This window comes from Triturus cristatus, chromosome 4_1 (genome assembly GCF_964204655.1).
Source record: "Triturus cristatus chromosome 4_1, aTriCri1.1, whole genome shotgun sequence".
Lineage (NCBI taxonomy): Eukaryota > Metazoa > Chordata > Amphibia > Caudata > Salamandridae > Triturus > Triturus cristatus.
In genome coordinates, this window is record NC_140585.1 from 427372496 (window position 1) to 427444584 (window position 72089).

A 72089-nucleotide genomic window follows, 5' to 3' on the forward strand; every position below is an offset into this window, starting at 1 on the left:
CCGCCCCAATGAACATGAAATCCAGTATTTGTAATGCACACAATTACCCGAGGGTGTCAAGGCGCTGGAGGCCATCAGGAAGATTAAGCGAGCTATTGCCCAGGGTCTCATGGTGCTAGGCGAACCTGCCACCACCACCAGGCATCGAACCATGAAACCTGTGGTCCGGAGTCAGGCACCCTGGCCTCTGCACCACACCTCTTCCACTGCAAAATATAGGTGATGCGATGGCAGTGGTGACGGTCGCATCGTGATTAGTATTGTGGGGAGGCCGCCGGTCCCAAATCAGTATCGCTGGCAGACGGACTAAATTCCGTCCTCCATCGTAATGAGGCCCATAGTATTGACTATCCAGATGTATATCACGATATTGACTGACAAAAGTCTATTATCCAAACATCCCAAAAAATTTATTCAGAGTACTGAATATATATTTTTGAAAGTACCAATAAATGGGCAAGTATACACTTACTATTCATAACTTCATTACTCTACACCTTGAGGAGATATATAATTGAAAGATAGAAATATAGTTTCAATATGTAACTATACTACCTATACATACACTCACATTCATGAGGTTTTGATTGTCAATTTTCTGGATACATTATTTTGGGTGTGCAGATAGAATATCAAGTTTTTTAATTCGACTGGCTGTAATATCGAGTCATAAATATCGTGCGTGAGAAATAGCGACAGCAAGAATATTGGTCAAGAATATCGACTTAGGTGCCGATTACGATCCTGTAAGAATATTCCCCGTACGACTCGTATCCGGTCTTTTTACCGTACGAATCGTACAAGTGCCGTACAAACTGCCAACTACGATTCGCATGGGAAAAAGTCCATACGAATCGCATTGGGAATTATTCCCCACACGTCCTCGGGTCGGAAAATGTGTCCGACACTTCCCCGGACGATTTACCGTACAAACGTGAAAAGTGAAGTCCGACCGCGCAACTACGATCCATCCCGTGCGTCCGAAGTCACAACCGTATGGAAAAAACACCGTCCGCACCGAACTCCCATAGCAACCATGGAGATATGTGCCCACATACGTGCCGACCCCCCAGCCCCCGTACGTACGTGCCGACCCCCCCCAGCCCCCGTATGTACGCGCCGACCCCCCCTGCCCCCGTATGTACGCGCCGACCCCCCCCAGCCCCCGTATGTACGCGCCGACCCCCCCAGCCCCCGTATGTATGCGGCGAACCCCCCGTGTATGTACACCCGTGTACGTTCGAGTCGTACCCCCATGTATGTACACCCGTGTATGTTCGAGTCGTACCCCCCCGTGTATGTACGGTGCGTGTACGTGTCGTACCCCCCGTGTATGTACACCTGTGTACGTTCGAGTCGTACCCCCGTGTATGTACACCCTTGTACGTTCGAGTCGTACCCCCCGTGTATGTACGGTGCGTGTACGTGTCGTACCCCCCGTGTATGTACACCCGTGTACGTTCGAGTCGTACCCCCCCGTGTATGTACACCCGTGAACGTTCGAGTCATACCCCCAGCGCGTAGCACTGGGGGTACGCACCGTACACACACGGGTGGGGGTACGACTCGAACGTACACGGGTGTACATACACGGGGGGGTACGACTCGAACGTACACGGGTGTACATACACAGGGGGTACGACACGTACACGCACCGTACATACACGGAGGGGGTACGACTCGAACGTACACGGGTGTACATACACGGGGGGTACGACTCGAACGTACACGGGTGTACATACACGGGGGGTACGACACGTACACGCACCGTACATACACGGGGGTACGACTCGAACGTACACGGGTGTACATACACGGGGGGTACGACACGTACATGGGTGTACATACACGGGGGGTACGACATGTACACGCACCGTACATACACGGGTGGGGGTACGACTCGAACGTACACGGGTGAACATACACGGGGGGTACGACACATACACGGGTGTACATACACGGGGGTACGACACGTACACGCACCGTACATACACGGGGGTACAACTCGAACGTACATGGGTGTGCATACACGGGGGTACGACACGCACACGGGTGTACATAACGGGGGGTACGACACGTACACGGGTGTACATACACGGGGGGTACGACACGTACACGGGTGTTTCGCCACGTACATACGGGGGCTGGGGGGGGTCGGTGCGTACATACGGGGGCTGGGGGGGTCGGCGCGTACATACGGGGGCTGGGGGGGGTCGGCGTGTACATACGGGGGCTGGGGGGACGGTCGGCACGTACATACGGGGGCTGGGGGGGTACAGCGCGTACCGGGCCCCCTACTCTGGTCGTTTCCCGCCGTACTTCGCTTTTCCGGCACTTTTTGGGTGCCGTGAAAATATTGCCGTCCGGACTGCTGTCGGTTCGAATCGTACTTCCTGGGTCGTGAAACGCTGCCTGAAAGCGTCCCGACGTCACGTCGCAGCATTCCCGGATCACATTCGTATGTATATTTTCGTCGGTCGGTGTTTTGTACGATTCGTACGGAAATGGTGTTTCCGTGCGAATCGTACTTCCATGTTTGTAAAGTTTTACAACCGGGTACGAGTCGGACGGAGAAAACGCTCCGACCGACGGTTCGTACCCGGTTTTTCCAGGATCTTAATCGGCACCTTAATGTAGGTGATATTGATTTTAAAAACATGGAAGTGTTTAATATTGTTTGCAAAAATATAGTTGTTAAAACTATCAATTTTTTTATTAATGTTATGTATTTTAGTATGTTTTAAATGTATGTGATGTATTTTTTTATAAAAGAATTGTTTATATTTCTTAATATGTGTGTTAAAGTTTTAGTAGTTATAAAAAAGAATTATTTGAATTTTGCGATTTTTACTTTCCTAGTGGGTTGTGTGTTTACAGAGGAATAGGGTGGGAAGTAATTGAACTATATTAAATTATAGATTATTTTTTATTTAATAACATTTATTTAATTGAGATATTATAGTGTTAAATGTGTAAAGTGATTTATTATTAATTAATTGTTCATTGTTAATTAATATTAATTAATTGTAATTAATTATTGTAATTGTGTAATTAATTTTAGGTGTGCATTTTGGTGTTTATAGGTGTAAAGGGTGGTAAGAATCTTTTTTATTGAGGAATTCATAATTTGTTGTCAATTAATAATTAATTAATTGGTAATTAATTATAATAATTGTGTAATTAATTTTAGGTGTGTGTTTTGGGGTTTATAAGAGTAAAGAGTGGCAAGTAATTTGTCTATTATTAATTATTTGTTAATTGATATTAATTAATGTAATTAAAAAATAATTCTGGTAGTTGTAAACTTAATTTTAGGTGTGTGTTGTGGTGTTTATAGGGGTAAAGGGCGGGAAGTAATTTGTGTTTAATTATTTAATATATAGTTGTTTATTAATGTTAATTATTTGATATTTATTTTGTGTAAGTGTTTATATTTTGATGTGTTGTTTTTACTTTTAAAGGGATAAAGGGTGGCTATTAAAAGAATTTTAATTACTTCATAATTAGTTGTTTAATAGTAAAAGTTTTTAATTTTAAAATATGTTTTAGCTGTGCAATTTATTATTTTACAGTTTAGATCTGTGTTGTGGGGATTATAGGGTTAATGTGTGGGTAGTTAATTCATTTTTATTAGTTTTATTTTTTTAATAATAATATTTTTTTAATTGATAAATAATTATGTTAATTATGGAAGTACATTTTTAAAAAAAATTAGAACCGTGTTGTGATTTGTGTGGTGTTATAGGGTAGAAAACAAAAAAAGTTATGTATGTCATAATTAATGTTTTTGTTTGTAAAAATGTTCTAGTTTTAAATATTTATTTGTTTAAAATTTATTTTTTATTTTATTTATATATTATTTGTAGGGATTTATGTGTAATTAATATTAGAATATGTTTTTTATATATTTAATATGTTTGTTTTTAATTTTTAAAATATGTATATATTTTTTTATTATTTATTTGTATACATTTTTTTATTTTTAAATATTTATTTTTATTTTATTTTTGAACTGACTGGAGTGTGAACAGTAAATTGTATCCCTTCTCTATCCAACACTTTCTCTACTGTTGTATTCAATGGAGCGGAAATAGTCATTTTTATCCCTTCGCTATCCAACACTTTCCCTACTGTTGCACTCACTGGAGTGGAACTAGTAATTTTTACCTCTACGCTATCCAACACTTTCCCTATTGTTGCACTTACTGGAGTGGGAATAGTAAATTTGATCCCTCTGCTATCGAACACTTTCCCTACTGTTGCTCTCAGTGGAGTGGGAATAGTAAATTTTACCGCTCCGCTTTCCAACACTTTCCTTACTGTTGCACTCACTAGAGAGGGAATAGTCATTTTTACCCCTCCACTATCCAACACATTCCCTACTGGTGCACTCGTCTGAGTAGAAATAGTATATTTTACCCTTCCGCTATCCAACATTTTTCTTACTGTTGCACTGACTGGAGTTGGACTAGTCAATTTTACTCTTTCACTATCCAACACTTTCCCTACTGTTGTACTTATTGGAGTGAGAATAATAATGTTTACCTCTCTGCTATCCAACACTTTTCCTACTGTTACACTCACTGGAGCGGGAATATTAATTTTTACCTCTACGCTATCCAACACTTTTCCTACCGTTGCACTTACTGGAGAGGGAATATTATTTTTTACCCCTTCACTATCCAACACTTTCCCTACTGTTGCACTCACTGGAGTGGGAATATTAATTTTTACCTCTACGCTATCCAACACGTACCCTACTGTTGCACTCATTGGAGTGGGAATAGTAAATTTTACCCCTCCACTATCCAACACTTTCCCTACTGTTGCACTCACTGGAGTGGGAATATTAGTTTTTACCTCTACGCTATCCAACACTTTTCCTACTGTTGCACTTACTGGAGTGGGAATATTAATTTTTACCCCTTCACTATACAACACTTTCCCTACTGTTGCACTTATTGGAGCGGGAATAGTAATATTTACTCCTCCACTTTCCCTACTGTTACAGTTATTGGAGTGGGAATCGTAATTTTTACACCTTCGCTATTCAACACTTTCTGTACTGTTGTACTTATTGGAGTGGGAATAGTAAATTTTACCCCTCCGCTATCCAACACTTTTCCTACTGTTGCACTGACTGGAGTTGGAATAGTAATTTTTACTCTTTCACTATCCAACACTTTCCCTACTGTTGTACTTATTGGAGTGGGAATAATATGTTTTACCTCTCTGCTATCCAACACTTTCCCTACTGTTGCACTGACTGTATTGGGAAATGTAAGTTTAAATATTTTTTTATTGTTTAATGTTTTAATTTATTATAGAACGTTTTTTTCCTTATATTTTAAATTATTGATATATATATTTTTATATAATTTTAAACTTTTAAAATAAATTAAAAATAAAAGTTCATGTATTGTTTTAAAGTAAAAATATATATATGTATAAATAATTGTGTTTGTGTGTTTGGTTTTTAAAATTAAGTTTATTTGTTGTATTTTGTTAAAATATGTATTAAATAAATTTTATTGTGTTAAACTTAATTGTAATATTTAATATATATTATGTTATTTTATATATATATATAAATCGATATTTTGTACATTTGTATTTTTACATCAATATTTTTATTCAATATTTTTGTACTTACCTGGTTAAGTATAGGGAGTTGATATTTTTGTAGTCTATATTTTTTCATCAATATTTTTTACATCGATATTTGTGACATCGATGTTGTGTCTGTGAACCATTATTTTGGCAGGACGGTATGATAGAACACCCCAGCGCAAAACGAAGGGATATCAACAGTAATGTCAGAAAAGACTCATCAATATAAAATGGCTCCACATGGCTAATGAAATAACAGCCACAGCATCAAGTGGCCATTGGTACTAAGCGAATACTAACAGCTAAAAACCTCCCAAAAACACCATAAATCATCATTCAAAGACCGGCTTTAAAAAGAAAATTGGAATTTAAATCCTTTTGTTTTCAAACATCACCATATCACTTTTTCAAAATACACAATTGTCCATCAAAAATGCTCTTTTCATTTTGGGCAAAAACACTCCAAGAACTTCTTATCTTTTTCACACACTCTGTATGTCTTATAGATTGGCCTTGCAAAGTGACAAATCTCCATGTGACTTTGCAGGCTGTGACAGCGTGTGTTTATATGTAAGTGTGTAGCCCTCCCATTGGTTAGGCGGGCTGCCACTATGTGTCCGAAGATGTGTTGTGAGTCCTTATTCAATGTGGCTAGACCCTCTGAATTACATACTGTGCTGGACTGCACTTCTGGGAGCCAGGGTGCAGGTGAGCTACCACTAGCTCCCAGACAACCCGTTAGAGACCCCTGCAATTTACATTTACTTCCCCTGAAGCCACACCATTCTCTGGCAACAAAGGCCTTCTCCTCTACCCCAGAAACATATAGCAGAGTTTATGGCAAACAATTTGCTGAGGCCTCAAGGGGGGCAATTACTACCAGGTGAAGCCCTTCCTACTGCCTTTTTTGTAAAGAAGGAGAACTGGACTGTCTTTTTAAGAGTGAGTTATGGAAACTGTACCTGGCCACAAGCCACCTTTACCAACCTCATCACCAACTTCATCGCTCCACTCACCATGGACTCCAGAGCCTACACTCTCCTCTGTGACTTCAACTTTCACCTCCACAGCACTCCTCGAAAATTTGAGAAACATCGGACTCAACCTGCTCTTCCCAGAACCATGAAATGCGGGACCTCATCTTTACCACAAGAGACAGCATCAAATACAACTCTACCACAGCACTCACATGGACTTTCCACTCCATCATCAACTTCCAAATTGACGCACCTCAAGTCAACACCCATACCAGATTAAGCATTCCAAGCCGCAGCTGGGATAAAATCACAGGGTGAGACTGGCTCAGCAACCTCAGCACGGACCAATCTAGCCCCACAGATAACCTCGACAAGGACATCAATGACATCAATAACTGGACCAAGAACTGTGCTGTCTCCCTGGCACCTATCAACCCAACAAGCATAGTAGATCAAGCAAGCAGGCCGGCTGGTACACAGAAGACCTCCAAGACACCAAAAAACACTGTAAACAGTTAGAAAGGAAATGGAGAGCCAGCCTTGACACTACTGACACTCAATGCTATCACCAGCAAATACGAGACACCAAGAAAAAAGCATTAGTGGACCGCAAGGAAGGAAGCTCCAACAGCTGCAAGGAGATTTCAATTGTTAAGTATTTCACCCGCCATCAGCCATTGTCAAACAACATCACTGCCTCCCAACAACTCTGCGACAACCAATTCTACATCTTCAGCAGCAAAATCGCAAACATCTACAGCAGATTTGCACACCAATCCAGCCCCAGAGAACTCATTGCTAACCAACACACCACCAATAAAGACAGCCAACTGACTGAATGGACAACCCTTACCAAAAATAACACAGTGGCAATCATGCGGACCATCCACTCAGGACCCCAACTGACCCATGCCCCCACTACTTCTAGAACCTGGGATATCACCAATCACCACCAACCTGACCCACATCATCAACACCTCCATCATGTCTGCCACTTTCACAGATGAATGAAAAGTTTCAGAAATCAATGCCTGCCTCAAGAAGCCCACAAGCGGCCCATCTTCCTGCTCCCCTATTCAGCCAAAGGGGTTGAGAAGGCCATCAGCAAGCAACTCACAACCCACCTCGAACTTCACCATCTTCTCTATAACACTGAATCAGGATACAGAAAGAACCACAGCAACAAAACAGCACTCACCGCAACCACTGACCACATTAGAATCATCCTTCATCAAGGAGAAACAGCAGTCCTCATCCTGCTCGACCTCTCTGTGCCTTCTACACTCTCATAACAACCTCATAAGAAAACTCTGTGAGATTGGCATACAAGGATCTGCTCTCAAATGGATCTGTACCTTCCTCACGGGGAGAACCCAAAATGTCAGGCTGCCACCCTTCACATGAGAGACCAAGAAACTAATATGCGACACCCAGCTCATTCTCTATCTGACGAACAAGACAACCACCACTAGAGCCAACTTCACCAACTGCATGACCATGGTAGCAGACTGGATGTTAACCAAAGGATATATTTATCATAGGGTTGTGTCACTTGTGCGCCACACAACAGGCTGCAAAAGAGACGCAACCCTGAATTGTAATTTAGCACACCACGCAAGGCCACCTTGCATGGCCCCGAGTCGTTTGATAATTCTGGAGTAACGCAACACAGCGATTACCCCAGGGAGGTGTTCCATGGGTGGTGCTTGAGTGTTCCCACCCAACACCCATGGATTTTGGCTCGTTCCCCAATTTACCATTACTGGTAGAACTGGAAATGTGTCAAAACTGCTACGCATCCCTAGGGGATGTGTAATGAGGAGAAATATGTTTATTTTGCCTTTTTTTTCTCTTTATGTGTGCTACACTCTGTAGCATACATATAAAGAGGAAAATGCCTCAGAGGACTGTTTATGTGCATCAAGGTGGCCCTTCCTGAACAAACAAATGTGTGCTTACAACGTAGGCACCCTTGCACCATGGTACAAGGGTGCCTGCGATGGCACTAGGCACATTGTGTGCCAGCACGGGGGAAAGACAGGAATGTGCCGTTTGTTGAATACATTGCATTCCTGCCCTTCCCCTATCACGCAGAGCAGGGCAGCAAAGTGACGCGGTACGCTGCCGGACTTGTTGATAAATATGCCCCCAACTGCCTGCAGCACAACTCCAACAAGACTGATGTATTGGACTTCGGCAACAAGACCTCCCCATGGGACAACACCTGGTGATCTTCGGAGCTAGGACCATGACCCACTGACCACGCAAGAAATCTAGGGATCATCCTAGACGACAAGCTGAACATGATGGCTCATTTCTGCTTCCACATCCTACACATGCTACAACAGATCTTCAAATAGTTGCCTTAGAACACAAGCAGTCTGGACTACGGCAATCTTCTCTATACCGTAATTTCCAAAGAACTCCAACACAGACTCCAGACTATCCAGAACACTGATGCAAGACTCCTTATTTGACCTCCCATGCTGCACCCACATCACACCGCACCTCAAGAAGCTTGACTGGCCTGCCATTCACATGGGCAGCAAATTCAAACTTGTCACGCATACATACAAAACCCTACGCAACAACGGACCAGAATACCTGAACAGCCACATACACTTTTACCAATCCAACAGACACCTACACTCTGCCTCACTCTCACTCGCACACATTCCCCGCATCCACAAAAGCAAAACTGGAGGTCGCTCCTACATCACATCCAAGACATGGAACGATCTCCCTTAACATATCTTACAGAGCTTCCTCCTCATTTCTTGAGTACCGCAAGAAGCTGAAGACCTGGCTCTTTGTATAAGCACCTTCACACCTGCCCAAGCGCCTGGATAGCCTCTTGGGTGATTAGTGCGCTATACAAATCAATATAACACACAGGAATTAAGAACCTTAAATAGATCTTGAAGCCATAGTATTGATTCCTTTTTCATAATAACCATTACAATACCATTTGGTCCTTGATGATTTTTCCATTGAGAAAAATCCTGACATAATTCATTATCTACATTTTTACAGGAACTGGGACCCTAACCACTGTAGTGGTTGATGCTCTACCTTCATTTTTGTGTTTTCATTTTCAACTGAGTTTTTTTGATTTGCAATTTTAGAACAAGCAACATTTGTGTGATAACGGGTCTAAAATATGTGACAAAGAGCATTTGATAATGAAAAAGGTGAATATATTTGATTTGGTGCCCATACCCCTGGCCAGCACTCCTTTGAATTCTTGCTGGGTGCCACAGGTTACCTGGAGAAATGCTAACCATCTCCTACATAATTATCTTTCTGGCTTCAGATAACACTGCAGAATGGAGTTCTTTGTCTTACACATTCTTGATGACACCCTTTTAACCGCAGATGAAGATGACCCATGTCTTCTGATATTCCTGGACATCTCAGCTGCCTTCTATGCAAGTGACCATTTAAACCTCATCCACATCCTGGTCCCTTGAATGGGATTCACTGGCAATTTTGTTCAATGGTTCTCCTACTACCCTTTCTAATAAACATTAGGTTGTTCTCATGGGCACCTCCAGGTCCCAAAAGATTCCAATCTCCAGTAGAGTAACCCGGGGTTCCATACTGTCTCATGTCATCCTTAACTTCTACAGGGAGCTTCCTAGGGCTCTACTCACAGATAACAGTATCGAGATTCACCACTACGCCGATGATAAACAGCTCTATTTACTTCAGTGCTCCAATGCTCCAATGCCTCAAGCACTTCCTGCACTTCATCCAGACCTGGATGCTCGGTGACTACCTCAAGCTTAATCCAAGCAAGAAGGAATTCATGTTATTTGCCAAGCACAACAAGCAAGAAATAGTGAAAACCTGGCTTAGTGACATGAACCTTGACAGGTTGAAACCTAAACTTTTACTGAATACCAAGTCACTTGGATTCTGCTTGGATACCAATCTCACCCTGAAGAAACACATTGTCAAAATAAATGAAGACACACTGGTGCCTGCTCTTTGTTCTCAAAAACGTGGTACCCTTTTTTCCAGAACCCATTTCAGCAATGCTACTGCCCCATCTGGATAGTGGTAACACCCTGCTCCGTGGCCTTCCAGACTCTGCTGTTCACACTGCAGTAAGTTGAAGCAAGGGCCCAAAGAAATATCTTCACATTGACCCCATCCTGAGGGCATTCCATTGGCATCATTTACAAATCCATCATTACCTTGCGGACAAGCTCACCATCTCTGATGACCGCCTCAATGCTGTGCCAGTTTAGGAAATCCAATGACCAGCTACCTCTGCTATCACATGCTGATTGTACATTTGCCTATTACACTGTACAAAGCTCCACTGCCTTTTAATGTAGGTTTGCACTATATAAATACTACCAGATTTTTGTTTCAGGGCCATTATAAGATTAGTGTGTGTCCGTGCGCAATTGCTATCAAACCATCCGGACACTCTTCGTAATGTTGGACTACAATAATTGACCCAAATATGTCAGCAAAGGGCCTTAGCGAGGAACATGGTGTCCTCTTGTGAACACCAGGAAGAGCTCCTCTGATCGAAATGTGAAGGAACTATTCAGGTTTGCAAAGAAGTTGGGCCATAAGCAGATAGACGCCTTAATTACCATCTATAAGGCCCGCTGCTGTGCTGTCATCTTGTACGGGGTGGGAGTGTGGGGCTTTTGCTATTCAAAGTGCCTACAGACAGCAGAAAATCATTTCCTTAGACGTTGCTAGCAGGCTGCCAATTATTTTATGTCATACGGAACTAGGTCTAATCCATTTTCGCATCATGTAAACATTGCCCCGATAATGTTGTGGCACTCGTCGTGCGTCAAAAAAGAGCCCGCGCTTAACGGCGCAAGAATACTACATTGTCTCAGCCTAAAACGCATGCAGGAGATTCCTTGGCTTGGCCATATTAAGAAATTGTTACAACGAGTAAGATGAGGGGAATATTTTAGTACTCCGGAAACAACTGCAAATATTTCAAAATACCAGCTAAAAAAGGATTTGTGATCCATCTTAAAATTGAAAAATGAGCGCACAGAGCTGGGCAAAAAGAAAGCCCAGGACTACCTGCTGCTGCTCTGCACTGAAAATATAGAACCTTATTTACTGTTCCCCCTAAGCCACTCAGCAAGATTTTATTTGGTCTGCTTCCGGTTCAGCATGGCTCACTTTTTGGTTTCCTATCTCTGTAAGGTGCATTGTGATGCTGAGCACCAACTGTGTCCATGTGATTCAGGGTCTAAACAAAATATGGTGCATTTCTTATTTTTCTGCCAGCTATATTCCAGGGCACGGAGAAATGTCGTTATCCCACTTGTAAAGAGACTGAATATAAGGAAATGCAGACCGGCTCTGGATTATTTACAGCTTTTGAAAACAGAAGAAAGATGCCTGATGGTTTATAATTGCATCTCTTCTGTGGTACGTTTATGCAATTTAGTAGGAAAATGATTAATACGCTGTCCTGTTCTGATAATGAACAATACTTCCAAAGTATAATGCATTTTTCTATTTTGGGTTTTTAATTGTGTGGTAATAAGCCTAAAGGATGTTTATTTTGGTGACTTTTTGATAAGTTGAACGGGATTGATATATGTTGTAAGCTGCTCACCTAACATGGATTTTAATAAGCTTTTACTAATTTGATCTGTATGCACTGTATGCGTGAGCACTTTGCCCATTGATTTCTCCTTTGTAAAATCATCATGAATTGCTTCTTTTCTTTTTTTAAATGTACACAGTGATGAGTTATGTTTTTTTGTTTTTTTTAATAAATGTTTTTTATTAGCAATATAAACAGAGAAACCGTGGATACACGAAATATACAGGATGCAAAACATTGTCAAATTACTTAGGACTGAAAGAGCAGCAACGATGTTCCCTAAGGGAAACAAAAGGTTTAAGTCAGTCTTCATACATTTACGGTGAATATGGGTTACATATAAATTATCATCACCTATCAACAATAGGTCGGGGACAACGATTTTCATAACTCTATCACTGATCTCTCTTTTATCAAACCCGTTCCATTCTCTCCATCTCCGATTTCTAGCCCATAATTGTCTATCCATGGAGCCCAGATCATTCGGAATTTGTGTGGGCACCCCCATGCTTTATCTGTTATTCTTTCCACCACAATATACAAATCTAAACAGGCTCGCCATTCCTTAAGTGTTGGAAGTTGATGGACACCCCAGTATCGGGCTATGTGCCTCTTGGCTACTACTGGCCCCAGATTGGCCAATGTGAGCTTGCTACGTGGTAAATTGACCTCAGTGGGGATACCCAACAGAACATATTTGACCTCTAATTCAAGGTGTGCATCCAATATGTTAAGTTTCCCCAGTATCTTAGTCCAGTATACTTTAATCTTACTGCATTCCCATAGGGTATGTATAAATGTGTCTCGTTCTGTTCGACATCTAAGACAATCCAGGGTTTCTGCTCTTCCTATGTTGTGCAGTCCGGTTCTGTCAAAGTACTTCCTATGTAAGATCTTGTATTGTATGAGGCGTAACCTTTGCTTTATTGCCACTTCACGTGGATGCATGAGGACAGCCTCCCACTCAATTTTTTCCATTGGGCCTGTAGTGAGCTCCCATTTGGTTCTAAGTGGTCCTATTTTGTGGGGCATATTATTAATCAGTGTTCTATATGCCAATGAAATTACCTTGGTTGGTATTTCTTCCTGTAAAAATCTGCCTTCTAGTGGGAAAATGTGGGTAGTACTGTGGCATCTAGTACCTCCGCCTGCCAGATATGTTTCAGTCTAAAATAAGCATAGGTTTGAGTGTCTTGTAATTGATACGTAGCTTGGAGTTTGCTAAAGGGTGCAAGGGTACCTTTCTCTATTATGTCCCCCAGTTTGGAGATCCTTATCAAGTCCAACTGTCCAAAGCCTCTGAGCTTCTTAATCTCAGGTAGTCTCGTCCCTTTCCATAGAGGAGTTTCTCTTGTGGGTTTCAGATCCCATTGCATCTGTTTCTCAGCTCCTTTCCATGCTTCCAACACCCTTTGGGTAGCAGGAAGGAGTCGACTACACCTTAACGCCCGTAAATGTAGATATTCCTGGGTCTCTATGGCGCCTCCCAGTGAGTATGGGGTGGATTTACTCCAACTGATTCTGTAGCCTGCATTACGACCGTATTCTTCCAATATGTGTAGGACTTTCGGGAGTGTCGCGGCCGGGTCTGTAATATATAACAGAATATCATCTGCATACAGGAATATGCGCTCTTCATCCAAAAGTTGTTTCTTGTCTATAAAGCCACCCAACCCCTGGTGGGATCTGACCACACACGCCAGAGGCTCCAGTATCAGGGCAAACAATAGCGGGGACAGGGGACATCCCTGTCTAGTGCCCCGCTGAACGGACCAACTCGCCGCAGTCACCCCATTTACTCGGACTTTGGGCTCAGGTTCTGTGTAAAGGAGTGTCAGCCTTTCCAGGAAGGTCGGACCAAATCCAAATTTTTCCAGGGTGTGTCTCATTAATGGCCAATGCACTGTGTCGAACGCCTTTTCGACGTCAAGTGAGAGGAGCAAGTGTGGGCTGTCTCTATTCTTAACCGTGTCAATCCAATTGGCCAGCCTGCGCAGATTTAATTGTGTGGCTCGCTTATGCATGAAGCCTGATCAGTCTGTATGTACCAGGGGGGTAATAACCGCCAGGAGGGGCGTCGCCAAAATAGTGGCCAGTTTCTCTTTTTCTATGTTGAGCAGCGATATGGGTCGATAGGTCCAGCACTCCCCGTGGGGGTTTCCCCGCTTTATGACCACCACTATGGCAATTTGAAGGTCAGGTGGGAGTATCCCTTCCTCTTTTGACGCTAGGAACATGTTTAGTAGATGAGGGCTCAGTGGACTACTGTTTTATTTTAAAAAAAATCCCCAGGTAACCCGTTGGGACCCGGAGTTTTCCCTGATTTTTGTCATCCAACCTGTCAACTCCTCAAGGGTCAAATCCTTGTCTAAAATATCCCACTCTTCCTGTGGGAGTGTGGGAACCTCAATTGCTTCCAGATAACTGGCTATTTGTGTCTCGTTAACCTGTGTTCTGGCTCTATTGAGTTCTGCATAGTATCGGGCAAAGGCCCCGCTATGTCTTTAGGTGTTGTGTATGTTTGCCCCTGATCCTGAATAGATGTTACCCATTTTGCCTCCTTCTCTTTGCTACTCAGCCAGGCCAGGAGTTTCCCCGCTCTGTCTCCCGTCTCATACAATCGATGTTGGGTGGCTAGTAAATAAGCTTTTGTCTCTTGGGTTACCAAAGCCTGATATTCCCTTTTTGTTATTTCTATCTGGCGGAGGGTACGGCCATCTATTTCGGGTGTGTCCCATTATTTTCCAGGCCTATTAGTTTACACTCCCGGGCCTCTATCTCCTGGGTTTCCTGTCTCGTTTTATGTGCAAGTATATTTTGTGCCCTATCCGTGATCACTGCCTTGAAGGCCTCCCATAGGGTGGCCGCCGATGTCACTGAGCCTCCATTTTCTCTAAAAATATAGTTCTGAGTCTTCACTGATTTCTCTGGCAGCTTCTGCATCCCGCAAGGCCCATGCGCTCAGTCTCCTATGTTCCCTGTTCTTCCCCCCAGCCGTAAACCAGAGTGGCGAATGATCAGATATACCCCTTGCCAGATAATCCAACTTTTTTATGGTCTCCACCTACCCTGCCGGAGCAAAGAGGTAGTCCAATCTGGAGAACACCCCCGTGGGCTCCCGAGAAATAGGAATAGGCATGCATGTTTGGGTGTTGTCGTCGCTATAGATCAGTCAGTCCGAGTGCATCTTAAAATTTAGCCAAATGTGTGGGCCCATGTGTCCAGGGACCTACCTGCGTGCGATCTAGAAGGGGATTGATTACATCATTAAAGTCTACCCCAATAATGTGCGTGGCGGGTCCCGATTGCACGAGTATCTCGGCAAGTTTTTCTAATGTGCGCTGTTGTAGCCGTGGGGGGGCATAAACACTAATAAGCAAGAATTTCTTGCGATTCCAAATCCCCTGCACTGCCACAAATGTCCCGCCGGGGTCTGTCCATTGTTTGATAACACGAAAGTGGGGCGATTTCTTAATGAGAATCGCTACTCCTCTTGAGCACTTGGTAAATCCTGCATGCGCTAAAGTGATGTATTGCCCTCTTCCTAGGAAGGAGCAGTGGGAGCCCATCAGGTGTGTCTCCTGTAGGAGGACCATGTCAGGTTTGAGTCTTTTGAGATAGTTAGATACTAGCCTTCTCTTGATTTTATTCCCTAACCCATTGACGTTCCACGTCATTACTATGTATCAACCCTCAACCATTGTAGAGATGTTAGCAAGTCACTGCAATTCTGGCTCTTCCCACCAGTGTTCTCGTCGCCTCCCATTCCCATATTAACCTCGGTATCCATTCGAACTAGTTCAGAATAAAACTTCTCCTGCATTGAACTTGTCCCACAACAATTCTCGTTTCCCAACTTACCCCCCTACGCTCTTCCATTACCCATACCGCCCCCCAATTTGTCAACATGACAACTACAGCATGGGTAATTCACAAAGTGGTCTGTATCCCTCCCTCCACCCCCACCACAATTAACCCAGTATTTACGTACTATATGATCACAATAAACGCCCAAAAGGCTATAAAGTCTGCAAGGCCCTGGGGATGTCTTACTGTCTCTTGGCGCCTTCCGGCCCTTGCATCTCATTCCTCTTCGCCGTTCTTGAATTGCTGTGGCTGCTGCTTACTTGCCGTTATCAGGATAGTGTCTGGAGCCTCCAACTGCTGCATGTCTCTGTTAGAAACGGGTAGCATGGTGCAGAGCGGGTGGGCCAAACTCCGGAGGAAATGTGTGAAGCATCCACGCAGCACTCACAGGCGATACACCAGGCACACTACAAAAAGAGACTTCACACCAGGTTGCATAAAAATAACTTGTGTATTATAAAAACACATTAGAATGCAGAACACAAGTGCATATCTTCCGTGTCAGCCGGCACCGGGTAGCAACTCACAGGGGGGTCTAATTACAAGGCAGGGCCAATCGGGCCGCTGCCAGAATCATCACAGGTTGCAAAGGATAAGTGAAAGTCCATGAGCAATAATAAACGTAGCCAGTCGTACCTGCTAGGGAATAACTGAACTCCGCTCAGTACCTTGGCATGAATCCCTTTAGGCATACCACATTAGCATCATCTGCAAAAAGAACATTAGGCGTAGAATGCAAATAATGCATCGAGACATTCTGCAGACATCATGGCATTTCTAAGAGAGGCCTATCCTGCACAAAACCATCGGTATAAATGCAGCATCCAAATAGGCGCATGAGCATGAAGTGTGAAAAATATTATGCAGAACATTAACACCTTGCTGGCCTCCACAACATTAGCATTAGGCTTAGAAACCTGCGGGCATAATCTAATTAGCATACATCAGAATGGCTCAGACATAGGCCTAGATCACCATTGCCTGATATCGGCATGCACCTTAGCATTGGGCATAATCACATGACATTAGGCAGGCTCGCAGGAAGACACGTTATGCAGAACACCAACAATGTGAGCCTGAGGGGGAAAGACCCCATTAGGCGTAAATCCTATTAGCATAAACATCATTAGAAAAGAGCATTAGGCATCAACATTAGCATACCGGTACTTCTCATCACCTTAGCCTACATCAGAGCAGGCCGAAACCTGCGACCATAACAGTTGCGTATACCCCATTAGCACTAGGTGTCAACATGTGGGCATGGAGGCAACACCATTAGGGTGAAAGCATGAACAAAACATCAGCAATTTGGGGGGAAACATTACCAGCATACATGCATTAGCATCACCCCCTAGCACAGGCATAGCCTTAGCTTAAATCACCTGTACATAAATCCTGAGAGGCACTAGGCCTCGCAGGCATAAAGCCCCGTGTGCCCCATTCGTTGCGACGGCCCACTGTCCCGCGGGGCAGTCGTATTCGATAAATCAGTACCGGGTGGATGGGGGCCTTCTTCTGGGACCCTCAACTTATCAATACCCCCAGGACGTTGCAGCTGCCCAATAACTGGCGGTGCAACTGGGTAGGAGTGCTCTGGCACGGCTGTGCCCTGATGAGCGCCCACTGGGGCTTTAAGACAAAAAGGTCCAAAGGTCCCAACAACGTGGCAGCGGCCGCAACTGCGGTGCCGCTGTGTGCCCCCAAAGCAGGTACGGGCACCATGGGGCCCTCAGTGCGGCCACAGGGGGGCGGCCACCGACAATGTGCCCCGACTCCACCCCACCTCTACCAAGTAAGTCTGGGCCCCACTCACCGGGACTCCTCTTGTGCCCTCCGCTGATCACCAGGCTCCCTCCGGCAGGGGACAGGCACGGGTATGTGCCTCGACCGTCCCCTGCTCTGCCAGGACCTCTCTGAACATCTCCCTCCGGCTTCGGCCGTCGCGTCGGGACCCTGGGTGTCCCAGCGGCCTCCTCCTTCACCCGCGCCCCCACCTGGGACCTGGGACTTCGGCTTGGAGCCCGTGAGGCTCCGGATGTCGTCTGGTGCTGGGCCAGCGCGGGAGAGGTTCCCGCCTGGCTGCTTTGCCAACACGGGGCTCCCTCGTCACCACGGGAGCCCCGCAACGCCACCGCTGGCTTCCAGCTTCCTTCTTCCTGCCGGTGGGCCTTGACCACCCCCCCCCCACCCCAACCACGCGCATTCCTGCCTGGCTTCCGGGTTGCTGTGAGCAGCGCAGCGGCCCGGGGTTTCTCAACACCCGGGTTGCGGCGGTGATTTCTTTCAAAGCGCTTCAGACGCGATTGTACTCGGGCGGTGATTTATTTCTTGGCGGCAATACACGGGGTGGGCACCCGCTTAATTTAAAGGCATGCGAAGCGCTGCCATAACGCGGGGTGGGCACCCACTGTAAAAATAAAGTACACATGTGGCAGAAACACGGGGTAGGCTCCCGCTGTTTCAATTAGGCAACAGGTGGCAATCACGTGGGGTAGGCTCCCGCTAATTTCAGGAGCGAAGGAGAGGATCCCACTCACCGGGATTCCCTCTGGCGATTAGGATATAGCGCTCACGAGGCGCACACGCTCCTCACCTCCTGGGTGCACCGATGTAGCGCTCACTAGGCGCTAGGTTCCATAAGGTAAAGTAGTGCCCACGCTCCTCACCTCTTTCTGGGGCACAGTCACTGATGGAATAGAGTTGTAGCGCTCACAAGACACTAGGGCAGGAGAGCAGGCAGGCAGTGCTAGGCCAGATCCGCAGTCAGTGGGTACTCATCAGCACAGGACAGCAGCTCCTAGGATCCGTCATCCCCTGTAACGTGGCACTCCTCCTGGTACTGCAGTCTGTACTCCAGCAGCGGGCTCTCATTGGCCCTGTGGACAGTGGAGGGGTACGGGTAGGCACAGGGGGCAGCACACAGGCCCTTGCGGCGGTACCTCCTGACAGTATGTCCCCTCACAATCAAGTCCACGCTCAGACTGAGCACATGGTGGCACAGCCCCCCTATATATACATCCCTCACCCCACCTACCAGAAAGGGCTGGAAGCTTCTGGAAGGTTCCCTGGGGAACCGGTCCCAACTGGTTTAGGGGGAGGTGCAGAGCACCCTGTCTGCCAGGCTTCTCTCCAAAACGCTGGGGGTGGGAAACAGACAACTAGACCAGCAACCCACCTCAGACAGGCGGCACATGTGCAGACAGGAATGGCGTCCATTTTGAAAGTAACCTTTCTTTACAACAGTACAAATAAGTCTGCGCACGCCATTGCGCAGCAGGTATTATTTCACACATGGTAAAAAGGCTGGGGGGAACAGCGAAAACATTTTGGACAATAAGGGCCAAGTCCAACAGTCTCTAAGGAGTGGATGTTCACTGTCCACATCCGTTGAGTCTTCTCTCTCCGATATTTCCAATGTAACATATTCACTCGATTTTAGAAGGGCCTGGGCTGGGCTACGTTTCCTCGTGTTGTGTCTTCTTCCGAGTCCAACATTTGTGACCTATCCGCCCTGGATTGGGTAGGTTGCAGTGGCGTTCCTGGTGTGGTTCTCTGTGCCTTTATTGCATGTCTCAGACGTTTCTCTCTGGGTCTCTCTTGACCTGATCTCAGTCGTTTGTCTGGTTGGAGCATTTCTGTTTGAGTTGTTCTACGTCCCAGCGAGGGTCTTTCTTCGATCCAGGACCATGCTTCGTCTGCGGTCTGAAAGAACTGTGTGGTGCCCCGGAAGATGACTTTAAGTTCAGCTGGGAAGAGTAGTATGTACTGGAACCGGAGTGTTCTTAGTTTTTCCTTGACTGGATCGAATGTTCGTCTCTGCTTTTGCACTTCTAGAGAATAGTCCGGGAATACCATCACTCGTGTGTTTGTATATTTGAGCTCTCCTTTTTGCCTCAGTTCCCGGAGTATTAAATCACGATTGTGAGAAGTTGGTCTGGTATATGCTGTCCACTAGTAATAGGGGGCACCTTGCACCAGTCCAAACAACCCTTATTGATGATTAGGTTTAAGACAACCTTTATTGAAAGCTATCCTAGTGGTAGCTATGGAGAGCAGCCTTCAGGCTAAGTCTTGAAGGAGTGTAAAGCAGCTTGGTTTACCAGATTATAACATCTTGAATATCTAAATGAAAGGAGAACCACACAAGGTATTTATATAAAATATATGTGTTTATTTCTAAACACTCTACTAACCTCTTTAGGAAGTTAGAGAGCAAGGCACACAATAACACAGTTATTAAACGACAGTAAATAGCACAATATACAATGGGCCCCAGGGGGAGGCCATCCCATATATTAAGAACCACGGCTTGGCTAGACACAGTGCCTAGAGCACGTAGAATCACTGGGACCCCAAGGAACCACCCAAGGCAGTGACACAGGAGACCCACGGGGTACGTGTACAGCATGTGCCCCGTACAATTCAATAGGAAAGTCGCGCTTGGAATTTTAAAGAATAAGGACACTTAGGAGAGGATTTTGAGCAAACCCCTTTAGACTTAGAGGGTTCTAGGGCCAGCACCCACGGGAGCACCGGAGTACTTGTGTTACCTCACCCAGGGAAACCGGATGCATGGGTGTCAAATGGTGTTGGGAATTGTGGTTGATTTCAATGGCGATGTGCTGCAAAGTGCTGCTGCTGTGGAAAGGAGAAGTGTCCGGTGTGATCCAAGCCTGGATCGAAGATGTGAAGAACCTGAAAGCAGAGGAGACAGAGTCTGGGTCACTTGCCAGTGACCAGGGGCACGACAGACGAATGCCCACCGATGTCGGGTGTTTCAGGTGCAAAGAGGCGAAGCTTGACTCCACTGCCACGGGCACCAGGAGGCGTCGACAAAGACCAAAGACCGCAGGCGAGCTGTCCCATGAAGGATGTTGAGTGCTGGGGGGTCAGTTTCCGGATTGAAGACAAACAAGCCTTGGCATCTGCAACCCACGCGGTGAGAGCAAAATGGCTTTGGTGTGGACCAGCAAGGTCCTGTGGACTCCCCTAGCAATGGAGAGTCAGGGCACATCTGGAGCAACCAGGTAAGTCCGTTGAAAGTCAAAGTACCCTTCTCAGGGACCCACAAGTCCGCAAAGGGAGCGCAAAAGGACCTCGAGAGGAATCACTGGATACCAGCCCACGGGTCACTCGAAGAGTGTAGGCCAGCAATCTTCGTTGAAATAACTGCTCGGGGTCTGGACTTCAAGAAGCCCAAAGCACAGCCTCAGGGATCGCCAAGAAGCATATGCTGCTGCAAATGGTCGCAGTGTCCAGGGGTTCGGGTTGCACAGTCCCCACGAGGGCTTTGGATCTCAGAGTTGCTGAGGGCACGGATTGGCCTCGGAGAAGCTTGGAAACCTACCTCCTGTGTTGCAAAATCGTCTGTGTCCTTCGGCAGCAGCTTTGATGCAAACCGGACAGATGTGTCTTGCCCTGCCTTGCAGGGGAGTAACTCCTTTACTCCAAGGAAAATTCTTCGGTAATCCAACGTCATGTAGATAGTAGAAGTTCTGGGATTCTGTAGCAGTGTTTCGTCCAGGTAAATCTAAAGTCCTGTAGTCTGGGGTTCCTACTTTATGCCAAGAAAGGGGTGGGACAAACTCTGGGGACCCACCTGTGGACGGGTCAGGGCAGAGGGGTGGCTATACCCATGTCCTTTGTCCAGTTTCGCACCAGAGCAGGGACTGAGTGCCCCTGCAACCAGTTTGAGCTGGACTATGCACAGGGACACCAAATGTACCCCCAATGCAGACATCAAAGCACTCTTGGAGTGCACCCACCCAGCCCCAATACACTAAAGCCTGTCTGGGAGGTGGTTACACCTCCCTGTGACAGGAAACCTATTGTCCAGGCCTTCCCTGCCGGAGTTTCATCCAGCAACAGGTGGGCAGACTCATGTCTGTGGCTGGCAGCATCCATTTTGTGATGCCAGGGTCTGTTAAGCTGGTACCGGGTTTACCGGTGGTGCCATGTTTCTCCCTCTAGTAGGGTGAAATCATACCTCCCACACCATTTTCAGTTGACACCAAACACGACATGCTTCCATGCAGTCATTCCAAAGTTAGCATTTACCGCAAGGTTATAATGCACTTAAGAGTATATGGTTTGGCTGCATCACAAACAACCCTGTAATAAAGGTTCCGAAAGCTGCAGAGGGGCTCTGCTCATGCATGGGCACCCTCTCACATGAAACCCAGCACCCTGCCTTCAGGATTGTTAAGGCCTGCCATAGGGGTGACTGATAGGTTTACATGTGCAGTGATATGTAGAGATATATGTAACTTATATCTCGGTAAGGTGTGCATACACCACCTTACACAGGCTGCTGTAGCGGACCTGTGGTGTCATTTTAAATGGGTTCCCAGGGGTGGCACAATACATGCTGCAGCCCCTGGTAGGCCTCTGGGGTACCGATGCCCTGGGTACATAGTATACCATATACTAGGGACTTATAAGGGTACCCCAGAATCCAATCTGGAGTGTACCTAAAGTACATGCAATCAATTTAGAGAGGAGGCAGCTAGGCTGGGGCCCTGAATAGCAGGGTCCCAGCCAGACTAAAGTCGATAAACAGTGAAACATCAGCAAAAAGTGGGGGTAACCATAAGAAGCAGATCCTACTCTCCTACAACGATCTTGAAAATTTAAGAAACGAGCAATTAAGGGCCTAGGGAGGCCCCCGGCATATGGCGGACATTTGGCATCCTGTGTGCCTTCTCTATAATGAAGCATGGTGAAAACTGTGTTTCATGGAGGGCATCCTTTAAAATGTACAGGAGGAATTGGCCTGGATCCGTTCTTTCTGCACATTCCGGAAATCCAATAAATCGGAGATTGTTCCTACGGGTCCTATTTTCTGCGTCGTCGACTCTCCAGGCTATTCTTTCAGTGAGGCTAGGAGTCCCGACACTTCTTTACGCATGGTATGAGAGATATCTTCCACCTCTGAGATACGGTATTCAGCTTCAGTGACTCTCTCAGAGACTTATCTCAGGTCGTGACGTAGTAGTGTTACCTCTGAGCGAACCTCTGCCATCTTCCCAGCCTGGCTCTCTCTGGATGTGTGGATCGCCTGCAGTATGGCTGCATTGTCAGGGAGAGATGTATTATCTCCTTCCGCCCCTATTGTTTTGGGGAGTACTTTGGCAAACCGGTCCAGTTTCCCCTGTTTTGCTGATTTAGGCTCTTTGTCTTTTGCTATAGTGTTTGATTCGGTAGAAGTTCTTAGTATCTGTATCTGTTGTCTACGGGTGAGTAGCTTTCCGTGCTTCCGAATTGTGCTTTACCCTTCGTGTCAGCTCCTGGGTCCCAGGGGGTACACAACAGTGTCCATTTTGGAACATTCCTTCCTTTTTCACTGGGGTGTTTTGCACCCTGAGTCGTTTTGTCTCAGTTCGGTAGAGGCACGAACAGGTACGTCCTTTTGTTGCTTGGAGTCGCAAGCTCCTGGCAGCTCCCCTCACTCCACACCATTACTTCATACCGGGAAGTTACCAATTGTGCCGGCTCGTTATTGGCAAGTAGATGGTCGCGACAAGTTGTGAGTTCCTGCTGCCACGCCATTCAAGTCTCCTGTGTTACCACAGTGCAGCTTCTCTCTAAATCTCGCCCGGGATTTCAATTCTGGGTTGGGCCCATCACTAGCAGGTCCGATGTCGCCCAAGCTGCCTAATCGGACCTGGCCAGGTGGGGGGTATTGTTATTTCTCTTGCAGGGTTTACCTCTGAAAAGGCTTTAGCGGCCTTCGGCTCCAGTGACTACTCTCCTTTCTATCCCCAGGTCCCTGAATAGTGCGTCCGGTTATCAATTGGCGGGGGGGGGGGGGTGCTCTATGTCTCTTCTGTGCTGGTTGTAGGTACAGCTCTCCCAGGCTCCTGCCTCAAAGCAGTTATTGTCAGTCTCTGTCTACCCAAGCTGCCCTTCACAGAAACTATCTTCGTGGTAAACCGCCTAGGGCTCCCGGTGACCGTCACTCTCTGGGCAGCTCTTCAAGGCTCCTGCTGCGACTGCATTAGATCCAAGGGATAGCAGATTCATGGGGCTCAGCTCCGCTCTTGGGCATCATCTGCCACCTCTAGGCTTCTGCTGGTGGCATATCGCGTCTTCCCGAGCCCACCGCACCGTCAGGGGGCTCCGCCCGGTCATCCCGTGTGGGCGCCGGACACCAGGAACACTCTGCCGTCAGGTCACTTTCACGCCTCCTGGCTCTGCAGTGCTCCTGAGGTGCACCTCACGCCAACAAGCGTTCCAGTGTCCCCGCTCGACCACGGCTCAATCAAGGCAATCTCTCAGTCCAGGCAGTCATTTGGCGCTCCGACCCTCCATCAGCCTCGGGTCTCCGCCAGAGCTCGGTTCCGTCGGAGCGGCGCCATCTTGGATTACCCTATCCGAGTTCGCTGTGTAAAGGGCTCTCTGTACCCATCCTTTTGCGGCGTCGAGGGACAGGATTATTGTCAGTATTAGTTCGGGGCCGGCCGAGCTGTCAAGGAACACAACTACCCGGCCATGATGTTGGCCGTGCCCCTCGATGAGTTATGTTTTTAATTGTATTTTAACTGTATGTTTGTACTCTTTTATTGTTATGGAAATAACCGAATAAAGAAAGTTGTTGTTATTGTTGTTGTTGTCTTACTGGAACCTTTCTCTTCAAGAAAGTAATCACCTCTCTATACTTTATCATCTCTGTAGACGAAGGTGCACAGGTACGCAGATCCCTTGAGGGCTCTGTATGTGGCCATTGCACAGCTATCTTACATTCAGCCCAAAAATCACGCAGTTCCACAATGTCAAAAAAGGTATCCAAATGTGTCCTCAAAACCTTTGAAATTGTCACAAACCTGTCAACCTGAGTATACCAGTGAGCAGAATTCTCCCTCAATCAAGTTGTTTGTGAATGGTGCAAGACCACTTCAGCTGGATGGCACATGAACATACCCTCCACCTGGTAATCCTAAATTAAATGTCAAAGCCTCATCTTTATATGGGGGCACTGAAGACAGCTTACTATTTACCCCTACAGTTTTTGTTTCTTTCTTTTCTTCCCCTGCTTTTTCACCTATTTACTCTCTAATCTGTCAAAATCAAACCGTTTCTTAATGCATTTGACCAGTTTGGCAAGGTGTAGCTTACTTCCTGAAGATCGCATGGTGACAATCACTTCATTAACTAAGTGTGCCCTAAAACCTTTCTGTGAGGGAATACTCTTGGAGAGATCCACCTCGTATTTCTCTGCTAATTCTCTCAGGTTTTCTCATCTGTAGTAACTGCATGCCTTGTAATTTCCTTACTCAGGTATATCAGTTCATTTTCTTGATATTGATTCAAATGTGAGATAACTAAACATCAAGTAATGATTTTGTCCAGTTCCACCTTCAATTTTAGTACCTCTAGGGCCTAGCCCTCTCTTGACTTGTGAATGGTGTCTCTGTATCTCCCGTTCCCCTACTCTCAAGAGCTGCTTCAAATCATGGGGGCAAAATGTCATTGTTACGTCAGTTAGATCTGTAACACACACACTCCCCCGAGCAGGTTATTCTTGTGCAGAAAACAAAAGGCTAATTAGCCTGTAAGCCCAAATACACGCTGATCTAGAGTAACCAGGTTTTCAGATTCAGCCTGACGATGGGAAAAGAGCTGGTAAGGAGTGGGGAGGCTTGTTCCAGTTATTTGTGATTGGGTGGGAGAAAGGTGGGGGAAAGACTAACCCCCAATTCATTGAGAGGCAGATATGGGCAATCACGGCCAGCTTCTGAGTGAAAGAATGGAAGAGTCTGGAAGGCTGATGACAAAAGACTTTGTTGGCTAAGTACTGTGGCTCTGTGGGTATGGCATAGATATTTGTTTAGTGCTCTTTTCTGAATGGGTAGCCAGTGTAGAGATCAAAGAAGGGATGAGGACTTGGAGGTTGAGCACTAGTCAAGCAGTGGTGTTCTGGATGATCTGAAGTCTCTTGATAAGGCATTTTTCTGCTCTTAGCCATTTGGTGCCTGCAGCCCCTATTGAGTCACATGACTGGGTGTAACTGACAGTTAAACATTGTGAATTCCTCCAAAACAGTCACACAATAGAATAGAAGGACTAGGTGTGTCTGCAGGATGGAGGCGTAGCTGGACACAGTCCCACTTACAACTAAATAGACTGTGCTCTGTCTTCATGCAAATGGCTTATAACCTCCACATTTTCAACACAGCCAGTATGGAGCTAGGGCAGTGGAGTCAGGAAATTGACAAGCACTTCAAAGAAAAACCTCTAGAAACTTCACCCACCTTCAAAGGAGGCACTAGGTATAAAAATAGGACCCGCAGACCCACTCCTCAGTTCATTTTCTGGAATTACCAAAGGATTCTCAGGTGATTGCCTGCTGCTGTGACCTGCTGTACCTGACCAGCACTGCTGGTTGAGCCCTGCATCTTCACCTGAACCCAGGAATACCAGAGTGACTCTAAAGGCTAGTTTGCTGTCCTCCTGTTCAGAGCCACAAGGGACATAAAAGGCTCCCACCATCTTGAACACGCACCTAGACCCAGCCTGAGTCCTGAACCCACAAGTGGTGTCCACAAGTCCTTGACCCTTGGTTGTGGAGCTAAAGGTGCCCAGATAGCCAAAATCCAAACTTGGGACTTGAAATATTTCTGGCTTACAGCTTCTCTGAGCACCAAGGGGAGGCTAGAACCAACCTGATAGTCTAGCAACTTTAGGTGCATCACCTGTTGGCTTGACTTTGCGGTTGCTCCTGCTACGCTCTTTCCCTCAGCAGCAAATCCTGTTCAGCGGTTCTTCGCTAAAGAGGTATCCGAGCTCCTGGAATTGTCTTGGGCTACAACCGCCTGCCTCATCCTGCTGGAGATTTTGGACTTCCAAAAAAAGACTAGGTCCGAACATAGAAAACTTCACAGCGACTTTGACTCAAAGATCCCTGATAATGAGGCTCCCTTATCGAAATCCTCCTGCAGCCTTGCCCTTCTGAACTTTATCTTCTCAGAACATTTTCATCAAACTTTCCGAATGTAAGCACCGACCTGGCCCAATCCACGTCTCGATCGAACCTGTATGATTGCTTGTGCCTGAGCGGGAAGGGGTCGTGGCAAGACGAAGTGGAGCAGACAGAGAGCGGACAGAGAGGCACGGCGGTTCGACAGCCCAGACGCAGTCCTGGCCCCGAGAACCCAAAAACCGAGCCTGAAGCTGCGATATCGGAAGCCCGGGCATGTGTTGTTTAGCCCAAGGCAGCAACAGCCGGAAGACCTGTTGCGAGGCGCAAAGCGGTATGAGCTGTGAAGCCCGCTTGCACCCACGCTGTATACAGAGGCAATAGAAGGCTGTTCACCCGCTCCCACCCCACCCCGGATGCACTATTACATTTTAAATTCAGTCAGCAGCACTGCCCGTGCTTGCGTAGCGGTACGCAGCAGGGAGGTGCAGCAGGACAGGTGTGAGCAGCCACCACTAGTGGCTAGTGGGTGGTTGCGGAGAGCGTGCCCTGGCGTTGCCGCGGAGGCGGCCCATCTAGATGTGGGTACAGCCTTGCGGTATCACCAGGAGGCCCCCCTCCCCGTGCACAGTCAGTTGTTGACAGTCAGTCAACAACTGGCTCAGCAACAGGACCAGTGGGGCACATCTACAGGGATAAGGCTAACGCAAGGGCCTGCAGGAGACCTCCCCTCCCCTCTCCCTCTTTCTCTCTCAGATGGAACTGATGCAACTAAACTAAAGCAACAATGTTCAGAGGGTCATTATAATCTTGCTGCTCCCAAGTCAAAGGAGTAAATGTCTAATTAAAAACCAACACCATATACAATACAATACGAATCAAACCTGGGGAACACATTGAAGCTCCAGTCTGCAGCAACCACCAGCGGATAAGGCTCTCATAACTTCAGACAACCTGAAGACATAAGGATATATCAAGCTACCAAGTTCCAACCTACAAAGGGTCATAATGAGAAACAAAAAGACACTAAAGGACAGCCATAGCATAGCATAGCAACACAAGCAAGCGTAAAAGAAAACTTAAAACATCTGATGGCTCCCTGGGTGAACCACAAGCAAAGACCAGGCCCGACTCACAGCAAGATGGCTCTTTAATTTAAATAATCCCTGACACAAATAAGTCAAGCAATATCACTTCAGAAACGGAAAAAAGTAAAACCGCAAAACATTGCTTTTTTCAGCCTAAAATAGATACGAAATGTTGTTTCTTAAAAAATGCGGGTGATACTCTCCTCTCGTGCTCCACAGCATTACCGGGCCTTTGGACACCCCTCCAGCCTACTCGCCAACGGGGTAGCGATAACCAAAAAGGAAAGAAAAGCTCAAGCACTGGGGTGGACAATTCCAGGCCAGCCTATTCAATATCAATCCCACAGTGCCAAACTATTTTTGGGCCCCAGAGTCCAAGACCCTGGAAAAACTTACTGTAGTCGATATAGAGACAATGCGAGAACACAGGACTAAGGAAGTGCAAAAATCTTCCATAGAAGGATTAGGTGACTGCATTTCGGATGCACTAAATGCACCAATGTCCGGATTCACATCTCACAGCAAAGACAAGGGAGGTAACTGCGTTACAACTGAGGCACTAACCATATGCAAGCTAGACAGTCCGAAAGAAATTCTGCAGTCGGATAATACATTAGATTCACCCACGAAGGAGAGGAATGACATAAAACTCACATTGGCACTATCTGTATTATCAGTGGCCAATCTGGGCTTAGAGCATAAAACACCACTTGCTCCATCACCAATACAAACTAATTTGGAGATGTCCCTAATTTGCAAGACGGAAGATCCGGAACAATTTTCATATCTAGGCAAAGAAGAGTGGGAGGGCCTCCTGGCAACTTACTCTCAGGACAATTGCAGGAATGACCCTCTTGCAAACTCACAAACTGAGGGGCACAAGGGACACCAGGTAGCTGGGGAGACGCAAGACCGACAAAACTCACCTAAAGACACAAGTGGTGCAACAGGAGACACGCAACAAACAGATCATGGGAATGTCTGGACAAGTCTGTTAAAAAAGTGAAACTCCTGGTAGAGGCCCTGCAATACCAATCTAATAAAATGGACACATAACTAACCTTACTGAATACTCTGGCAGTCTCTGTGGTTGAAATTGACGGTAAGCCACTTTTCTGCAAAATATACAGGTTCACACTCAAGCTAACAATCATATCTGTGGATGCAGCCCGGTTGTTGACAAACTAGCTTCCCTTCCACTAATGCCTCACAATGTGCACATACACCGCCTCTGGATGATCAACCCTTTAATGGAAATCAAGAAGCTATGGCAACACATTTGACTCCAACCATTAAGGAAGAGCACCCTTCCACTAAGATAAAACCAAAACATAACATCATATGGAATGAGGGCAGTAAAAAAGCAACAACACCAAGCCAACTGTCTGATCCTCTAGTAGAAGATAAACGGGAAAACAAAATGAATGCAAGACAAAGACGCGCACAAAAACGGAAAGGCCGAAATCAAAAATCAAGTACTAATCAGGATGGATTCTTGCATCTCTTTGGGACAACACCATTGCAAAAAGAAACAAATCAAGAAAGCAAATCCAAACTAGGAGGAATAAAGAAAAAGAACATAGAAGTTATGACAGGATCAAGTCAAACCTCCCCTAGCAAAATGCAAGATGTAAATAAGATTCTGTCACCTGGGGAGGCAGTGGATAAAGAGTTAACACAGCCTCAATCAAAAGGAAATATCACTAACCCTCGAAAGAATAAAGGAGGAAGCAGCAGGAACAACAATGAGAATCCAACAACGAGAACTAAATCAGGATTACTCGCTTTTTAGTAATTCCTCAACATCACTCACAAAATATTGCGCCGCCAAGGGCAATCAGGGAAATATGAAAAATTTGGAAAATCATAAAGTCAAATGTATAGCCAATAGGGAGCCAGATGATACAAGGATCAGCCAAATTTATCATAAGAGTACAACTAACACACAAACAACCCCCTTCTTAAAACCAGAGGACCAACAGAGACAGGAAATTCAGGCATCCCCAAAACAAAACCGAATCAGCCTGAAACCATTCTGGCATGGAAGTGTAGGACAACTGCCAAGATTAGTACAAAATACACAGTTGAAAAATGAGGAAGGATACATGGAGTATCCTTGGCACCGGCCCGTATCAGGGCTATTATGTAATGAGGCCATCTTTCAGTCCCCAAGAAATCGCAAAGCCGCTGCTCCTGTGAAAACTGGGAGGGAAACAAGCGCCTTATGGTTTACACCAGAAAATAGATCCAAAGGAAGACACAACATCATGAATCGAGGTAACATATTGCGTCTACTGTCCCACATACCAACCTTGACAGAGGTGACGACGTCGGACTTAGTTTCAGTAGAATTTATTAAATGCAAGGACTCCGTGGAAGGAGAAAAAACTAAAACATCATGGACATCAACATCAATTGCACAAAAAATACTTCTAGAAAGTAATATCTTTAAAAACTAGGGATAAACATCATTCCATACACTGAGCCAGGATACCCCGATTTGCTGAACCCAGAAAATATAAGGGCAGTCGAAGTAACTGCAAATAGATCAGTAACATCGGTGCTTAAAGGAGCTGTGGGGCACTGTCACTAGTAAACTCCAGAAACCGCCAGGATTCTACAATGCTACAAAACTGGGAAACGGACCTAAGGTAGATTTTGTGAACAATAAATAACCCAAAACATTGACAACACCTCTATCCATCGCAAAGGACCAGCACAAAAGGGTTTCTGCAAATATGCTCATGGAATGTAAACGGATTAGCCAACAAACTGACAGACCTAGACTTTGTCACCTACATAAGGGTGTTTGACATTGTAGCACTACAAGAGACTTGGCAAATTGACCCTCCGCACCTTCAGGGATTTCTGCGTTTTTTTTACTAGTGCTCTTAAGGGGGCAAAATATGGTCACCTGCAAGGAGGAGTAGTAATGTATGTCTCGAACACAAGTATATCCACAGCCTGTGAAATTGGGCCAACATCTCCAGCGACATTGGCAGTAAACCTACTTACTCCATCTTCATTATCAGAAGCAAGAGGTAGCGACATTTACAATAATTAATGCACATATTCATCCAAAACTGAGAACTAAGGCAGCAAAAGAACTGTGTAGCTTTTTGGAAGCATGCATAGGGGAAGGGCCTACAACTGACCTTATTCTCACTGGGGACCTAAACCTCAATCTAATGGGTACCTCCTCAGGTGAAGAAGTGCTACTTCAAAATTCAATCTTGAACATCCCACTGCAAGGGAAACCGCAAACAGGCAAACAAACTAAGATCGGACAGCTTGTTCTGGAGGAACTTGAACATCTTAACCTCAAATAAATGGAAGATCTGCTGGGGATAACCCTCCCACACACAACACACAGCTCAACAAAAACTAATACAATACTAGACTATACCTTCATTTCCTTAGCCCTGTTTCATCAAATTTCTTCATTCCATCTGGGCAACAAAGCTGACAGTGACCACCGGTCTCAAGAAATTGTGCTTAGAACAATCATCCCTATGTTTGAGTGGTCTTCGGCTCCTCAAGGATCAGAATTTACTACCAATCTTAAAAGAATCAAGTTCATGCAACCAGCAGATAGTAGCATGCTGGCAATCGCAAGACAGAACTTTGAATCGAGAGTCGAGTCAAGTGAAGTTGGGAAATGGGAGAACTTTACTACAACTATGGCAGCATATGCTACTAGGATTAAACCAACAACTCAACAGAGATTTAGCAACGTGAAGCCTATGTTACAAGGTGCCAAAAAATAAATCAAGCTCACTAAAAATTCAATTTATCGTACGTTGAGACAACTTCGACGCAAGCCAACTGACAAAAAACAACTAGAACTGTTACGAAAGCAAAAGGTGCTGTTGAGAAAACAAAAAAGGGATGCTAATAGATCTGCGGAGGATGATCTCTGGGCAAAATTACATGCTGACATCAAACAGAGTAATAGTGCTAGATTCTGGAGAACTATAAATCAATTCATTTGTCCTGCCCACGAGGGAATCTCTTCTAACATTTCAGAGGAAGCATGGGTAAACTACCTCAGGACTCATTCCACCAAGATACGGAACTCATGGCTTTGGGTCAAGGAACCCAAATTGCTTCAAGAGGTGTAACAACCACCACTGCCTGGACAGCAAGTAACCACATAGTTCTTGGAAAACCAGAGGGAGATCTACCAACAGAGGACCATCTAAAGAGCAAAATTAGTACCATCAAACCGCAAATAGCGAAGGGAAGGAGAGAAGGGGTCCCAGGCCCAAACGGAATACCACCAGCACTTTATAAACAAGATTCAAACGTATTGGCCATATCATTGGAACCACTTTTCACAGAAATAAGGTTGATGAACATACTGCCGTGCTCCTGGAGAGGATTAATTATTTCACCAATTTTCAATATAGGTGAAAAGTCGCTACCACAAAACTATCGGCTAGTGGCCCTCATGGACAATGAGGCAAAGTTATTTGCAGGCATGCTACTAGAGGAGCTCCAGGCTTGGGCCAATGAACAATCAGTAATCCCACAAAATCAGACTGGCTTCGCAAAAACAGTCAGGACAACCACAAATATACTAACTATGGCAATGCTAATGGATAAGGCAGAATCTGCAAAGATACCCCTACACCTATGTTTTATAGACTACAAGGCAGTCTTCGATCAGGTAAATCGCAACAGCCTATGGTCCAAATTGCGCCTGTTGGGGGATGCTACAGCCCCTATTAAACCTGCTGATCAATCTTCATATGGATACATGGGTTCAGATAAAGATGGGCGATGGGTCATTACTGTCAAGACGTATACCAACTGAAAAAGGGCTTAAACAAGGATGTGGTTTAGCACCCACACCCTTAATTTATTTCTAGCAGATCTTGTCCCCTTTTAAACAGTTGTACCTCACATCCCCCAAAACTAGGAGGTTTTACACTACCAAGTCTCCTATGAGGACGACATAGTCCTGAACAGCCAAACGCAAGTAGTCTTACAACATATTTTAAACGTCATGCAGGACTATTCTAAAGCAAATGGTCTACCAATAAATCTGGAATAAACAAGAACCACGACGGTCAGAAAAAAAGGGAAAAATCTGCAGCTTGGTTCTGGGGAAAGACCCAAATTGAGGACACATTGGAATATAAATATCTTGCCGTGAAGATAGATAAAGGCGGCCGATTCTCTGTACAGAAAAACAGCATCAGGCATAAAGGTCTTGCCCTGTCAATCTCTTTAAAAGCATTAAACATTCAATTAAACGGCTCATCGATTCTGCCCTTGGTACAGGTGGGTCGTGCTATGATTCTGCCAACAATTGCCTATTACAGCAAGGCACAGAGAGGTAGAGATGCTAAAATACTTGACATTACAGTAACAGCTTCTTATAGGGTAATTTTTGGTCTGCCTAACTATACCTCACCTGCGCAAATCAGGCTAGAGTTTAGTATACACAAACAGTCTTTTGCGAGACAAGGGGCATATATTATCACTTGGGACAAAGTGCGGAAATCCGCTCAAGGAACTCTAAATGAACATCTATGGAAGGAATTACAACAACAAACCGCCTTACCCGCTGCCAAATATCTCAAAAGCAGCCTGCACAATATGGGGCTGAACCAGCTCTGGGATACACCCACAAATACCAGCACGTTTAAAAAATGGGTCTGGAAGACGGTCAAATATCTTTCATGGATTGAGGACAAGGCCTCTCTCTCGAAAAGGGCACATGGATGGATGACTTTGAACACCTACACTGTGCCAGCTGCTCCAAATTATTTTGATCTGGGCTATTCCAAAATCACAAAAATCAAGTTCTTGAAGCACAGACTTGTTCTGTTACCCTATATACAGCATTTTCCACCCTGGCTAAAGGAGAAAGCGGGCACTACCTGCCGCTTATGCGGCTCACCACCAATGCCATTTTAACCAGCGAGGGGTATGCACTAGGAGACAAGCGGTGTTGACATGTTTTACACCTAATGATCGACAACTGAACTGCTGTCTAGTTAAGTTCCTGAGGTCATGCGAAAAGAAAATGCCTGCTCAATAGTTACTAACCATCTTAGTCGTCGGGAACAAGTGCAATGCTAGCACGGAGGATCAAAGAGGAAGCTCCCTTCTATTTACTCTATTCTTGGCACTAATGCACTTTATTAAAGTCTAATGCACTTTTTTGCACTTTGTACTGAAGTCTGGCATAAGTAGTGAATGGAAGTGATAGACTGGAACTAAGTACATTCAACCCTTAAATAACATGTGCAAAATCAAAAATAGCTTGGTTAGGAGAACTTCCTTTTCTTCTCTCTGATTATAAAACTGACTTAAAAAATATAAATATATGAACTATGACATTTTTATATGTATAACTAGTTTAAAGTTGATGTTATTTTGTATTGCAACAGTTTTAATTAACTATGCAAATAAATTAAACTTGAAACTCGACCTGGCCCAATCCACTGCTTGTACCCGAACCGCGCTCCATCGCAGTCAGACATATTTTTCAAATTTGACCCGGTCTTCCATGACTAGATGTCAGCAGTTGCCACTTTGATCTTTTAGGCACTAGCTTTACAAACAACTTCACAAGTCCAGTTCTACTGATTGTTTTTGTTGTTGTTGTGTGATTTTCCTTTTGGTGTGTTTTCAGTTTATTATTGTTTGTGTGCTGCATGAATACTGTACACTTGCCTTCGAATTAAAACTGTCTGCTTTTTGTGCCAAGCTACCTAGTAAAGTACAGGGGAATTTAGTGACCTTTTGTGGTTCACTCTGTCAGGGTTTATAACTGTTGCTTGACCAGGTCCCACATCCTAGTCAGCCAACAATCCAATTACTCACCAGGAGCAAAAGAAAGGACATTCTACCAACATTGGATAAGCCCTACAGTAAAAGGATGGTGAGAATGGATGCATATTTAGGCTGGTGATAGTTTCTGCATCATAGTTTGAATAAATGTCCAGCCGAGCCTTTCCATACACAAGTATGACATTAAGCGCCAAGTGTAGCATCCCAATGTCTAGGTACAAACTCCTTAAATACATTTGGAACCTTACATGCCCTTTCAGACTCCACATGAAGAGGTATGACAGTAAATACATAGTTAAATCTTCCATTATGCAGGTGTGCTCTCAAAATGTCACACACAGCCTATAGATGCACAATTATGACTCATGTGTGCAGTGTAGCCTGCCCATGAGCAGGTCCCGAATGGAAAATTACACCATCAAGACATTGCAGCATTGATCACATAATTTTCATTACATGAGAAAGCAATTATTGCAGCACTCAATTGTATATTTAGCAACATGAATGTTCATTAATTAAATCCCTAAAATAACTTTTTTCCCTGTTTTACAACTAAATATTTTTTTGGGTGGGGTATATAGACATATAAATTCACTGAAAAAACCATAGGTTTTAGGGAAAGTTATAGTTAGTTGGATATTTCACTCGTACAAAACCAGAGAAATTCCCCCGTTATAGTTAGTTCAGCTAACTATAACTTGCTCCCCTGCAATGCACTGCTGATGACGTCACATATTACATCACTCATGGCATGGTCAGTGACATCACTGATGACATCTCAAATGACATCACTGATGACATCATCCATTGACTGTATTTTTCTGTAAAGTTGAAATATGTATATATATATATATCCAATCGAGAACGCTCAAAGCTTGAAGACCCCACACACGACGTGTAAGTAATTCACTTTATTCTCTGGCAGGCAGCAGCTAAATTACAAATGTCATCCCAGCGCATTTTCTGCCGTTTTGACGCCATACGCGTTTCAGGAGTCATTCCCTTTCTCACTGGCTTCGGCAATGGTGGAGAACAGCCTTTCACGTTGTGCACTCGCGATGATATTGACATAGTCCCGCCCCCCTGGGCGTGTGCCTTAGTGCATTCTGGTCATGATGGTTTAGTTCGTTAAAATCCGTAATGGAAACAGGCTCTCCTTCTCCCTCCAGTAGTGACAAACCATCGGGTCGCTGTTACAGGCATAGGTGATCCGCTGCTTCATTTGCGCCTGACAGAGAAGTAACGTCGTTCTTATTGTGCACCTGACAGTGCGAGTGCACAGACCTGCTTCTGTCTGCAGTGGGGAGTCTTCGTGGCCAGAGCAGGCCACTATATATATCCAATTGAGAACGCTCAAAGCTTGAAGACCCCACACACGACGTGTAAGTAATTCACTTTATTCTCTGGCAGGCAGCAGCTAAATTACAAATGTCATCCCAGCGCATTTTCTGCCGTTTTGACGCCATACGCGTTTCAGGAGTCATTCCCTTTCTCACTGGCTTCGGCAATGGTGGAGAACAGCCTTTCACGTTGTGCACTCGCGATGATATTGACATAGTCCCGCCCCCCTGGGCGTGTGCCTTAGTGCATTCTGGTCATGATGGTTTAGTTCGTTAAAATCCGTAATGGAAACAGGCTCTCCTTCTCCCTCCAGTAGTGACAAACCATCGGGTCGCTGTTACAGGCATAGGTGATCCGCTGCTTCATTTGCGCCTGACAGAGAAGTAACGTCGTTCTTATTGTGCACCTGACAGTGCGAGTGCACAGACCTGCTTCTGTCTGCAGTGGGGAGTCTTCGTGGCCAGAGCAGGCCACTATATATATCCAATTGAGAACGCTCAAAGCTTGAAGACCCCACACACGACGTGTAAGTAATTCACTTTATTCTCTGGCAGGCAGCAGCTAAATTACAAATGTCATCCCAGCGCATTTTCTGCCGTTTTGACGCCATACGCGTTTCAGGAGTCATTCCCTTTCTCACTGGCTTCGGCAATGGTGGAAAACAGCCTTTCACGTTGTGCACTCGCGATGATATTGACATAGTCCCGCCCCCCTGGGCGTGTGCCTTAGTACATTCTGGTCATGATGGTTTAGTTCGTTAAAATCCGTAATGGAAACAGGCTCTCCTTCTCCCTCCAGTAGTGACAAACCATCGGGTCGCTGTTACAGGCATAGGTGATCCGCTGCTTCATTTGCGCCTGACAGAGAAGTAACGTCGTTCTTATTGTGCACCTGACAGTGCGAGTGCACAGACCTGCTTCTGTCTGCAGTGGGGAGTCTTCGTGGCCAGAGCAGGCCACTATATATATCCAATTGAGAACGCTCAAAGCTTGAAGACCCCACACACGACGTGTAAGTAATTCACTTTATTCTCTGGCAGGCAGCAGCTAAATTACAAATTTCATCCCAGCGCATTTTCTGCCGTTTTGACGCCATACGCGTTTCAGGAGTCATTCCCTTTCTCACTGGCTTCGGCAATGGTGGCGAACAGCCTTTCACGTTGTGCACTCGCGATGATATTGACATAGTCCCGCCCCCCTGGGCGTGTGCCTTAGTGCATTCTGGTCATGATGGTTTAGTTCGTTAAAATCCGTAATGGAAACAGGCTCTCCTTCTCCCTCCAGTAGTGACAAACCATCGGGTCGCTGTTACAGGCAAAGGTGATCCGCTGCTTCATTTGCACCTGACAGAGAAGTAACGTCGTTCTTATTGTGCACCTGACAGTGCGAGTGCACAGACCTGCTTCTGTCTGCAGTGGGGAGTCTTCGTGGCCAGAGCAGGCCACTATATATATCCAATCGAGAACACTCAAAGCTTGAAGACCCCACACACGACGTGTAAGTAATTCACTTTATTCTCTGGCAGGCAGCAGCTAAATTACAAATGTCATCCCAGCGCATTTTCTGCCGTTTTGACGCCATACGCGTTTCAGGAGTCATTCCCTTTCTCACTGGCTTCGGCAATGGTGGAGAACAGCCTTTCATGTTGTGCACTCGCGATGATATTGACATAATCCCGCCCCCCTGGGCGTGTGCCTTAGTGCATTCTGGTCATGATGGTTTAGTTCGTTAAAATCCGTAATGGAAACAGGCTCTCCTTCTCCCTCCAGTAGTGACAAACCATCGGGTCGCTGTTACAGGCATAGGTGATCCGCTGCTTCATTTGCGCCTGACAGAGAAGTAACGTCGTTCTTATTGTGCACCTGACAGTGCGAGTGCACAGACCTGCTTCTGTCTGCAGTGGGGAGTCTTCGTGGCCAGAGCAGGCCACTATATATATCCAATCGAGAACGCTCAAAGCTTGAAGACCCCACACACGACGTGTAAGTAATTCACTTTATTCTCTGGCAGGCAGCAGCTAAATTACAAATGTCATCCCAGCGCATTTTCTGCCGTTTTGACGCCATACGCGTTTCAGGAGTCATTCCCTTTCTCACTGGCTTCGGCAATGGTGGAGAACAGCCTTTCACGTTGTGCACTCGCGATGATATTGACATAGTCCCGCCCCCCTGGGCGTGTGCCTTAGTGCATTCTGGTCATGATGGTTTAGCTCGTTAAAATCCGTAATGGAAACAGGCTCTCCTTCTCCCTCCAGTAGTGACAAACCATCGGGTCGCTGTTACAGGCAAAGGTGATCCGCTGCTTCATTTGCGCATGACAGAGAAGTAACGTCGTTCTTATTGTGCACCTGACAGTGCGAGTGCACAGACCTGCTTCTGTCTGCAGTGGGGAGTCTTCGTGGCCAGAGCAGGCCACTATATATATCCAATCGAGAACGCTCAAAGCTTGAAGACCCCACACACGACGTGTAAGTAATTCACTTTATTCTCTGGCAGGCAGCAGCTAAATTACAAATGTCATCCCAGCGCATTTTCTGCCGTTTTGACGCCATACGCGTTTCAGGAGTCATTCCCTTTCTCACTGGCTTCAGCAATGGTGGAGAACAGCCTTTCACGTTGTGCACTCGCGATGATATTGACATAGTCCCGCCCCCCTGGGCGTGTGCCTTAGTGCATTCTGGTCATGATGGTTTAGTTCGTTAAAATCCGTAATGGAAACATGAATGTTAATTAAATCCCTAAAATAACTTTTTTCCCTGTTTTACAACTAAATATTTTTTGGGGTGGGGTATATATACATATAAATTCACTGAAAAAACCATAGGTTTTAGGGAAAGTTATAGTTAGTTGGATATTTCACTCGTACAAAACCAGAGAAATTCCCCCGTTATAGTTAGTTCAGCTAACTATAACTTGCTCCCCTGCAATGCACTGCTGATGACGTCACATATTACATCACTCATGGCATGGTCAGTGTCATCACTGATGACATCTCAAATGACATCACTGATGACGTCATCCATTGACTGTATTTTTCTGTAAAGTTGAAATATGTATATATATATATATATATATATATATATATATATATATATATATATATATATATATATATAGGGAAAGACGTATTGAAGAATGAGTTGGTTTATAAGTGTCTGAATTGATGATTTAGTAGGTGCGTGACTGACTATAAGTGAGTGATTAAACGTATCTTACTGAATGCATGGGTTAGTGACTAAACTGTGTGAATGTCTGTATCCGTCTGTCTGTTGGTGTGTAAGCGGCTGCATGGGTTTGTGAATAGCTACATGAGTGTTTATATGAGTTATTGATTGGTTGTCTGAGTATCTGTATGGGTGCCTGAGTGTTTGTGTGGGTGGGGTGTGTGTGACTCTGTGCATAGATGTGTGAGTGGGTGATTCACTGGGTGCATGGTTTCAAGAGTGCATATGTGATGGACTGTATGGGTGGGTGAGTGTGTGGATGGGTGTGTTAGTGAGTGAATGTATATCTCAGTGGTACATGTGTGAGTAACTACATATGTGAAAGGCAGTATATATGTGTGTTAGAGTATATAAATGGCTATAACTGAGAGTGTGTGATTATGAGAGTAGCTGTATGGATGAGTGTGTGCTTGTATCAGTGATTGTATAAGAGCGTAAGAATGTGCTAGTTTTTGTATGAGTAAGTGAGCTGGTGTGTGTATAACTGTATAGGTGAGTAAATGGGAGTGTGATTAATTATTTGCATGACTGACTAGGTGTGTGAGTACCTCTATGGATGAGTGGCAGTGTGTGAGTGTCTATATAGGTGTATGAGTGCATATGATAGTCCTGTACTGAGTGACCGTGAGTATGAGTGACTGTACGGATGAGTGAGTGGATGTGTGTGTAGACCTAAGAATCAGGGAGTGGGTATGTAGTTATTGATGTTGGAGTGTCTATGGTTTTGAGAATGGCAGTCTGTAATTTAGAGTGGGTGTATCAAAAGTGATATTAGGGTGTGAGAAGATGCATGAAATTATCACATGGATGATGTCATCAGTGGTGTCATTTGAGATATCATCAGTGATGTCATCAGTGATGTCACTGACCATGTCATGAGTGATGTAATATGTGACGTCATCAGCAGTGCATTGAGGGGGCGCGAGTTATAGTTAGCTGAACTAACTATAACGGGGGAATTTCTCTGGTTTTGTACGAGTGAAATGTGCAACTAACTATAACTTTCCCTAAAACCTATGTTTTTTTCAGGGAATTTAGAAGGTTTTTTGAATGCTAATTTCTAACTATAACGTTCCTGAAACCTATGTTTTTTTTTTTTTTGTAAATCTTTTTATTATTTTCAGACAACAAAAACACAAAACAGGTCACACAAGACAGGTCTCTTTCATGCAGTGCATCTAGGGTGACGCAGCACCGGAAACTGATGAGGACAGTCCAAAGACCAGGCCAGCAGCCCGAACCGGCCTGCAGCCTATATGACGTCCACACTTTCGAGGCCGGATAAGCGGGCCCGCGGCGGCTCAACTATATCCCCCCGGTATGCGTTCCAGAGCGACCACACCTCCTCCCATTTCCTGGGACACCCTCGTGCCGTGTATACCGTCTTTTCCTGTAGCATACACCAGTCCATATCGTTCTGCCAGTCCCTCAATTTCGGCAGGGTCGATGCCCCCCAGAGGCGGGCTATATTCCTTTTGGCGACAATTTGTCCCAGTGTGACCCATAGTCTCCCCCGTTGGGACAAGTCCGTGGGTTCCCAAATGTTCAGCAAACATCTCTTAGCCTCCGTGCGTATCTCAGTTTCCAAGACCTCCCCCATACAGGACACCACTCGCCTCCAGTACCGCTGTACCCCCGGGCACTCCCATAGAATATGAAAAAAGGAACCTCTCTCTCCACACCCCCGACGGCACAGTCCCTCCCCTCCCCTACCCATCGCCTGGAGCCTGGTGCAGGAGACATACACCCTGTGCAAAATTTTTAACTGCACCAATCGGAGTCTAGCTGATATCGCTACTTCCCTAGGAGACCCCAGCGCGGTAATCCACTCCTCATCATCAATCTCCAGCCCGTCTGCCACCCATTTCGCTTTCAAGGAGTCTAGGGGGTCGGGGGGGGTTATTAATCAGTTTTTTGTATGTGAGGGAAATGGCATGCTCCGGCATGTGGCCGTCCAACAGCCTGTCCTCAAGCGGGGAGGCCTGCGGAGGTCGGGTCCCCGGAGGGATGTTAGCTCGAAGGGAGTGACGGACCTGGAGGTACCTGAAATATTCTGTTCGCGCCATGTCGTAGGTGTCCTGGAGGTAGGCAAATGGTCTGACCCCCTCCGGCCCCTAAAGGTCCCCCACCCGGGAGATCCCAATGAGGTCCCAGTTACGGAACCCCTTCGTGTGCCTCAGGCTGCCCAATCTCTCTGACGCCCACAGGGGGGTGGCCAGTGTAAGTGTGTTAGCCCACCCCAGCGCCCGGTGCGCGGTGTGCCATATTTGAACTGAGTGTTTCGTTGGCCCCGTGAGGTGGAACTTGCCCGGTCTAGAGTATAACGCGACGTCATAGTTCCCCCCTGGGAGCAACCACCTGTCCATCCAATAACCCGGGTCGTTGCCGTCGCAGTATGTCCCCTGGTTTATTGCCGACAGGTGGGCGGCCCAGTAGTACTTGCGGACATCCGGGAGAGCGATCCCCCCGTCATACCACCCCAGGGTGAGCTTCCGCAGCGCTATTCTGGGCGCTCCCGACCATAGGAGGGCCCTCTGTGCCGCCTCCACCGCCGCAAAATACGAGGCAGGCACCAAGTCTGGATGGTTTTGGAGCGCATACAGAAACCTAGGGAGGGCCATCATTTTGAAGAGGGCCCCGCGGCCCAGCAGCGACAGCGGCAGCCGTTGCCACGAGGCTGAGTCACGCTGGAACCGTTGCAGCGGCGGCAGGAGATTCCTTTCAAACCGGAGGGCTTTATCCAGTGTGACAAACACTCCGAGGTATCTAAAGCCCTCATCCGCGATTGCTAGTGGACAGGTGTCAGGCAGCCTGGGGGGGTCGCCGTGCAGAACATAGAGGACGGATTTCGCCCAGTTGATGCAAAACCCAGAATTCTTCCCGAAGCTTACAAGAATATCCATCACCGCCAGCATGGATCTCCGCGGGTGGGAAAGATAAAGGAGGATATCATCAGCGTAGAGGGATATTCTGTCTTCCCATCCGTCCGCCCACCGTAGCCCCGTGAGGCATCTGTCCTGTCGGATCCACGCTGCCAGCGGCTCGAGAGAAAGCGCGAAGAGGAGAGGGGAGAGCGGGCACCCCTGTCTGGTGCCCCTCAGACCAAACACCTCAGACACCCTGCCGTTAACCACTACCTGCGCCAGTGGCTCTGTGTATAGGAGGCGAACCCATGCCATGAAGCGCGGCCCAAAACCCAGCTTTCGGAGTACTGCCATCATGTAGGGCCATTCGAGTGTATCGAATGCCATTGTGGCATCAAGCGATACCACCACCGCGTCCTCCCGAATCGTGTGGCACCTACCCAGTACCCCGTGCAGGCGGCGGAGATTGAGCGCCGTGTTGCGGTGGGGCATGAAGCCGGATTGATCCGGGTGGACCAGCATGGGGAGGAATGAGTGGAGCCTGTTCGCAAGCGTCTTGGCAAGTATTTTCGGCTCTGCGTTCAGTAGAGAGATCGGCCTATACGAGGAGCAGGCATCCCTGGGCCTCCCCTCCTTGGGTATGGCCACTATGGTGGCCACGCGTTGGTCACGCGGCAGTATCCCCGCCTCTACACTTTCCTCGAACATTCGGAGGAGATGCCTGCCAAGGACGTCCGGCTTCAGCTTGTAGAGCTCGATAGGCAGACCATTGGGGCCCAGCGCCTTCCCCGGGCGGAGGTCCAAAATCGAGCGCTCCAGTTCGGTCGCGGTGAGAGGGGCTTCCAGAGCCTCGCGGTCGGCATCTGACAGGCTGGGCATACGAATATCCGCCAGCAAGTCGTCTGAGTCTCCCTCCGGACGGTCCGACCCTCTACTGTATACCCGTCGGAAGTGCTCCGTGAATTCCGCGACAATCTCTCTGGGCTCCGTTACCGTATCCCCCGCCCGCGTCCTGATCTCCGGCACCACCGTTGCGGCCCGCTGCTTTTTCTCCAACCACGCGATAAGTTTGCCTGCCTTGTCTCCCTGGTCGTATATCCTGCCCACCTTGTGCTGAATGGCCGGCTGGGCCGAGTGTGTTACCAATTCCTTGTATTCTGCGGTTTTAAGACGCAGCCGGTGGTGTACACCCTGCTCCGCCTCCTCACACGTGGCTTCTTCAAGCGCTCGCAGGTCCGCCTCAGCCGAGGTGACCTGCGCCTCTCGTTCCTTACGGCAGCCGGCAACAGCCGACCGGGCCTCCCCCCGCAGCACCGCCTTGAAGGCCTCCCACAGGGTGACTGCAGAGTTCGTCGACCCAGTGTTGAGCTCAAAGTAGCGCTCAATGGAGCTAGTCAGCTCTCTTCGCATGTCCTCGTTCCGTAGGCGCCAAGCGGGTATGGGGAAAATACATCCCTCCCTTCCACCCCCTAGCTCCGCCCGCACGTACACTGGCGAATGGTCAGAGATGCCCCGTGCCAGGAGCGAGGCCTCTCGGATGTGCATATCCGGCTGCAGGGAGGTCAGGACATAGTCCAGCCGAGAGAAAGAACGATGCGGACCCGAGTGGAAGGTGAAGTGTCTACTCTCAGGGTGCATCAGCCGCCAGGCGTCCGTAAGCCCGAAGGCCTCGAGGAAATCCGCCAACCACCCCTGCCCCGGGGGGTCACCCTAGGCGGGTGCCTGTCCAGTGTGCCGGAGGCCACCGCGTTAAAGTCCCCCCCAACCATCAACTGTCCATCGGGGAAGGAGAGCAGAAGCTTACCCAGGTCTGCGTATGCCAGCGTCTGCAAGCCGGGGGGAATATATGTGGAAACGAAGTTGACCCGCCGACCCGCCCACCTCCCCGACAAACCCGCGAATCGTCCCAGGGAGTCTATTTCCGTGCGGTCAATTTGTAAGGACAGGGAGCGTCGCAGCAGGATCCCCACTCCCCTCGAGCCAGAGGTGAAGCCGGAGTGCACCGCTAGGGTATATCCAAATCTGTTGAGGGCCTGGCACGTGTTTCCCATCAAGTGCGTTTCCTGTAAAAGCACTACATCGGGAAGGTGGCGTTTGATAAACTGCATAACAATAGTACGCTTGAGCCCGTCCCCCAGCCCATTGACATTCCAACTAAGGAGACTAAGGCCCTCCCCTCCACTACTAGCCATAGTCCCTACAGAAGATCTCCACCCGTCCCCGTGCCCCGGCGCTGTCCGCCGTCCCCCAGCAACTAGCAATGTGTGACCATAACAACCATACAACGTCCCCCCCCAAACCCCCCCCCCCGCAACCTTCTGCTGTGAACATCACGATTAAGGCCAACTCAAGAGGCCCAACTTCCGGCGTTAGCCATAACTCCCCTGCAGCCCCTAGAACCGTCCCCCAAACAAAACCCCCCACCCCCCTCCCTGCCCCCTGCTCTGCGGGCCTGAAACTACCCACTACCCCAATTAGCAGAGCGCCTGTCGCCCAGCCCAACCCGGAGAGAGTAGCCACCCTCCCCGGAAAAACTCTGTCAGGGAAAAACTGAGGCCGGCGCCAACTCTAGCCGCCGCCCACACTATGCTGCCCGCAGTAGAACACCATGAAATGTGCAAGGCGATTTTAGGTACCAGCTCAATGTCATTGAAAAGCACTAAAGAGAGGGGGAGGGGAAGGGATTCCCAGCCATCCCACCTCCCTGCCGCCCCTCCATGTCCCCAGTTCTGGTCACATACTTTACTGTGCGTTGCGGCCTGCCGCCGTGTTCAGAATGTTCAGCACTTCGTCGTGTCCGGGGGGGAGTCCCATCGTGGACTGTTCGATCTGGACCGCCACGACCCCTGGCTCTGTTCCGCTCTCCCCACTCCATTCTCTAACGATCCAGGGGAAGTTTCCACCACCCGGGGCAGGCGGTCCCGGTCGCGTCCGCCGCTGCCCTCCGCCGGCGCCGCGGCCAGCCACTCCCGGACCGCCTCCGGCGAGGTGAAGAAGTGCGTCTTGCCCTCTGCGATGATCTTCAGTTTAGCGGGGAAGAACATCATGTATTTAATCCCTCGCTCCCTGAGCGCCGCCTTGACGCCCAGGAACGAGCGGCGCTCCTGCTGTACCCGGAGCGTGAAGTCAGGGAAGAATCTGATGGTGGCCCCCTCGCGTTGGAGATCCCCTTTCCGTCTGGCCTCTTGCAGGATGGCGTCCCGGTCCCGGTAGTTCAGGATCTTCGCGATGATTGTCCTAGGTGGGGCCCCCGGCCGGGGCTTAGGGATCGGGGCCCGATGAGCCCGCTCTATCGTGAAGAGCTTTGAAAGCTTTCCGGGCTTCAAGTGGTGGAGGATGAGGTCCTCGAGGAAGAGCTCCACACTGCCCTCCTCCATTCCCTCCGGCACACCCACGACGCGGATATTACTGCGCCTCGCCCTCCCTTCTTGGTCCTCAAGCCGCAGAGCCATTTGGCGGTGGTGAGAGACTAGCTCATTGATGCGGCCCTCCAGCCGCTACTCTGCTGTCTGCAGGGCCTTAATGTCCGTCTCGTTGGCTTTCGACCGCTCTGTAGTCCTTCCGAGGTCCGTGCGCAGTAGGTTGACCTCGATCGAGATCTTGTCCATTTTGGTCTCCAGGTTCGTTCCCAGCGTCTGGATGGCGGCCATAATGGAAGTCAGGGAGGGTTCCGCTTTCTCCGCCGTGGGATCCGCCGTCGCCCCGGGGAGCGCCGGACCAGCGGGCACTGTATACTTGTCGAGCTTGTTAGTTTGCGAGGGTTTCCCCGCCTTGGGGCGCATGGCAACAGTATCTTGGCGCTCCGTCAAAGACGTGCCCCAGTCCGGGCGCAAGCCAGGGCCCCGGGCTTCGCGGTGTGTCCCCCTGCCGCCCCGGGCCAGCGCACCGTCGCCTCTTCCACGGCCGGCGTCGCACTCGTGGCCCGACCAACAGTCGCCTCCCTGCTCCGAGCGTCGGCCACTCGCGCCCTCCGTGCGCGCCAACCTCCGGCGTGAGTCACTCTCCGGGGCCCCCAAATGGCGGGTGTTAAATTGCGGGATGGCTGTTCCAGTCGCGCCTCGCCCAAAGCAGTCCTCTGCCTCCGGTCGGTGCCTCCCCGGCAGCCTTATTCCCAGGGTCGCAGCTGCCCACCGAGTCCGTGTGCCAGGGCCTACTCACTCTCGTCCCGGGCCGGGCGTGGGCTCCGCATTCGTGGGGTCCAGTACGGCCTCACCCCCGCAGCGACCCCGCTGTCTCTGCCTCTGTCGCAGCCTGGTCACACTGTCTTGGAGCACTTCAGGGCCCGAGCGCCAGGGCCACGGCACTCTCCTCGTCGCACCCAGTCCGGCCCCCGATCCAGTGTCGGGCCTGCCACGTGCCTCCGGGGCTCAGCGCCGCGGAGGCAGCCTCCCCCGCCGGATCTCTGTAGGCTCGGCCCCCTCGCAGCACAGTATCCAGGCCTCACGTTCTCTCACAGCAGTCCGGCCGCCTCCCGCAAGCGCGATCCAGCCGCGGCCCCGCAGGCGAGACAGGCCCCAAGCCGGGACCTCGAGTTACGGCCGGCCCGGGTCTCAGGCTCCAGCCGGTCACGGATGCCGGCGCCGCACCAGCCGATGCGGCCACCGATCGCCCCCTCTGTCGCCGGGCGCTCCGCTGGCCTCTGCCGAGCGTGCCCCCCCTTCAGGAAGGCGGCGCGGCTGCTCCGGTGCCTGCAGGGCGGATATAGAGGCGGATTATGCGGGCAGCACAGGTAGCTCAACGGAGCTCACGAGCTAGGCGGCCATCTCCGTCGGCGCCTGGCCACGCCCCCCCAAAACCTATGTTTTTTTCAGTGAATTTCAAAGGTGTTTTAAATGCTAATTTCTAACTATAACGTGCCTGAAACCTATGTTTTTTTTAAAGTGAATTTCAAAGGTTTTTTAAATGCAAGATTCTAACTATGCATACAGAGGTAGGATATGTGAAGAAAGAAGAAACAACGTACAGAAAGAAAAAAAAGAAATGCAGAAAGAAGCAACAGAACTCCACAAAGACGAAGAAAAGTGCAGGAAGAAGAAGAGATGTGCAGAAAGAACCAACAGAGGAGCATAAAGTCCTCCTGTGCCCTCAACTTTTTCAGACGGGTACTGGTGGTAACTGACTCTGACTAACCAGGCCTAGAGCCAGTGCTATGCTAAAAGACACTTAGAATACAGTAAAAACACCTACATACACTAGGGAACACTATGCATTGGGGTACCCTGTGATTAGCATGACCTCCTCTGTAAGTCCCTAGTACATAATAGGGCAGGGGGATTAAAACTACCTCTTAAAACATGCCACGGGCCATTTTAAGTTGGGGGATAAAGTCCCGTTGAATCCTGAGGGTCCATGGGATCCAACTAGCCCACCAGGTACCTACAGTAAGCGCCACAGAGCTGTGTTGCAGAGAGGTGTAAAAAGGGGCGTGGCCTCTGAACATCTCTCTGCAAAGTAGCTCCCTGGTGCATACTGGAGGTTACTGGTGGGCTAGTTGGCCCCCAGGGACCCCCAGTATTCAATGGGAATTAGTTCCCGCGGCAGGGGGCGCGTTTGCAGAGTGCTGCAAGGAAGGGGCGGGCCTCGGGCACGATGCCAGTCTTTTTTCTTTATCTATTTTTTTAAGAAGGGGGCTGTGTGGCCCCCCCTTTCTTTCCTTTTTTATTGGCCCTGGGGACCCCATCCCCCAGGGCCTGACCCCTATAAAAATTGGAAGGGGGCCGTGTGGCCCCACCCCTCCCGAGGCCATATTCGGCCCCGGGGACCCCATCGCTTGGGGCATGGCCTGTTTTTTTTTTATTTTAATTATTGGATGGGGGCCCCCTCCTCAGGCCATTTATGGCACCGGGGACCCCATTCCCCGGGGCCGGCCTTGCCATGCTTAAAAAAAAATAACAAATTATAATGGTGGAGGGGGGCCACGTGGTCCCCTTCCCGGGCCACTGCAGGAGCCGGCCCTGGGGGGTGGGAGTCCCCAGGGCCATGAAGGGCTCCAGGAGGGGGGCCTTGCCCCCCTCCCACCTAGTGCACAGCCCCAGGGAGTTGGTGGTCCCCGGGGCTGGGGGGTCCAGAACTGACCCCCAAATTTAAATATTTAGTGCACCGGGGAGGTGGCGGTCACCGGGGCGTGTGGGGGGCTCGAGCCCCCCCACACAGGTTATTTTTTTTTTTTTAAAAGCCCCGGGGGTGGCGGTCTCCGGGGCTGCGGGGGGGCTGTGTGCCCCCACAAATATTTTTAGAAAGCCCCGAAGGGTGGCGGTCCACGGGGCTGCGGGCGTCCCCCTGGGCCCCCGCACATATATTTTTAAGATGCCACCGGGACTTGGCCCACCCAGGGGCTAATTAATAATGAAGCGCGTCCGGATCCTCGGATCCTCTGCGCATCCCGCGATTTAAAAAAAAAAGATTTTTTGGGCCCTGGGGGTCCTTGTGGGACCCCCTAAGCAGGCCTAGGGGGTCAGGGTGTTTCTACCCAGACCCCTTTTCTTTTTTTCGCGTTTGTTTTTCTGATTTCTTGTGCTCGATTCTACCGAGGTACAAGATGGCTGCCAACACTTCCTGGTTTGAAGTGTTGATAGCCAATTAGAATGCAGCTAGTGATCGGGAGGGTGCGCGGATCCTCATTGCCTCTAAATATCGAAACTATTATTTTTGATTTTCTCAGCAGCAACTGAAAGGATTTACACCATTTTTAAAAAGGTCGCTTTCTGAGCCAAGCAGTACCTTTTTGCCAAATTTGGGGTAAATCCGTTCAGCAGTTTCGGCTGTATTCTGGCATAAAGTTTCCTATGGGAAATTGATTTTTTTACTCTTATTTTTTTAATTTCTCAGCACCTACTGAACGGATTCACACCATTTAAAAAAAAAGGTCTTTTTCTGAACCAAGGGCTACCTTTTTGCAAACTTTGGTGTAATTCCGTTCAGCAATTCAGGCTGTAGTCATGTCTAAAGTTTCCTATGGGAAATAACATAGAGAAAAAGCGTTTTGGGACCGCCTTATTTTCTCGGCTCCCGCTTGGCGAATCACCCCGAAACTTTCAGGATAGGAGCTGACCGGAGTGAGACCAACGTTTTGAAAATTTTGTGAAGATTCGTCAACCGGCGCCAAAGTTATTGGGAAAAGAAGAAACACTTTTTGAATAGAAACAAGGTCCTAACTATAACTACCCACTGGCGACTGCCAGTAGGTTTTATATATATATATATATATATATATGTTCCAAGAAAACTCCAAATAGTGTTCGTATGCTCTCAGTAGTAAAGGCACAGCAACAACGTAGTTCAGGTCAGAGTGTTTAACACTCTGACCTGAACTACGTTGTTGCTGTGCCTTTACTACTGAGAGCATACGAACACTATTTGGAGTTTTCTTGGAACATTGGATTTACCGGTGTGCTTCGCCGGCATGTATGCCACCCTCCATGGGTCCCAGCACCCCAGAAGAAGCGTTGTCTAATTTTGGTATATATATATATATGTATATATATATATATATATCCAGGTCCAGGTAATTGATCTTAATCAGCACAGAACTATCGGAGGTTGCAAGGAGGCTTGAATTTCACTACAAGTTCCGGCATGCTTTGGAAAGAAAAAAATCGGCACACCGGAGGCTAATATAAATTGAGTAAAGCAATGCACTGGGGGCTTGTGGTGAGCCTGAAAATGGATGTGCTTTTAAAGACTGCCTTTGAAGAAAGTGCGCGAATGCACTGAAACGCGTCAGGCAATGGACAAAATTGCGGAGCTGTAACCCTGTTCCTCTGGTGAATAAAAGTTGTACTTGCCAACTGGAGGAGTGCGTCTTTAATGCAAGGGCATTTTTGGGTGATTTATACACGGCTAGTCCAGCCGTGAAAGTTCGCACCTCCCTCTAAATGAAAGGGACCGTCAAGCCTGACTGACAGGACTTTAAGGATGGCGCAGTTGGTGCTGCATAATTTTGGAACAGGTTTTCAGCTCTGGAAGCCAATGGGGCTGTAAAGGGTCCAGGTAATTGATCTTAATCAGCACAGAACTATCGGAGGTTGCAAGGAGGCTTGAATTTCACTACAAGTTCCGGCATGCTTTGGAAAGAAAAAAATCGGCACACCGGAGGCTAATATAAATTGAGTAAAGCAATGCACTGGGGGCTTGTGGTGAGCCTGAAAATGGATGTGCTTTTAAAGACTGCCTCTGAAGAAAGTGCGCGAATGCACTGAAACGCGTCAGGCAATGGACAAAATTGCGGAGCTGTAACCCTGTTCCTCTGGTGAATAAAAGTTGTACTTGCCAACTGGAGGAGTGCGTCTTTAATGCAAGGGCATTTTTTGGTGATATATATATATATATATATATATTCACTTAAAAAACCATAGGTTTCACACATGTTATAGTTAGCTGGACATTTCCCTCGTAAAAAAACAATGAAATTCCCCGTTATAGTTAGTGCAGGCAACTATAACTCACGCGACCGCAATCCTCTGCTGATGACGTCAGATTACATCACTGTATTTAGACACCTATTTACCCATGTCTTCTTCCAATAATCTTTAGCTATACATATATTACAAATATTTATTTTTCAGAAAGACACATATTTAATCAGTGATGTAATATCTGACATCATCAGCAGAGGATTGCGGTCACGTGAGTTATAGTTGCCTGCACTAACTATAACGGGGGAATTTAATTGTTTTTTTACGAGGGAAATGTCCAGCTAACTATAACATGTGTGAAACCTATGGTTTTTTAAGTGAATTTGCAAGGTTTTTTAAATGCTAATTCCTAACTATAACGTGTGTGAAACCTATGGTTTTTTAAGTGAATTTGTACGTTTTTTTAAATGCTAAGTTATGTATTTATTAATATTTTTTTTCTGGTTCTTCACCGTGCGCGCACCGTGCGCATGCTGTGGGCGCTCGGTGCGCATCGCGCACCGAGCACCCACGATGCGTTGTGCGTGCCGTGCGCGCACAGTGCGCGCACACCGCGTTTTTTAAAAAAAAAAAAAGGTTTTTTTCATCCTTGGGGGTCCTTCAGTGACCCCCAGATAAAGGCTAGGGGGTCAGGAATTGTCCACCCTGCCCCCTTTTCACAGTCTCCACCTTTGTTTTTCACTGCCTCAGACTGCGAGAGACAAAATGGCGGCCGACACTTCCTGATTTCGACCGACTGGAATGTTTACTGTCATGTAACCACCAATCAGAATTACGCTCGCGCACGGCAGCATGCGCGTACGGTATGCTTACCGTACGCGCACGGTGCGCGCTTATAGATATATATGTACTTTTAACTGCAATTTTCTCAGGAACTACTGAACAGATTGACTCCAGATATTCAAAAGGCACATCCCTGACCTGAGGACTTTCTCTTTGCCAAATTTCAAGTAATTCTGTTCAGCCGTTCGGGCTGTACCTTGGACTAAAGGTCCCTATGGAAAAATGCATGGAGAAAACGCGTTTTGGGACCTCCCTTTTTCCTCGGCCCCGGCTTGACTAATCACCCCGAGACTTTCAGGGTAGGAGCGGAGCGAAGCGCCCCACCTATTTTGAAAAATTCGCAAGGATTCGTGAACCGGCCCCAAAGTTATTCAAAATAGAATTTTCAGATTTCCTATGGAAACACGGTCCTAACTATAACTATCTACTGGCGACCGCCAGTAGATAATATATACATACATATATAAACATATATATAATCTGCATATCTATATAAATACAAATATAAATGCATGCATACATATACATATATGCATGTTATGTACATGAAATTTTGAAAAACACTAATAAAAGCAAAGCTACAAAGCCACCTAATTACAAACAGAATTGCTTTAACTTAAACAAGGGCGAGACCTATTGCATTTTCAATGCTTGTTTACTTTGGTTCCATCAAGAAGGCATTCAGATGTGACACATTTGCCATAAATTCTGAATGGTAGCACTCTAGTTCCTCATTAGATCACTGTAGCAAAGCTACTGCTCACCAGGGAAGTCTGCTGCTGGTATTCAAAGTGCATGTTTCAGTCTGCATGTCAGAACTTTTTAATGAAATAGAAGAGGATTTGAGAAGTCAAAATGTGCCCTAAGTTTTCTTTCTGCAGCACTAATCATAATTTCTATGGCAAAATGAACCCCCTCATTTTGTTCCTTTGCAAATTAAATGTTTTAAATGTTACCACTTTATTCCAATCAAGATGGCTTCAGGTGTGCCATACCTTTGTCATAAGTAAGATTGTTAGCGCTGAGGTTCTGTCTCGATCCAAACCCGTGTGTTTGGTATCGCAGCACTGACACGATATTGGTACCAGCGAACCGTAAATGATCCATATAGTATGTGACAGTGTTTTCGCTGTGCTACGAGCATGGATTCACTGAGAAATAGGGCATTCCGTTGTCACTTCATGGCATCCATCTTAGATACGGCATCCATCTTGTTTCTTGCCCTCACATAGTCAATGGACAAAGCAATGACCCTGGCTGAATCACCTTGTTAAGGACACGTAAGCGTTAGTCCAAAGAAGCTGATGCTGCATGACTAGGCAGAAGCTACCTCCCTCGCCTGAGGCCAATCGTGCTATACTGGTTCTTGTGTTCGTTGGCCTGATCACGATTAGGAGGCCGAAGCCAGTAGCCATGCCCGTTTATGACCCACAAGCATCTCTTTTTTTCTTTTTTTTTTTTTTTTTAATAAATTTCTTTATTACCAACATGAAAGAAAAAGAAAAATTAATACATATTATGCAATTCAATAAGTTTTAGGCAAATAAGTACAAGCATTGGAACAGGTAATTATATCATTTCTATAAATATATTATCCTTCATATCTACCTAAATAACTATTAGCCCTCATTGCAGGGGAGAGGGGGGGGGGGGGGGAGGAAAAGAGAAAAGAAAAAAAAAAAAAAAAAAGGGGGGGGAGAGAAAAGGGACCCCTTTTGCAAACATTTTCAGAATAATACACCCCATATCTTATTTACTTTACATAATGCCTTCATCCCTCTCGTTTTTGCCAATGCTAGTTCCATATCATATGTTTCTTTAACTAATCCCCACCATTCAATAGTCGATGGAGGTGTGGGTAAGATCCATGCACGGGCGATTGTTAACCTTGCGCTAGCCAGTAGTATTGAAATTAAATCTTCATATCTGCGTTTGCTGATGAGGTCGCCAAAGAGACGGCCAAGAACATGATGAGCCGAATGTACGTTGCAACGTCTGCAAGATGGATTGCTGAATCAGGAATGTGTGAGAATACGATTGAAAGTGTGAAGGCAATCCAGAATGAAGCAACTGAAAATGAGAAGAATGCATGGAGGGAGAAAACGGGTAAAATGGATTCGAGTGGATGTTGGGTTGATTTGTCTGAGCATCAGCGTTGGATGCTACCTGATGCGTATGTACTTGCGGTAGTCACTATGGCGCATGGAGCGGCGCACATCAGTTCGAAAGGGATCTGTAAGATGTTAGCTCCAGTATGGAAGAACGATGGAATTACTAAGTGCGCGGAGAGAGTGGTGAAAAATTGCATGATATGCCTGATGCATAATCCTGGCAAGGGAACCCCAACCCCAGCTGGTCACTTTGCTCCCCCTTCTTGTCCCTTTGAAGTGATTCAGTTGGACTTTATCCACATGGACAGATGTAATAATCTCAAATATGTACTAGTGGTAGTCTGTGCTTTTTCAAGATGGATTGAAGCGTATACGTTAAAGGATAACACTGCTATGTCCACTGCCAAAATCCTCCTCAAAGAGTACTTCCCCAGGTATGGTATGCCACGGATTGTATAGTCGGACAATGGAAGTGAGTTCGTAGGGAAAGTTATGCAGAGTGTGTGTACGGGTTTGGGAATCAAGCAAAAATTCCATAGCGCAAATCACCCCCAGGCAGCAGGTTTGGTTGAGGGGTACAATGGTACCTTGAAGCTGAAACTTGCTAAAATCCAAGCTTCCACTGGTTTATCTTGGCCAGACGCACTGCCTTTGGCTTTATTGTCCACCAGAGCGACTGTACACTCTCGAGTAGGGCTTAGCCCATATGAGATTGTGTTTGGTCGCCCTGCTAATGTCTGGGGAGTCCCTAGGCCCAAGGAGTTCAAACAGATCGAATATCCAATGTTGATTGATTACCTTTTTGACCTGACTGCTAAATTGAGTCTTATTCACCAACAGGTATTTGAATCCTTGCCTAAGCTGCCAGAGAGTCCAGGTCACACATTGAAACCCGGTGATCTGGTTGTGGTGCGGAACTTTGGACGGACCCGGAACCTCCAGCCAAGATTCGTGGGTCCGTTTCAGGTGCTCCTGGCCACTAGAACTGCTGTACGCCTGGCTGGCAGGAAAAATTGGGTGCACGCTACCCATACGAAGCGTGTGCCTCTCCCACTCCCCTACGATAACTGGGTTAGACAGGGATTTGGTGTATCCGAAACAGAACCTGTTCCTAGGCTTATCCCGTTCAGTGATGCAGAGTGCATGACGGACAAACGATCTGAAATACAGAACTCTGATACTGCACCGGGAACGTTTCCGTTGAACCCTGAACAGAGTGTTGTACAAAGTGAACATTTGCCACCTGCGGATTTGAACATTACTGCACCTGCGGATCCGCTGTTTCAGGATCAGACAAGACCCGGAAAGTACAGATATAACCTACGTTCTCATTCCATGAACCAATAACATAGCATAATCACCTTTCCGTTTGAAAACTGTTTTGATCTTATCACGTTGCATTCAGTCAGGAAGTTTGCTCTATAATTTTTGTCCTTTTGTTTTTGTTGTTCTCTCGCCTTGCCATCTGGGTTACCGTAGGGTCGTAACGTGTGCCTTGTTTTAACTTGCAGGGGGCCAGACACAAGGTCGGTCTCTTCTGTTTATTTTGGGAACTCCCAGGGTAAGCAGAGGCAATTTCTCACCAGGTACAAACCATCCGTTACGAACGGTTGTAGAAGATGGAGCTTCCTGAACTGCGACGAGCTAACGTCATAAATGCTCGTAAGACAAAACTGTATAGAATTCTGCATAGCAAATGTTTCATGATGCAATACGCTCTAACCTTTCTGATTGTTTTAATAACTTTGGTAGGCGGAATCGTTTTTGGTATCCAACTGATTTTTGCACCTGTTACATCTACAGTGCCTCCCCCTGTTTCTGTTTCTCCGACTGTTGTTTCTCTTCATTCTTTTCACCCTTTTCCTGCACACGAGCAAGCGCGACGCTCTGAGTTTATAAATAACACTTTCATTCAGCTCTTGCACCAACACCAACTAGTAGTAAATACAACGAACTGCTGGGTGTGTGGTCTGATACCACATACTATGAACAAGGGTATCCCCTATCTGGTTCTGCCCTTTAGTTATAATGGATCATTTTGGGCATTTCAGACCATGTTCGCTTATGCTCTAGAGACCTATCCCCCGCGGCCTCCGCGTTCCACTAGGTATAACTCTGCTAATAGAGCCTTGGTAAAGGGAATTACTGACATGGTTAGAGATGTCAGTGACACTCCGTTTATTCCCAAGGATGAGTTACGAGTTTATATGGGTTGGAATGCTACGGAGTACGGCATTAGTTTGGGTGAAAACAAGCGTAAAAGCTCGACTCCAATTTGGGTCGTACCCCACCAAGGTCAGGTCTGTTTACAAGGGAATGGGAGGAATCCGAGAGCTCGACTAGGGAAGAGTGACTGTACTGAAACGTACGTTTTCCCATCACAGTCTTCCCCTGCATTTTTAGCTGCTAAGGGTACCTATTTTGTCTGCAAAGATAGAGCATATACATGGCTGCCTGCTGACTTTTCAGGCTCATGTTATATTGCCCGACTATTACCTCCGACATACACTGCCGCACCGGATTATCACAAAACTAGAGTTGTGAGAGGTGTCTTCGACAAGGAAGATACAGCTGGCCAAGAAGCAGGAGACTTTTTCAAAGGTTTCCTTCCATTCTGGGGGCCCATGGCCAACAGTAGAAACTTGCGTCAACTAACACGGGTAGTTGAATCCACCATTACTGAAACTGCTGGTGCCCTTAGTAACCTGACAGCTGAGCTTCAAGCGGATCGCCTCATGACGTTGCAGAACCGTATGGTCCTTGACGTATTACTTGCAGATCAAGGTGGAGTATGTAAGATGATCCAATCGAGTTGCTGTGTCTTTATCCCAAATAATGCGCCAACAGTATATGAGGCCATTTCCAAGTTACACAAGATCACTGACTCTATTCATTTAGACAAAGGTGATTGGTCACTGATGGGATGGTTCTGGAATCTGTTATCTGCGTGGGGATGGAAGGTTCTGATAGTCATTGGTGTTTTGTTGGTATTTCTATTTTCATGCTGTCTCATCGTTCAGTGTGGTCCTGCCTTATGTGGCCTCTGCGCTGCAACCTGCGTAAGAAGACCACCGGTTTTAGGCGATACGCCACGGGATAGAATAATGCTCCAACAACATATCAGTGACCTGATGAATATAGAAATGGATTCTGACTAGAGCAAGTTATTGCCTATGTAAGGGCAAAAGGACGGTCTGAGGTTCTGTCTCGATCCAAACCTGTGTGTTCGGTATCGCAGCACTGACACAATCTTGGTACCAGCGAATCGTAAATGATCCATATAGTATGTGACAGTGTTTTCGCTGTGCTACGAGCATGGATTCACTGAGAAATAGGGCATTCCATTGTCACTTCATGGCATCCATCTTAGATACGGCATCCATCTTGTTTCTTGCCCTCACATAGTCAATGGACAAAGCAATGACCCTGGCTGAATCACCTTGTTAAGGACACGTAAGCGTTAGTCCAAAGAAGCTGATGCTGCATGACTAGGCAGAAGCTACCTCCCTCGCCTGAGGCCAATCGTGCTATACTGGTTCTTATGTTCGTTGGCCTGATCACGATTAGGAGGCCGAAGCCAGTAGCCATGCCCGTTTATGACCCACAAGCATCTCTTATCCTACTTATCAATCTTTCCCACCTGGCTCCGCTCCTCTCCTTCTGGGCTTTTACTATGGGGAGGATACAATTTTTATGATGGGGAGGATCGTCGAAGAATGGGAAACTGACATGAAGACTTGATCGAACACTGGAAACTTACAAATAATTATCGTTTGATATATGTTTATTGTTTGTTTGGGATACCGGGCTAGGCATGAAAGATATTTTTGCAACATTGCCTGAGGACACATTTGGTGTATTTAAGGAGCGACCCACTTTATACAATTCGAACAGTCTCCTAGATTCTGCCTTTGTGTGGTTCCTACGACTTCTGTGTCCCTGCAGTAAATAAACCTTGTGTCTGACGCCACCATCGAGAAGCCCGTGTCTCTGTTTATTTGTGCACCAAGGCAGGAAGGAACTCAGGGGTCTTTTGGGTGTTGTTTCCCTGACACCTCTGGACTCTAAAAAGTCCAGAACCTCAGCGCTCTAGTTGTTCTTTAAAACACTCTGGGATTTCTGTCATTGGGCTATACTTGGGCTACATCTCGGTGATATTTGTGCTACATTTGGGCTCTTTTGTCTCTGGTGGCCATCTTGGGAGACTTGTTATGAAATTTCCTAATTTCCTCATTTACTGCAGTCTCCTCAGTAGGCATACTGTCAGTTTTTTACTTTGATTCAATGAAGAAGGCATTCAGATGTGTCACACATTTGCCATAAATTCTGAATGGTAGCACTCTAGTTCCTCATTAGATCACTGTAGTAAAGCTACTGCTCACCAGGGAAGTCTGCTGCTGGTATTGAAAGTGCATGTTTCAGTCTGCATGTCAGAATTCTTTAATGAAATAGAAGAGGATTTGAGAAGTCACTCAAAATGTGCCCTAATTTTTCTTTCTGCAGCACTAATCATACATTCTATGGCAAAATGAACCCTCTCATGTTGTTCCTTTTTAAATTAAATGTTTTAAATGTTACCACTTTATTCCAATCAAGATGGCTTCAGGTGTGCCATACCTTTGTCATAAGTAAGACTGTTAGCGCTCTAGCTGTTCTTTGGAACACTCTGGGAAGCTGCAGTAGAACACAAAGGAATCAACTGACAGTCTCTGCCCTTGTTGGATGTACATGTTTTACTGAGAATGTCAGACTTCATTCTCACATGTCTGAGAAAGATAATGTGAATTTACAGAAAATATGCTCTCAGTTTAGCTTATAGATCACCTTCCAAACCTCTGTGGGAAAAGCATGTGAAAATAGTTTTCTCTCAAAGATGATTCATGATATCCCAGCAGAAGGCTTTTTCACATGGTAAAATCATCTTAGAACATACCACAGTTCCTAAAATGAGTATGGTACCATCAACAAATGATTTATAATGTAACTAAAGTCTTAAAACCTTCTATTAACTGCAATGCTTTTTAATGAGGTGCTATCATGTATATTGGTCCCAAGATGGCTGCCAACACTTCTTGGATGAAGTGCTGACAGCCAATCAGATCTCACAATGAGATGTGTGGTTAGGCTCCGCCCAGATATGTATATGATTTTACTTTTGATTCTCTCAGGAACTACTGAACGGATTTACACCATATATGCAAAAGGCACATGCCTGACCTGAGGACTACCTCTTTGCCAAATTTCAAGTAATTCTGTTCAGCCGTTCGGGCTGTACCTTCGACTAAAGGTCCTATGGGAAAATGCATGGGGAAAACGCGTTTTGGGACCCCCTTTTTTTCTCAGCCCCCGCTTGACGAATCACCCCGAGACTTTCAGGGTAGGAGCTGAGTGGAGCGCCCCATTAGTTTTGAAAATTTCACGAACATAAGTCAACCAGCGCCAAAGTTATTCAAAATTGAATTTTCAGATTTCCTATGGGAACTCGGTCCTAACTATAACTATCTACTGGCGACCGCCAGTAGATAATATATATATATATATATGTGTGTATATATATTAAAACGCTCATTGCCCTGGAGCTTTTCAGGATGCACTCAGCAGCGAGTCAACCCTCCGGCTTTCAGCGATATCCACTCGCGTACACATCATGGTCAATGTAGGTGCCTGATGCGTTTCAGGGCATTCCGCCCCTTAATCATAGGCTGCTTCTTGCAGGTGAAACGGATTGCTCTTTTATTTTGTTTGCATGCTTACTATTGGTTGTTCTCCCTCAGTGGGCTGCACTTTGTTCGTAGGTATTTGTTGTGCATGCTGGGACTTGTATTTCACCAAGAGCTCCTTTAGTATCACCCTAAGTGGGTTCCGTTTTCACGTGCACAATTAATTGCAAATTAGTGTCCTGTAGTAGGATCCATGACGTCTGGGCGGGTGTATTACATCAGACCTGCTGCGCTGTCATCGGTTCAAAATCGGTTCAAACCCCAGCCTCTTCATTCAAATTGGGGAAGATGGTGCAGTCCTGCCGCGGCCGGCATAAATGGATGGAAGAAACACATGGTGAGTTTTCATTTCCCTCTGTGCACAGTCCATGATTAAGAGGCGTACTAGCCTTGAAACGCTTCGGACATGGCAGAATAATAATGAGAGTCAGGAATGCGAGCGTCAGCAAGGCAACATAACCGGATGGTGGGGGAGAGCGTCGAGTGCCCTCTCAGAGCGTAAGGGCATTTGGTGAGATACATAGTTGCACGGCTACCCTTGACCGTGGGGAGGAGCACCATCACCGTCTAAGACTGAAAGCATTGTCAAAGACTGGAAAGGCTTGTGAGAGGAACAAATCCTTTCTGTGAAGCACGCTCTTCCAAGGTGAACACATGCACGCAAACCTGACTTTCTCTCCTACTAAAGGATTAATTGAAGCTGCAACTAACAGGGGAACTGAGCCTACTAAAGGTTATAATTTTATTCACCTCGTTTGGACCGCAATTACCAGCATGGTGCTGGTTGTCTAGCAATGTGCCACGCCCACTGAGGGCAGTCTTACCGTCAATAAATGGGTGGAATAAACACGTGGTGGGGTTTTCATTTCCCTCTGTGCACAGGCCATGATTAAGAGGCGTACTAGCCTTGAAACGCGTCGGACATGGCAGAATAATAATGAGAGTCAGGAATGCGAGGGTCAGCAAGGCAACATAACCGGATGGTGGGGGAGAGCGTCGAGTGCCCTCTCAGAGCATAAGGGCCTTTGGTGAGATATCATGTGATCAAGATCCTTGGAGGATCGAAACGTGTCATGCTGGTGGTGTTACTGTGGCTGAATAAAACATAATAGCTGCACTAATCCTGTGGTCCGCGCTCCGTTCTTTTGCAGAAGCGACAATGGCTGCTCATGGAGATAAAGCGCCATATATATATATATATATATATATATATATATATATATATATATATATATATTACCTACTGGCGGTCGCCAGTAGGTAGTTATAGTTAGGACCACGTTTCCATAGGAAAACCTCAACATTCTATTTTGAATAACTTTGGCGCCGGTCGACGAATCCTCGCGAATTTCTCAAAATAGGTGGGGCGCTACGCTCCGCTCCTACCCTGAAAGTCTCGGGGGGATCCGTCAAGCTGGGGCTGAGATAAAAGGGGGGTCCCAAAACGCGTTTTTTCCATGCATTTTTCCATAGGACCTTTAGAACGAGCTACAGCCCGAACGGCTGAACAGAATTACTCAAAATTTGGCAGAGAGGTAGTCCCTAGGTCAAGGAAGTGCCTTTTGTAGGTTTGGTGTAAATCTGTTCAGTAGATTCTGAGAAAATAGCCTTTAAATCAATATATATATCTGAGCCCGCTTACGGTACGCTTACCGTACGCTTACGGTAAGCGTACGGTGGCGTGCGCGAACGCGATTCTGATTGGCTCTTAGATCTTAGTAAACATTCGAATCGGTCGAAACCAGGAAGCGGCGGCCGCCATTTTGTGTATTTCACTCTGAAAAAAAAGAGTGAAAACAAGGAAAGGGGGCAATGAGGAGAGTTACAGACCCCCTAACATTTGTAAGGGGGTCAAAGAAGGACAGAAAAGTACAAAAAAAACATTTATTGATTTTAAAAAAAATCACGGGGTACGCGTACGGTAAGCTTACGGTAAGCGTACGGTAAAAAAAATAAAAAAAAATAAATGAAAAGCAGATTTAAGAGTTTAGATATTAGGGAGCTCTAAAAAGAGCTGTTGTGTTTATGAAGTCATTTTTTTAGTGGTACCTACAAGTAAGTACCGATGCAGAGTCTAAGGTTCAAGAGGAAGACTCTGTTCCCTTCATCATTGAAGTGCACACCATCTCCTCTATAAATGTCTTGCATGTCATAACGCAAGTTGTTGTGGTAAATGGCACCCATACCATAGTCACGGAGGAAAGCAGAAACAGATTTGTTGACGTGCTTTCTTGCTTTGTCAATCTGTGGACAGAAATGATTGGACCAGTTCCATTTTTGCCTTTGGCATATGTTGGAAAACACAAAGGCAGTTTTAGGGAAAAGTGTAAACAGTTGTGCAAAGGTGTCCTTCATAAGCATTTCCAGACCTACCCCAGTCAAAGTGCCTAGGTCATTGCCACCACAGTGCACTATTATGAGGTCAGGGTGTTGGATTTGAATGAAGGATTTCACCAATGGCATCAATTGGTGCCACTTTAACCCTCTCTGACCAATCCATTTAATGTCTACATTTGGCAAAGCAAGGTCTCTCACCATACCTGTTTTCTCTGCAAACTTTTCACTCCAGAAGACATAGCTGTGCCCTACAATCCACACTGTGAACATCTTCAAAGGAGAACTGGATGCACTCAGGAGGTGTCTTTCAGTAGAATGGCAATATGAAAAGAAAGACAGTTTGGAAATGGAGGCATACATATTTTTTTCAAAACAAAAAGAACTGATTGGCTGTTTCATACCATTCTAGAATAAAAACTAGGCTGTATGTGTAAATTAATAGAAGCATGTTTTGTATTGGTAAAAAAAAATGTGTAACCAAAGAACAGTACTATGGATTTGCTGTTAGGTTTGAAAAGTCAAGCACTCTTGCTCTGTGGAATTTGAAACATTGTTTGGCGAACTTCTGAACTAACTCAACACAGCAGTGTTCCATGAGCTGTTGCTATGGTAGCAGGCAGAAGTCAAGTTGGGGGAAGGGTACTAGGCAGAAGTCAAGTTGGGGGAAGGGTACTTTTGGAAAAGGGTTGGTTTTCAACCAATACAAATGTGTGATTACATTTGAAAAAAAGGGGGAAGCACTGAGATTTGAAACTTACAAGTATATGTGTGGAAAAATTGTGGGAAAGTTTGCCATTATCTGGTTCTGCTGAGAGGAGAGAGGTGAACACAACAGAGATCCTGGCTCTGATAATCTGCTGTTTGAGTGTCACATTTCTTTCACAACTAACTAATTTTAAAGGCGAGTTTACAGTTTGAGAGGGGATGTATGTGGTAACTTAAGAAATGAATAATAGAAATGGAAATTGTTTTTGTTGTAGTTACACATGGTGGTTTCATAATGTGTCAGTCTGTAAAAGTGATTTTCACTTGCCCCGAAAAAAAAAAGAGCAGTAAGTGTGCTTTCAAATTGGCAAAGAAATTTCGTTTTGGGACTAATGTGAAAACATGACTCTGTGTGCAGAGAGGAATTATAGGCAGAGATTTATTGCGTATTGCTCTGGTGATTTCACAGTTGCATTAGATGGAAAGGGGGAGCGAATTTTTGGAGGAAGAAGCAGAGCCTTAGCACACACCCATGTGCTTGCCATGTATAGTCATGCACAGTATTTACAAGCGAGTGGGGTTTTCAGGTTTCAGTCTGTAATGCAAATACATTCAGCATCACTAAGGCTGGTTGCCCTTGCTGGAGTGTAGGCAGTCACCGAGAATACACATGGTGGTGGTCTGAAAAAACAGTTTGGACATGTGCATTTAAATAAATCAAAAAAAGTGGTTTCATAATGTGTCAGTCTGTAAAAGTGATTTTCACTTGTAAAAAGTGATTTTCACTTGCCCCGAAAAAAAAAAGAGCAGTAAGTGTACTTTCAAATTGGCAAACAAATTTCGTTTTGGGACTAATGTGAAATCATGACTCTGTGTGCAGAGAGGAATTATAGGCAGAGATTTATTGCGTATTGCTCTGGTGATTTCACAGTTACATTAGATGGAAAGGGGGAGCGAATTTTTGGGGGAAGAAGCAGAGTCTTAGCACACACCCATGTGCTTGCCATGTATAGTCATGCACAGTATTTACAAGCGAGTGGGGTTTTCAGGTTTCAGTCTGTAATGCAAATACATTCAGCATCACTAAGGCTGGTTGCCCTTGCTGGAGTGTAGGCAGTCACCGAGAATACACATGGTGGTGGTCTGAAAAAACAGTTTGGACATGTGCATTTAAATAAATCAAAAAAAGTGGTTTCATAATGTGTCAGTCTGTAAAAGTGATTTTCACTTGTAAAAAGTGATTTTCACTTGCCCCGAAAAAAAAAGAGCAGTAAGTGTGCTTTCAAATTGGCAAAGAAATTTAGTTTTGGGACTAATGTGAAAACATGACTCTGTGTGCAGAGAGGAATTATAGGCAGAGATTTATTGCGTATTGCTCTGGTGATTTCACAGTTGCATTAGATGGAAAGGGGGAGCGAATTTTTGGGGGAAGAAGTAGAGTCTTAGCACACACCCATGTGCTTGCCATGTATAGTCATGCACAGTATTTACAAGCGAGTGGGGTTTTCAGGTTTCAGTCTGTAATGCAAATACATTCAGCATCACTAAGGCTGGTTGCCCTTGCTGGAGTGTAGGCAGTCACCGAGAATACACATGGTGGTGGTCTGAAAAAACAGTTTGGACATGTGCATTTAAATAAATCAAAAAAAGTGGTTTCATAATGTGTCAGTCTGTAAAAGTGATTTTCACTTGCGCCGAAAAAAAAAAGAGCAGTAAGTGTGCTTTCAAATTGGCAAAGAAATTTCGTTTTGGGACTAATGTGATAACATGACTCTGTGTGCAGAGAGGAATTATAGGCAGAGATTTATTGCGTCTTGCTCTGGTGATTTCACAGTTGCATTAGATGGAAAGGGGGAGCAAATTTTTGGGGGAAGAAGCAGAGTCTTAGCACACACCCATGTGCTTGCCATGTATAGTCATGCACAGTATTTACAAGCGAGTGGGGTTTTCAGGTTTCAGTCTGTAATGCAAATACATTCAGCATCACTAAGGCTGGTTGCCCTTGCTGGAGTGTAGGCAGTCACCGAGAATACACATGGTGGTGGTCTGAAAAAACAGTTTGGACATGTGCATTTAAAAAAATCTGAAAAGTGGTTTCATAATGTGACAGTTTGTAAAAGTGATTTTCACTTGCCCAAAAAAAAGAGCAGTTTGCGTGCATTCAAATTGGCAAAGAAATTTCGTTTTGTGACTAATGTGAAAACATGACTCTGTGTGCAGAGAGGAATTATAGGCAGAGATTTATTGCGTCTTGCTCTGGTGATTTCACAGTTGCATTAGATGGAAAGGGGGAGCGAATTTTTGGGGGAAGAAGTAGAGTCTTAGCACACACCCATGTGCTTGCCATGTATAGTCATGCACAGTATTTACAAGCGAGTGGGGTTTTCAGGTTTCAGTCTGTAATGCAAATACATTCAGCATCACTAAGGCTGGTTGCCCTTGCTGGAGTGTAGGCAGTCACCGAGAATACACATGGTGGTGGTCTGAAAAAACAGTTTGGACATGTGCATTTAAATAAATCAAAAAAAGTGGTTTCATAATGTGTCAGTCTGTAAAAGTGATTTTCACTTGTAAAAAGTGATTTTCACTTGCCCCGAAAAAAAAAAGAGCAGTAAGTGTGCTTTCAAATTGGCAAAGAAATTTCGTTTTGGGACTAATGTGAAAACATGACTCTGTGTGCAGAGAGGAATTATAGGCAGAGATTTATTGCGTATTGCTCTGGTGATTTCACAGTTACATTAGATGGAAAGGGGGAGCGAATTTTTGGGGGAAGAAGCAGAGTCTTAGCACACACCCATGTGCTTGCCATGTATAGTCATGCACAGTATTTACAAGCGAGTGGGGTTTTCAGGTTTCAGTCTGTAATGCAGATACATTCAGCATCACTAAGGCTGGTTGCCCTTGCTGGAGTGTAGGCAGTCACCGAGAATACACATGGTGGTGGTCTGAAAAAACAGTTTGGACATGTGCATTTAAATAAATCAAAAAAAGTGGTTTCATAATGTGTCAGTCTGTAAAAGTGATTTTCACTTGTAAAAAGTGATTTTCACTTGCCCCGAAAAAAAAAAGAGCAGTAAGTGTGCTTTCAAATTGGCAAAGAAATTTCGTTTTGGGACTAATGTGAAAACATGACTCTGTGTGCAGAGAGGAATTATAGGCAGAGATTTATTGCGTCTTGCTCTGGTGATTTCACAGTTGCATTAGATGGAAAGGGGGAGCAAATTTTTGGGGGAAGAAGCAGAGTCTTAGCACACACCCATGTGCTTGCCATGTATAGTCATGCACAGTATTTACAAGCGAGTGGGGTTTTCAGGTTTCAGTCTGTAATGCAAATACATTCAGCATCACTAAGGCTGGTTGCCCTTGCTGGAGTGTAGCACTCTGGACATGGGCTTTTTAAAAAATCTGAAAAGTGGTTTCATAATGTGACAGTTTGTAAAAGTGATTTTCACTTGCCCAAAAAAAAGAGCAGTTTGTGTGCATTCAAATTGGCAAAGAAATTTCGTTTTGTGACTATTGTGAAAAGAAATGTAGTAATATATTTAAATACAATAAAGGATTTTTTTTTTAGTTTTTTTCAGGTATTGCTGAAGAGCAGTGAACAAAATTTAAGATGCCTACAAAATCCAGAGTTCAAAAAACGCTAAAAAAAAAACTATATTTGAAGACAACTGGAGGACCAAAGTTAGTAGAAGATGCTCATGTTGGGAAAAAGAAAAAATCTTCTGGTAAGCAGAAAAAACAATTTCTTAAAAATATATTCAAAACAAAGAAAAATGTACAAAATGTCTGTACTGGAAAGAATGTTACAAAAGGAAGAGAACAGGAAAAAATTGAGAATTTAGTTAATGCAAATATACCTTCTGCAACTGAAAAGATTTACATAAACAGAAAAACAGCGTTTAAAGAGATACGTAGAAAAATGTTTCAGAGAAGAGTTATGTCCAATTTGATAAAGGATGTGAAGAAATATAAGCAAAAGGCAAAATATTACAAGAGAAAAAAGAAATTGAAGCCATTGCAGCAAAGGCATTAGAATTAAAAAGGAAACTATTCATATTAATTTTGAATAGGATGCGTACATTAGATAAAATGGTTAATGTACTGAAATCACAAAGCAAAAGCAAAAGAGTAGTGAACAGAACAAACTTTTGTAAAGTGTTTTTAGGAAAGTGGATGCATAGTTCAAGTAGTGAACCTTTTTTTAATGAAGAGAGCTATTTTCAAAGTAATAGTTTGCTGCATGCAGTTGACACCAGAGGTCGTGCTTACGAAGTGAAAAATGGTTGCATAATGGAGAAGGAGATAATGGTTCCAAGAGATGAGGTACAAGTGATGGCAGATGAGGCAATGGGGAGACGTCCTAAAGCCCCAGTGTACACTTGGAATTGTAGTAGTATTTGCACTGTGCGTCAGGATTCTATTGACAAATTTCGAGAGTTTCTTAGAGAATATAGTAAAAAAAGTGTAAAACAGAAGATTAAGGTGCTTCAAAGTCTGGATCCATGCAGAGTGAGAGAGAATACTGGTTTGCAGGGTCATTCTCTGGCTTGTCTATCTAGAAAAGTGTGCAATAGTGTTTTCCATCATTTTAGGATGCTGGCTGTTCATCATACTGAAATGAGAAAGTTTGTGAGACGGTTGTATTTTGCCAAAAGTCCAGCAATAAAGTTAAATGAATTGAATAGGGCTCTGTTCCGAGGAACGGTATCAGATGTAGAGAAGGTTGTTGATGAAATTCAGTTTTGTTACTTTGGTCCTGAACAAAACAGTGCAGAGAAGGACACAGTAAATGAGGAAGAAGTGGAAGAGAATGTAGAACCTTCTGTAAGTAAGACATTTAATGATCACATAACAAAATTTGCAATAGTCTCTAATGAAAGACCAAATGTTACTTGTATTTGTTGCCGCAGAACTCATTATAGAAAACAAACTAGGAATGTTGATCTCTACAGAAAGAGTGAAAATGAAGATAATTATAAGTGGAAGGATTTTGCCACATATATATTTCTAGAAAATTGTTTTGAATTGGGTGAAGATCAGCGTATTTGTAAATACTGTTACAACAAGTTAGAGGAAAATAGAATGCCGACTAGAGCTGTACATAATAATTTAGAATTGGATGCTATTCCTGCTGAACTTTCTGAATTAAATACATATGAGTCTATACTCATTCAATGTGTTCATCCGTTCCAGACCATAGTACGTATGGAGCCCAAAACTGGTAAATTACCTCCTTCAGATTTACTGAGAGGTTTAAAAGGTAGAGTGGTGTATTTGCCCTTGGATTTGAAAAAAAATATGGAAACTATTGATGCGGATACTTTGGAAACTGAACCATTAATTATTCTGGTTAATGGTGTACCTACAAAGAATAAGAAGATTTGGCAGGAGCTGGTAGATGTGCGGAAAGTACAAAGAGCAAATTTGTATTTGAAAAAAAATAACAAATGGTATGAATCAATTTATATAGAAGAAGAAGAAGAAGAAGAAGATTTTCAAGAAGACACAGAAACACCAACTGGACAAATTGAAAAAGTGGACAAGTCAAAGGAAGAAGAAATTTATGAACATTTTAGCATACATCCTCTTCATTCGAAAGAAGTTATGGGAGACAATATTGATCTCTTTCAGATGAAGAAAGCAAAAGGAACTCCTGTGAGTGTATGGGAGGAGAGCTTGGAAGCTCGATGTTTTCCTCAGCTGTTTCCTAAAGGAAAAGGAGGACGATACGATGAACGTCCAGAACAGATTCCAGCTTCAGAGTATCGGACTACAAGACTATATGCTGAAGATCCCAGATTTCGACAAAGTATTCCTTATTTGTTCCATCTTTTATTTGAAAGCGACTTGTCTGCACTGTCTTATGCAGTAAATCACATTTTAAAAAGTGGAGTACATTTACAAAATGTGTCTGCTAAGGATTTTATGGAGAAAGTGCAGCACCGAGATGATCATTTGGAAACACAACTGATCAATCTGATGGCTTGTCAGCGTGGGACAAATGAATATTGGTACCGACGCCATGGTGAACTAAAATGCATGTTACGGAATTTAGGAACACCAACATGGTTCCTTACCCTAAGCTGTGCCGAGTACGCTTGGGATGATTTACTGGATTTTCTACGAGAGGCCAATTCAAACATTAAAAACATCGAATACAAGACAGCAGGAGAACTGTGCTCATTGGATCCGGTTAATGTTTGCAGATATTTCAATCATAGATTTGAGGCTATGATGTCCTTCATCTGCAATAAAAAAAATCCACCCCTTGGAGAAGTAGTGGATTTCTTTTGGAGAAAAGAGTACCAGGCAAGAGGTGCTCCTCATATTCATATGCTGTTGTGGATCAAGGATGCCCCAAAGTTTGGAACAGATGCTGATGAAGCAGTGTTATCTTACATTCAAGAATATGCAACATGTGCTATACCAAAAAGCACAGAAGAGAACAAGTTAAAGGAGCAAGTTTTACGTTTCCAAAGTCATCGGTGTGGAAAATACTGTCGACGGAAATACAAGAGCAAAGAAAAATACTACACTAAATGTCGATTTGGATTTCCTAGACCTGTTCTTTCAAATGGAAGAGTAAACAGTTTTATGTCAGCTGTGAGACATACTATCACAAGAAAATCACCTAAGAATACCTACAACCTTAAAAGAAAAGAAGAATCAAAAAATATAAATGACTACAACCCAGTCATTTTATCCATGTGGAACGCTAACATGGATATACAGTATGTAGCTGACAATTCCATTGCTGTTGCACGATATGTAACGTCTTACATTACGAAATCAGAAAAAACAGAATTGAAGGAAATGTGGGAAGAGATTTCTCACGAGAAGACTGTCAGTAAGAAGCTGTACAGTTTCAGTTTGAAGATGTTATCGCATCGAGAAATTGGATCCTACGAATGTTCAGATAGGTTATCTTCTGCAAGTCTCTACTCGAAGTCAAGAAGAATAATTTGGGCAAGTTTAGGCCTTGCAGCAATGAGAAATCGGGTACTGAAATCTGTAGGAGAAATTGAATATTTGGTCGAGAATGACCCAGAAAGTACAGATATATTGAAAACAAACATGTTGGACACATATTATCCCAAGAGAAGTCAACATCTGGAGAACATGTGTCTCTATGAAGTGCTGCAGAACTACATTTATTCAAGGAAAGCCACAGAAGACATCAATAATGGAAAATATAAAGTCGTTGGTGAAGAAGGATGTTTGGTGAAGCAAACAAAAGGAAGTTTGATAAATCACCGGAAGCTGAGTTGCGACACTACTGACAAGAAAGAATTTTACTACTTGGCTCTTTTACAGTTGTTTAAACCATGGCGTACAGAGGATGAACTACTGGGAGAATTTCAAAGCTATGAAGATTCATTTAATGCTTGCAAAGACAGCATACAATGCAATACATTCACAACTTATCTGCAAATGTTAAATGAAGAAATTGAACAGGAAACTACAATTGCAGCAGAAATAGCTAGAGACAGTTCTCAGGACAGCCAAAGTTCAGGAACACACAGTCAAGATCCCCTAGGACAACCAATCATTGAAAATGAAGCATCAATAGCCATGAATGAAGTGGAAACGGCTATGAATCAAGCTCAAGAAGAATTTATAGACTTAGAAAATTTGGAAAGACAACTGAATCAAGAGCAGCAACAAATTTATGAAGAGATCAAAAACAAAATTGATCACGGATTTCTACATGTAAAAAAAGAGTGCTCATGCACATCATTTCATCCAATCAGGATGTATGTAAGCGGACAAGCTGGAACTGGAAAAAGTTTCCTAATAAAAGTCATCAGAAGCTACCTACAGCAAAAAACGGATTCTACTTTGTCTTGTGTGGTTACTGCTCCAACTGGGTTAGCAGCATATAACATAAAAGGAATCACCTTACATCGTTTGCTAATGTTACCAGTGGAGCATGAGAACAAAATACAATTCAACAAGCTAACTGGAGAAGCATCCTTGGAAGTTTCAAGAGTATTGAAGAAGATGCAAGTTCTCATTATTGATGAGGTGAGCATGGTATCAAACCTAATGCTTGCCTTTGTGCATTTAAGAATGCAGCAAATTTTGAAGACAGACTATGACATGTTATTTGGTGGAAAACACGTCATAGTTTTTGGAGATCTTTTGCAACTTACTCCAGTTAAAGGACAACCAGTGTTTAATACTGTGACACATGAAGACACGAAGAAGTCATTGGGAAGCATCGGAAATACAAATATTTGGTCCTTCTTTGAGTACAAGGAACTTACTACTAATATGAGGCAAGCAAACGATGAAGAATATGGAAGTATTCTGAAAGATATCAGGATTGGACTACTGACAGAAGTTGGCAAAAAAGCATTACAGAGTCGGCTGCTACATAATTTATTTCCAAAGGAAGAAATAGTTGCAGAGAAGATATACAAGAACATTGCAGAAAACAAAAGTGTCATCTGCTTAATGCCAACTCTACGTGAATGCTCAATATTCAATGAGGAGCTTTTGAAATTGGAAAAGGAAGAGATCAGGAAATTGGAAGCAGTGGACAAAATTGAGGATGGAAGAATTACTGTCACAGTAACAGGCAAACTGAAAAATAAATTGGACTCACTAGAGAAGAACATCTCCAAAACAGCTGGATTAGAAAAAAATCTATATGTTTGCATGAACTGTAGAGTGTTTTTAAGGAGAAATTTGGATGTTGAGAAAGGTTTAGTTAATGGAGCGATGGGAAGAGTTGTGGGTTTTATTAATTACCAGAAAAAAGAAGGAGTTGAATGTTTAAAAATAAAATTTGATCAGATAGATGAAGTTAAAGATATTTGTCGTTGTACAGTTCGTTTTATGCTTGTGAAAGACTTATATGTACGTAGGAAGCAGTTTCCGTTTTCTCTAGCATATGCTGTAACTATTCACAAGTCTCAAGGATTGACTGTAGATTGTGCATTTGTGAACATTGGTTCAACTGTGTTCAAATAAGGTATGGCATATGTTGCTTTGTCACGAGTCAAAACATTATCAGGTTTATTCATGATAGACTTTGATGAGTCAAAAGTTAGTGCTGATACAAACTGTGTAAAGGAGTATAATAGATTAAGAAGAAGCTATGCTCCTCATTTAGGTCAGTATCCTGTGTTGGAGTGATGTCATTTGAGATGTCATCAGTGATGTCATGAGTGATGTCACTGACCATGTCATGAGTGATGTAATATGTGACGTCATCAGCAGTGCATTGCGGGCGCGCGAGTTATAGTTAGCTGAACTAACTATAACGGGGCAATTTCATTGGTTTTTTACGAGTAAAATGTCCAGCTAACTATAACATGTGTGAAACCTATGGTTTTTTCACTGAATTTCTAAGGTTTTTTAAATGCTAATTCCTAACTATAACGTGTGTGAAACCTATGGTTTTTTCACTGAATTTCTAAGGTTTTTTAAATGCTAATTCCTAACTATAACGTGTGTGAAACCCATGGTTTTTTCAGTGAATATATATATATATATAAATTCAATGATCCTGGATCCCTTGAAGCATACTCCACAAGTCACACAGGTACAGACCACAAAAGTGCGCCGTAGAAAGTTTTAACGTGCTTAATTTATTCTTCCATTTGTCAGCATGACGCGTTTCGGCTGTGAACACACAGCCTTGATCACATGACCCCCCGGTGAAGCACATGATTTATATACTGTAACAGATTGGATAATCAGAGCTGCGTGACGGTTAGTGCA